The sequence below is a fragment of the Dermacentor variabilis genome, chromosome 9 (genome assembly GCF_050947875.1).
Source record: "Dermacentor variabilis isolate Ectoservices chromosome 9, ASM5094787v1, whole genome shotgun sequence".
Lineage (NCBI taxonomy): Eukaryota > Metazoa > Arthropoda > Arachnida > Ixodida > Ixodidae > Dermacentor > Dermacentor variabilis.
This window is the reverse complement of record NC_134576.1, coordinates 47,970,900-48,042,988: the sequence shown is the minus strand read 5'-3', so window position 1 is coordinate 48,042,988 and position 72,089 is coordinate 47,970,900. Positions and strand designations below refer to the sequence as shown.

Below are 72,089 nucleotides of genomic sequence, written 5' to 3'. Positions count from 1 at the left end.
GCAGGCGGGCGAGCTGTTGTGCTTCAGCGCATTGGAGAGAGGCGGTGACGTCAACATTTTCTTCATCGGTGACGTGCGGCAGCATGGCGTCGAGAGACGTCATCGGGGTCCCTCCGTAAACCAGCTTGAGCGGCGTGGTCTGTGTTTCTTGCACTGCCGTGTTGTAAGCAAAAGTGACACACATAAGCTCGGCATCCCACGTCTTGTGTTCGACGTCGACGTACATCGCTAACATGTCGGCGAGCCTCTTGTTCACTAGTTTCATTAGGCCATTCGTTGCGAGTGGTAGGCAATGGTCCTCCGGTGACTTTTCTAGCACCAGCCAGACAACGTCACCGGGGGACACTGCCTACTACCTGCAGACGAATGTACTTGAGGATGGCTTCAGTAAGCTCAGCAGTAAAAGCTGTTCCTCTGTCAGTGATGAGGACTTCTGGCGCACCGTGTAGCAGCAGGGTGTTCTCGAAGAAAAATTTGGCTCGCACTACGTTTAAGCAGAGCTTTCGTTTCGGCGTAGCGGGTAACGTAGTCTGTGGCCACCACGATCCACTTCTTTCCAGATGTTGACGTCGGAAACGGTCCCAGCAAATCCATCCCCATCTGCTGAAATGGTCTGCATGGAGGCTGGATCAGGTGTAGTAATGCCGCCAGCCTTGTCGGTGGTGAGTTGCGTCGCTGGCAGTCTCGACATGTCTTGACGTGACGGTCGACGTCTGCGGCCAGGTGCGGCCAGTAGTACATCTCTTGTATTCTTGCAAGCGTACGGGAAAGCCCGAGGTGCCCTGCTCTCTTATCATAGTGCAGGACTTCTGATCGGAATGTTGTGGGCGCGACGAGAAGGTAGTTTGCGTGGGCTGGCGAAAAGTTTTTTTTTTCACCAGGACGTCGTTTTGTAAGAAAAACGAAAGCAATCTGTGCATAGGTAACCTCAGGACAACGTCTGTCTTGCGTTGCAGGTCTGCTTGCTACTGCTCAGCAGTCATCTGCACTTATTCTACCTAAAAGGACGTCGTCGTCTTGGTCATCTTGGAGTGGCGCGGGTCCACCGGAGCGCGGGACAGGCAGTAGACATCAGAGTATTTTAGTCCTGACTTGTAGATTACATTGATGTCATATTTTTTTCAGTCTGAGGCTCTACCACGCCAGGCGTGCTGAAGGGTCCTTTAAATTCGCCAGCCAACACAATAGGTGATGGTCGCTGACGACATTAAACAGCCTGTCATACACGTAAGGGTGGAACTTTGCTGTAGCCCAAACGATGATGACGCATTCCTTATCGGTCGTAGAATAATTGCCTTCCGCTTTTGACAGCGGCTGGCTAGCGTAAGCTATCACTCGTTCAAGTCCATCTTCTGGATTATAACGGCACTGAGGCCTATACGCTACTGGCGTTCAGTGTGGATTTCTGTGTCGGCGTCTTCGTCGAAGTACGCAAGTACTGGTGGCGACTGCATGCTTCGTTTGAGTTCTTGAAATGCGTCGGCCTGCGACGTTTCCCACTTGAACTCCACATCACATTTCGTTAGATGTGTCAGCGGCCCCGCGATGCGTAAAAAGTCCTTGACAAAGCGCGTGTAGTAGGTGCACATGCCAAGGATCGAGTCTACGCACTGCCTTGTCCATAAGTTGCTAGAACTTTGCGATGACAGCTGGCTTCTGCATGTTGGGGCGGACTCCAGATTTGCTGATGCCGTGGCCCAGGAAAAGCTCATCCAAGTGAAGCGGCACTTTTACGGCTACAGAGTGAGCCCTGATTACTTGATGGCCTCTAGTACTGTCGCAATCCGCTTAAGGTGATTATCGAAATTTCCGGCGAGGACGACGTCTTCCAAGTAGACAAGGCAGGTCAGCTACCTCAACTCTGGTAACACCGCGTCCATCACGCACTGAAACGTTGCAAGCGCCGAGCACAGTTCAAATGGCATGACCTTGAACTCGCAGAGGCCGTCTGGCGTGATGAAGGCGGTCTTTTCTCAATCCCTCTCGTAAACTTCTGTTTGCCAGTAGCCAGTCTTGAGATTCATTGGCGACAAGTATTTAGCGTTGCAGAGCCGATGCAATGCGTCGTCTATCCTTGGGGGGAGGGGGGTATACGTCCTTTGTGATATTGTTCAGTCTACGATAATGGGTGTAGAAACGCAGGGTTCCATCCTTTTATTGCGATAGCCATTATGTGGACACTCCAAGCGCGTTTCTGCCGTGGGCGTCGCCGTGAGGTTCCGTAGGAGTAAAGGCGTGTAAGGGCAAAGCCACCTAGAAAAAAATGTAAGGCCTCCGCACGCCGGTGTGACGTCACGCTAGTCGGATGGGCCGGACAGTCGACGCCGTCGGCGTCTCCGCGCCTAGGTTCGTTGCGCTTGCAGTGTGTCTCTGCGCGTCGCGGATACTATGGCATGAGAAAATTAGTGCTGTCCTTAAAGTGACAGCAACCTATAAATTCAGATGCTTCGTTTCCAAAGCAAGACACGTATAGCTGACGCAAAAAATAAGGGGGAGCCGCTGGTTCACCGCAGTCAACACCACCATAGAAAGCAGCATTCTTTCATACCTTCCTTAGATTACTTGATTGGCAACATTTTTGTTTTTTGCGTGTATCGCAACACGACCTGCCTTATTGTGCTTGTGATGTTTGGTCGGGACTAAGACAAGCAAACTGCATGCTGCTTAGTTACTCAACTTTAGACGGAACGAAAGAAAGACGAAAACTGCATATTGAAGAAACAGAATATACTTTATTCACAAATGATAAGAACTGCATTCAGAAACAAACATTTTAAATCTTCCATATACAATTATCATTCTCACTCTTGCATTGCGTAAAACAGTCCTCGCTAGACACACGAATATCGAGGTTAATTTTATTGTGAAAATTTTATCATTATAGGGTCACGCACAGCTAATTCTCAAATAGAATAAGCGTCCGTCTTTGTTGTACCATTTCTTGTGGTTATTTTATTTCCACCCACCTTGTTTGCAGGCCTTATTGGTCTTCGTAAAATACTGAGATAATGGTGAAAAGTAAGTAAAAAACGAGAGGCCTACTCTCAGTCCTAAAGGAAAACGTGCAATTAATGGATTGCGGTAGCATGGAGAGTTCGAATCATAAACAGGTAGCACAATACACTCAAATAACACTTGAATTGGCCAAAATGCAGGGTTTAAATTTTGATAATGTAGGCAAATAAGTCCTAGCTACGCCACAGGTTTCTTTTTACAAGGGTTCTGTCAACACAAACATACGTAGATGTTCAACAAAACAGAGCTTCATGAATAAAAAAATAAATGAGAAACATCTCAGGCCTTCAAGGTCTGCAAATTTCGGTCGTTCTTGGCGTTGCGTAATTTGTCGTTTTCTGTGCGGCACAAGTTGTTCAGCAGTGTATTCGCTGAAGCACTTACAACATGCCCCATTACCTCCTGTGCAGGATGACCGAATTCACACACATCGACATCCTCAAAGTCATGAAGGGTAGCGAACACAAGGCCGACAAGAGTATCTTTCTGCCTAGGAAGGCTGAAAAATCGTACATGTTCTGGTGTCCTGAGCTTGTCCAATATAATTTCAGTAAAGAGTACAGCATTAACTACAACTGCTCGTGGAAACTTCAGGCCGCCCCTTGTCATCTTCGTGATTAATGCATTCTCAGGGTCATCTAGATCGACGTCTTGCATCACAAGGCTTTCACTGCAAGATGCGCATGTCAGCTTTTTAGAGCTGCATGGGCACAATAGCCGGCAACATAGGTTAGTGCCGGTAGCCTTGACGTTTTTTTCTCAATGTCGGAGTCGGTCACAGTGACTTGAAACTGGCAGTTTCATAAATTTACACTTGTCTCCAACGTGTTCGCGCTCGGTGGTAGTAGAATGTCCAAATCTGGCAGGTCCAGAACCTTCTGCTAACGCAATTTGTTTTCAGATTCATATATCTGCCTTATAGACACGTTGTAATTGGCACCAAACAATTGCCGGTACTTTCCAAAGCGATCCTCTAAGCTATCAGTTTGAAATTTGCCCAAAAGAACATATTCGAAATGAAGCTCTTTGAGACAGTATATGGCAAGTTCGTGCAAGGCATGGGTAGTGTGGCTGAAAGCTATGTGCGTTTCACGTGTCAAGCGGCCATTGTCATGTTCGAGGCTTCTCCAGCGATCAAGCCATTGAACTATTCTCTCTAAGAATTCTAGTTGAGGACATGACGATGAAACTATTGGACCTTGCAATTGATCTCGCAACCGCTGTCCTTTTCTTGGCGTCTTGATGTTAACAATGTTCCACCAAGTCAAAATGGTGTCGACATATTGAGAGGTTTCCTTTGCATGCTGGAACGTTGCAACACTGAGAGCAGCAACAGTAGATGAGTTCAAAATCTTTAAGGCCAGTTTAACGTTCTGCCGTTCCATGTTTGAGGGGTTCAGTGCCCTCAAAGTGAGCGTTGGTGCTAGCTTCAAGAGCTCATGCTTTTCAGCTTCGTGCAGCTGGCATAATAGCTTGAAAGATGCTGTAAGTATCTTTGGTTCAGCCTCATCAGTCTTCGGTTCAGGAAAGTACATGCATTTGCCAATGTTTCTTTGATTCAGCCAGTTATTTCTTATGCACTTTAGTATGTGAACTGGGTCCACCACAAAAAAACAGGGGTCGTGATGGGTCAGCAGGATGCTGGTAAACAATGCTGACACTTGCCGGCTTAGCGAAGTAGGACATGGCTTTTCTGTTTATGGAGTTATTGTCCGAGATCACTGCGATTATTCTAAAACCAGATGCCTCTAGATCAAGAACAATCTTCCGAAGGAAGTCGTGCAGCGCCTTAACATCGATTTGTGCCACAGGAAGGATGTGTACAACATCCTTGTTTGAAGAAAGCAGGCTCTGTATCATAAATACGTGGGCAGCTTTTGCTGCAGTCGATGAATTTACCGCAGCACCAGTAACCAACCCAGCCTTGTAATAAAAAAATGATTGAAGGTGAATCTCATCAATCCTTAACGTTACAGTCTTTTCATGCTCTTTATATACGCTTTGCATAGGCAAGAAAGCTACATTCTTGCTGCTCCGTTTCAGGGCGTACACCGTACGATGAACACAGTCTTCTGATCGTATCAGGATGAGGCATTTTAAGCTTCATCGAACTTCTCAGGAATATATATGCATGAGGTGAAATTGTGAACAAAAGGCTAGCAAAAACCAATAAATCGAGGGGATATCGGCCAGCATCATTCAAAACAAGATCAACTTGACTCTTCAAGAATTTAAGCACTTCCGAATGCCATTCTTGCAACTCGCATGCGAAATGTTTTCCACTTACTTCCTCTAGCAATGTCGAAACCAATGTCAGTAGATGACGGGCCTTTTCAGAACGCTCAGTGCTGATATCCTTACGTGTCTGTTCGATCATGTGTAACACACTATTCAAATCTCTCAAGTCGCACAGCTTTTCAGGAACTAAAACATCACCACACTTCCTCACACCCGTTTCACCAAAAAATACTTCGACGCGCAGGTCTGTGGACACGATCACCGAAGTACGGACTGCAGGAGCAGATTGAAGTGACAAGTCCAAAAAGAAAACCTTGGAGCCCTTGTGCAAAACTGTCCAGAAGTCCGAGCACTGAAAGCTTGGCAAGGCCTTCAGCAAGTCCGCAAAGCTACCAACCAGATTTTTGGCGTCCTCTTCTGCTTGGGTTTGCTGAGAAAGCATTATTGCTTTTTGCAAATATGTGGCTTCCAAGCGCGCTCTTTTGGCAGCCGGCGCTTCTCGAACGCACACTTGCGGACGCGATAAATAGGCAGGGCAATTGGGAAATAAGCTCGGAACTGCAGTTTTCTTCAGACGGATGTTTTTCATGGCAACTTCGACCAGTTTTCCTGTCTTGACGTCCGTGTAAGATGTCTTCAAGTAATCCGATGGCAAGAAATGCTTTTCACAGAGCTGAAAAAAAAAAACAAGCCGTTACAGGTATGAAGCTCGACGAAAATGTTGAATTTACAAGCGCGTCGACAGGTGCAGAGACCTATCTATTGTGCACGCGTGCACGAATGCATTGCGCACTATGCTGACGAAACCTATTCGTCTGGAAACCCAGAATAACAATAGTCCTTCCGAGGAACTGCTCTCGTCCATGCTTCCCGAGTGGCTCGGTCAGATGGGAACTTGTGCACTCGGACACTTTGTCCTCCGTCATAATTGGACTTGCAGTTTGGTGCGCAACAACAGCCAGGCATCGTTGCGCTTCCGTGTACGACGAACCGCGCACAATCGAAGAAAAGCAATCGCGTTTACGGTGCAGCATGCCCCACCAAAGCCACCAAGCAAATGCTCCACGCGTTGCCGCTCCAGCGTTGCAGCCACGGAGAAAATTTGTTTTCAGAACGCGCGCCGCGTTCTAGAAACGCAGCGCTCCCCCATCCACCGCTACCATCCGACTCTCGTGACGTATTGACAGGGGAGAGGAGGTGATGCGGTGGCCTTACATTTTTTTCTAGGTGGCTTTGGTAAGGGTGACCCAGCGAACGCGATTCAACCTCGCGTGCGCGAGCGAGGAACGCGGTTAGGATGCGTGCCTTCTGTCGCGCGTGAGCCAGGGGTGTCAGGCAAGGGAGGAGGGGCATTCTTAGGCGGCTGTCAGAGTGTCTTGATGTCCTCGCCTGCTGCTCTGTACAGAGCGGAGACAACCGCAGCGTCTACTACAGCTTTGGCCACGCGCATCGCGGACGCCATGGTAGACGCCTTTCGCAGACGCCGTAGGGACATGTTGCCGGCGCTCGTGTGTCATGAAAGCGATCTGCGATGTGGCCCAAGTGCGCTCCCGCGCGGACCTCATCTTCAAAGTGACCTGTGATGTTTGCCTAGTGCACGTAGTGCCAGTAGCTTATGCGCTGTGCTTTCAACGTTTCGTTCGCGTTGAAGCGAGAGATGCATGAAGGTCAATTCGCTTGCTGCTGCCGTGATTCCTCACTCCACAATTTTGACAGCGAGTTTCCGCTCCCATTGAGCAAGATGCGTTCATTTTTACCTGTGTGAGCCTGACGCCGTGCTGGTTAATTTAGTTAAAACACGTTGGCGGGCTTATTGGCTTCAATCCATGATAGAATGTGTAAGCGCGACTGAAGAAGGACGTAGAAAGAAGCAGACACTCAAAGACAGCGCTGTCTCTGTGTCTGTTTCTCCCTACGTCTTCTTCAGTCATGCTTATACATTCTATCATTGTTACTTTAGTTAATAAGCGAATGTTTACAAGGTTATACGGCAAAAGCACTCCCCTGACTTCGTACAGCTATCCACTAATTTGCCATCGCAATCGCTGCTTCGTCTTTCGGGCGAAACTGCGACATTTTATTGCGATAACAAATATATGGATACCCTAGGTGCGTTTCTGCCGTCGGCGTCGCCGTGAGGCTCTGCATAAAGTCCATAGGTGATAAAACCGTCACCGGGCGCCGTAAGCTGTGTCTTTTTCCTCGACGCAACTTGCCACCGCGCGAGATTTAAAAAAGATAAAGGTTGCACGACACGTGATGGCACCGGCTCGAAATAAACGCGGATGTCCGTAAAAGCTGGATCTGAGCTGTTCACTAATTTGCTATTGCATTCGATGCTCCGCGTTTCAGGCGAAATTACGACTTTTTATTGATACTCTCAGCCCTTGACGGGCTGTTAAGGGAGGGGATTTATTATACACAGAGAAGTCCATTAGTGCTCTTGGACTTTGCACTAACAAGAAAAACAAGATAACGAAGCAGCATTGTCGATATAAAACAGTACAATTACAGACCACATTATTGAGTTGTTATATCACAATTTTAGTAAAGGTCTTCAGGGTATAGAATATCAGGCTACATCAGGGTGCACAAGGCAATGAATTGCTTCTAAGAATTCACTAACCGATTTCTTTTTGTCAATAAACGAAGTCATTCTATGGAAGCATCCTTTGCAGTAACGGTTTTATTGTTTTAATCTGGTGAGATACTGCTCACAATTTAACAGGAAGTGAACAGCTGTGCTCGGCGAAAGCTAGAATATTGAGAGTGCCCCCACACATTCACAGCGGCAGTGGCGTTCGCATGCCCTCTCATGCACAATTGCGCCTCTAGTGGCGGGCACTGGCTCTCTATGAAACTGAGGCGGCAGTTTCGTGACCAGAAAATAAAGAAAGAAACAAAGGACTCTGGTATTAGCATCGCTGTCTTTCAAAGAGTAGGGGCACTTCGTCTCTATGACACCATAGATGCCTCCTTCGGGGTCAAAGGCCAACCTATCCGAGCTTGCACCCAGCCGTGGACAGCCAAGGTGCACACCAAGGCCACGATATTGCAGGGTCACATTGTGCCCTGCAGCTCATTGTGTCTGCATACCGCTCTGCCGCAACAGACTCATTTTTCTTCCCATATTGTATAGCTCGTACATGGAATAGATCCTTTGGGTCCAACAGCTTCCAGAGTCCTTGTTCTCTCCACTCTTTTCGTTTCATGACCTTGCCAAAGGTGGATTATGTGAGGCGGTGGTGTCGTGCCCAGTGCCACCTGTTGCTCAGGGCCTGCTGTCTGATATTCGATTCTAGGTCCTGGGCTTCTCCAGGAGCAAGTTGAAGGTGCTAGGTAAGAAAAACAATTTCGCCGCAGGTCGCCTTCTCCACGTCGTCGTTCGGTGTCGCCCCTCCGACCCGCTTCTCGTGTCGTGAACGCCGTCTCGGAAAACTCCCCGATGCAGTTTTAGGAAGGGAAACTGCATCCACTGGGCATAAATTATGTAAGAGCTAAAAGAAAAATATAAAAGAAAGGTGCTCCAGCCCGTACAGTCTACATTTCCTCCAGAGCGACCGTCGAACTTGGCAGTGTTCGTAGAAGATGTACACGTTCAAGCTCTCGTTGATACAGGCGCCGCCATTTTGATTATCCGGGCTGACTTCTTCCGCCGCTGAAAAGTGACCACCGCTTACTCAGGCTCTTCGTTGAGCGACCAACGCTATGATTCGTCCAATCGCGTAGTGTACTGTACGTGTGTCCAGACAGAATTCATCACCACATTGTTTTTGCGGTATTTCGTGAGTGTACCCATGAACTCATCTTGCGGTGGAACTACTTCTGTGTCCGTTTCTTCAGTCTTTCTCGCGTTATAATTTCTGATATCGCTGATTTTCGCTTTGTTGATCAGTTTTGACCGTTCGGCGAATTCTATCTTATCTCATGAGTTGGACGCTTTCATTCTTTGTCGTTTCTTTATTAGGTCCTTTTATTGGGAGAGCTTGCCTACTGGTTGCCTCGGTGCCTTGCCTCCCACTTCAATTTCGTTACGGTTTCATTAATTACTTCTATGTCATCATCATCATCTCTCTGTTCTAAGGCTGCATATTTATTTGCAAGTACCAGCCTAAATTTGTCTGCTTTTACCCTTACTGCCTCTAAGTTGACCTGTTTTTTTCTTGACCAAGTTTACTCTCTCTCTGTTCAAATCGAGGTGAATCCTAGCCCTCACTAACCTATCACTTCTACATCCTGCACTATGCTGGGATCGGGAGAAAGTATGAAAACAATTTCATTTCTTGTTTCACCGTTAGGGCTTTTCCAGGTCCACTTTCTGTTGCTACGTTTCCTGAAAAAGTGTTCATTATTCTCAGCCAAGGTGTCTAAACTCTGCAACTCTGAAGCTGTGTTCTAGAAAGCTGATAGCAAGGGGGGATGTAAATGGAACTAATTGTGACTAGCTTACCGAACAACACAGACATTCCCTAGGACAGCAACTGCCTCGAGGGAATTTCGTAGTTTTAACTGCTGACATGCGACACCCTTGTCGACTATTACAGGTACAGCCCCCGAAGAAGCAAGTGCGTCGTCGCGGTCTTCGCGGAAAGTGGTATATTGCCTGAGAAAATGGGTCTCGGTTAATTTTAGGTGTGTTTCTTGAACACCTTTGGACTGAATTTGCGGTGGAGTTCTTTAACATCGTCGAGATTGTGGAGAAGTTCTCTGGTTCCAAAGTAACATTTCGGTATCGATAATGAGAACGAGGTTAGTGCTGTCTGTCTAGCAAGAGAAGTTAGGTTGGAGGGCCTTTGCCGGTCCCGAATTGCGATGTTTCTGTTTCTTGGAGCGGTCGAGAGATTCTCGCCGCTCCTTGCGCTGGTGGCGCCGTTTGAATAGGAGTCGTGTCCACCGCATCCTGCAAGGCGCTAGACACCCGCTCTTGTGAGCGATTTGTTTATCGAGAAGGCCTCTTTTCAAGGGATGAGGCCCTTGAACACACCAGCCTGGAGGTCGATGGCCCCTTGTGCTGGGGCGGGGGAGCAGGGCTATAGCTGCAGCCGCCAAGGGGGTGGATGGCGTTAATGGCGGCTCACTGCGTGTGGGCCGGACAGTCGCCGGAAGCCGCTGTGTCGCTGCCCCCTGGTGGTGAAGCTGTTATTGGGCAGATATGACAGCCGCCTGCGTGCCCCCTTGAATGAAATATTTTCTTTTACTTTGACAGTCACAATTTTTTATTTTTTCATGACGGGCACGATCGCGAGTATGCGGCGTGCTCGCCATTACAGTAGACGCAGTGTTGAGCGCTTTCGCAAGTTTCAGAGGCATGATCACTGGCACTAGTGCATACCTGTCGGCCTCGGCAGTTCTGGGAACTGCTGCCGAAATGCCGGCATCTGAGGCATCGAAGAGGATTTGGGACATAGGGTCTGACACGTAGCTCTACGTAGCCTGCCTCGATTGTCTTGGGCAGGATGCTTGAGCCAAAACTAAGTAATAAATGCTTTGTTTTGATCTCCTTACCATCACGCTTTAGCGTAATTCGCTTAACATTGATCACATTCTGCTCACTCCAGGCTTCCAACAGTTGAGCTGTCAACTCCAGTAGGTCATCATCAAAGACAACACCACGGCTGATGTTCATAGTTTGGTGCGGGAATATTGTCACTGGGATTTCCCCCAATGTAACTAAGTTATGAAGCCTTTCATGCTGTTTCGCATTGCGGAGTTCCAAAAAAAAACATCTTCACTAGCCATCTTCGATGCCTTGTAGCCTGTGTCAAGGGCTTCGGTGAGACACTTCGACACCAGGAAAGTTGAAGTCATTCTCAAAGTCTTTTTCGGGTTTGTCAGAAGGGATAACGTGGAATTGGGGGAAACTGTAACATGTCGCCAAAAATAAAAATAAAAAAAAAACATCGGTGCACCCTCCTTACTGAGAGCGATCAGGGAGGGGGGAGGAAGAGCTAGCCATTAGTAATATGGAGTTTTCTGCAGTGGTGCCAGCCACCCACCATGTAGCCCAACGGTGGGATGTGAGATGATTTGTGTTGAAACTAGGCCTGCCAACGCCAGCTGTACACGGCCACTATAATGAAATCTGTTATAACGAAATAAGGTTGGCTCTCCCACACAAGGTTAACCCTTGCTGCCTAGAAGATTGAAAGTAAAACGAAGACAGGAGAGATGGAAAGCGAGAAAGGCGATGGTTGGAGGGAGAGACAGACAGGAAAGGGCAACTACCGATTCCCCCAGTGGGTCAGTCAGGGGGTGCCGTCTGCGTGAAGCCGAGGTCAAAGAGGCGTGTTTGCCTCCGCTGAGGGGCCTAAAGGTCCAAGCACTCAGCATCGGCTCAACCCCCAGGATCCCCTTTTTGCCGGATGTGGCTAAGCCGCGCACAGTTAGACGCGGGAAGGTCCAACCCTTGTGTGCTCGGGTAAGTGGTGTTGCAACACACCAAACGCCTGCTGACGCAGATGTCCCTGCGAGAGTGCTCTTATTCAGTTGGACCTGAATGTAAATAGACAGTATGCACTGATGCGCAGTTAGGACCGCTGGAGCATTGCAACAAGCATGCTTGTAAGAAACACTCGTTATATGCTGGACAAAACACTTCTGCTACCATAAACAAATGGCAAATCTTCAAAAGCACCCTATAAATGCAGTGAACGAAGGCAACAACTAATGTGCTAACCATCAGAATTTGTTGTTCGTCTGCTGTGAAGACATCCAGAAATGCTTGCTACACTGCACCAGTGTAAAGCTCCAGTCGTGGGACAGCACAACTGGGGAGGTATTCTGCAGGAGTCCACCTAGTGGACTGTCCATTTTGGCCGCTGCTGATTAGATGCAACTGCACGAGGGAGGAGGAGATGAGCGACCCCAGCCAATCTGCAGCGGCCGAAATGGACAGTCCACTAGGTGGATTCCTGAAGAACACTTCCCCTGGTGCCTGCACGAAGAGTTGTGATTGACTACATGCATGCCTTAAAATCATGCGGCCTGTCAGACACGTGGTCAGACACGTGTCAGTGGAAAGCCTACTGGAACAAGACCTGCCTTTGTCTTCACCAGGGGAGCCTGCACATCAAGAACTTATAAGAAAGCAAACGTAATAACAAAATCCTGGCACGGCGTGAAATTTTGGTGGTCTTCAGCACATGCTCGAGGCTGCCAACGCGCTGTTGCATGTTGCCGGTTTCTGTTTACTTGTTTGGCCAACCTGAGCGCGCATGCGAACCACACCGCATTGTGCGGTCCCAGCAGAAATGTAATTTTGTGACCGGTTGCTCTGACCATCCGCCCTTCATGAACCGCCCGCGTGGGGTGCGGCTTGCGCTGTTCGCATCGAGTGCCGAAGTGCACTTAAAGGAGCAATTTTTATAATAAGTGTTTTATTGCTAAGAAAACTCTGCTATTGACGTGAAAAGAAATGCAGAATGGTCATTAAATAAATGTTACTTTCCGTTTTTGTTTAAAGCTTCACTTCGCAATTTGCCACGTAATGCTCATTCCTGGCGTGGCAGGCGACCATCGGCACAGATATGTGTACATCGTGCTACAACTTGGAAGCCTTGCAATGGAATGCCTCCTCGAAGTAATCAAAGCCCTTCACGGCGTTCGTACACCGCTGGTGGCCGCGAAAGGGCAAAAGTTGGCACAGGCTGTGACAGTATGAGATGAAGAAGATCTGCTTCGCCGAGAACTCTTCCAGCGACACGACGTGCTGGGCTCCGGCGCCACCTTTGTCGAACTCCACGTTCTCGACGTAGGCGTCATGGGCGATGCCCAGGGCCCGCTGCTCGGCGTTCAAGTCGCCCTTGGTGACGTTGGCCCTGTCTCTGTGATGAACCGACCAGGTGCTGGTCCTGCGAAGTTCGAAGGCATCCTGCAGCACCTCGTACACCCACTACTTATGCTGACGTCACGGCCTTCACATTGCATGCGATGCATGCAATGCTGTACATGGCTTTAATTATCACAGAAGCTGCTGCAATTAAGTGCCATAAGGATTGTGAAAGTAGTGAAACAGGTTTGCAAGTATGTAGCATTGAAATGTGTATTGCCACTGCAAGAAGCGCACGTTTTGAAAGCAAGGACCTGAAGGCTATAAAATGCTAGGAGGTCGAAAATCGCGACACACATGCACCACGGGCCAGTGCATCTGAAGCAGACGCGACAAACCTCTCGCGCGACATTACGTGCATCTCAGTAAGCTTGTTGGCGTTCTGCGACGAAGGCGCCTGTTCGAGGTACGCGCGAAATAGCCAAAGAAAGCTAGTCCCTTTAAAGTGGCAGAAAGAGCCAAAGAGGTGAAATCGCATTATGAAAGAAATGCATGATGCAACTGAATGAATATTTGTTACAGTGAGAATATTTGGGCAGCGTTTCTTGTTTCGTTGCGTGATTCCGCAGCGAACAGAGCGGGCAATCCTGCAAGTCTGCAAGTGTATTGTACAGATGGCCGCACCTAAATGGCGACACGATACATGCGTGCTGTGCTGCGTGAACCAAGCTCTAGGAATGTAATAATGTGTTTGCAACAGGAAAGAAATGGGAATATGTCCCGCGGGATGAATGTCTCGTAACGAACCGCCTACGCAGCGAATTATAGGTTCGTTATGCGAGGCACCACACAGGCATACCCCCAAAGTCGGCTATTCGAATCTTTCCAATCCCAAGCCTATAGCATTCCAGCGCATGTGGTGGCAGCCTGGGCACGTGGGTCTCTCACTCGGATCTTAAAGAGCAAGATGTATACCTTCGTGAGCAATATGAGAGGAAACATCAAATTCGCTTTTAAACGATGATTACTCGTTATACACGGGTACAATCTGTAGCCGAGTATGACGAGTAATCGTCGTTAACAAGAGAATTCGGCGCTTCCTCTCACATCGCGCGCGGTAGCATATCTTGCGCTCATTAATTGGAGCGAGAAATCCACGTACATGAAGAAAGCGTCGCGCAGCTGGACGTCCAGCATCCTTACGCATTTAGCAGGCTTTCTTTCAGGGTTGGCAAAAATTGGAAGTTTCGCCCGATGGACGAAGCACTGACTCCGATAGCAAGGTTTAGTGTAGCGCTTAAACTCCTCGGGCGGTGTTCTAATTATACGCGGGTCCGACTAACGCGAACGCGACGCACATGGTGAGACAAAATTTCTGGTATACCCTTGAAAGGTCTAACACGCCGTGTAAGCCGTCTGTCATGATCTCGCACAGGCGCCACTACGCTGCCCGTTTAGACCAGTGAAATTGCATCACTTTCAGATTTGAGCACTGATATCGCTTTGCACTTTTAATGTTTATTAGTCTGAGAAGATTTAAGATAACAGTCATGCGCTGTGAGTGTTATGTTTCATTATACTTGTTTACAGGCTGCCATTCTGAAAATTCTGACGAATAATTTAGTCAGAAACGTAAGAATAGGTCTGAGCAACACGGTAGCTGAATAGTATCTATGCCTTTCGCATACGGCATATAGGCCATTCATAAACATACCGCATACTTATACCTAAATATATGCGGAGCTCTACGGCAATGCCGACAGCCACAATGACGAAGAAAATTCGCTTGGAGTGTCCATATAATTCCAATCGCAACAAAAACTTTTTCTGTAGCATGTAGGGAAGAACAGAAAGCTGGATCGGGAATTTTTCCCGATGGTCTACCATGATTTCTTCGTTGACACTATTGCTATGAATACAATATTTGAGCAAATGAATAAAATTATGTTGCTGTGGGCAACATAATTACTTAATAAGTGGGCAAAACACAAGAAATAGTCTGACTTGCTCCGAGCTACTGCAAAAACGTTATCTCGGTTCTGTCCAGCCACGTCGCATTTGCACAATAAAATTTGGCACAAGTTATGTACCACACATGATATTATATTGGAAGGCTTCTTATGTTATACGGGTACGCGCGGGTTTTTATAGGGGATTCGAATAGCTTCACTTATTCATACATATGGTGCTTGCCCTATATAATACTGGGTGCTTTATTTTAACGTGAACGTAATTAAAAAATAATCGTCGGCGGCATGTAGCACAAGTATACAAATTGAGCTGGTTTACTCAAAGAGGCAGGTATTATAGTAGAAATCAAGATGCAAAGTGACTAGTAACAATATTTAATAATGGGCTATTTAACTAATTAATTCAGCCCACATATCGCCATACACGAATTGAAGCCATGTCACAAGGCACATCCCCTTGAAACGAATTTTGACGCCAGCACCAATTCTTTAGCTAAGCACAGTGAACCGTGCGGTAATAATGCACTGTTCTTCCACTAATGATTTTTTAACAAAACGCGTTTTTATACATTGAAGTTAAAAAATTATGGGAACACCACTGCACTTCGTCGCAAATTTTGGAAATGCATAGCTCAAAACCTTTGTCACATGACTTTCGAAGTCACCGTGATGTAACTTCGTAGCCAGTCACCGTTTCCAATTCATAGATTACAATGTGTACCGTCCACTAATTAGTTTATAAGCTAATTAGCGGAAATCTCATGATTACTCAAATATTCATTGTGGTTTCTCAAGCAAATAATATCTGCCTCTGAGAGTAATCTAACTGAAGGAGTAGAATTGTGCTACACGCCACGGGTGATTTTTAAAAAATTCTCTTAACGATAAGGAAAAACACCCCGCATGTGGGAACATAAGTGTTATTTCACGTGATAACGTTAAGGGCCCAGTGTCGCAGAAAATCCGGCGTCCGGCATCCAGCGTTGACCGTCTTCTCGCGATAAGTTATTCCAAGCCACGCATACCCAACCACGCAGGCCCTCCGTGTAGCGCAAGGTTGCTCAACTAATTGAATTTCTCAAAGTAAAAAGCGTCAGAAAAATAGTGAAGTACACACGCAACCTACAGAGATGATAGCGTCGGACTGCAATTTGAATGTACGAGAAAACATAATTCTGCTACGCGGAAACTCGAAGACAAGCCCCTTTTCCAGCGTTTCTGCCATTCATAGAGCGGCGCGCCCGGGTCCTTGCAACACCTCCAGATGGCGCACGCCTCCACGCATCGCGGCCCATGATGGAGGCCGCGTTTCTGCCAGAAAGCCCGCCTTCGTGCATAGCGTTCGCCGCCAGCGTTTCTCGGTAAACATTACGGTTACATAAGCTGCACTTGCCGTGAAACGTGAGAAGCAGTCGGGGATCTTTGAATGCTGTCGCGTTTCACTCTTAGAAGCGAAGTTTAAGCGTCCTCCAAATTTTTCCGAGACCCACTTATGCTCACATGGGCATCATATGGGACATGCCCGATATGATGCATGGGAACATGTACGGAACCCCCACATGTTCATTAGAATTATTGGTACAGCTTTTAGTACAGCTTTTACAGCTGTAAAAGTATATCTTTTTTTTTCGATAGGGGGCAATACGCTCAAAATCTTTTGTTAATACGTTTTAAGGAAAAAAATATTGGCCGTGGCTTAGCTCGGCTATGCCAGGATATACGTAGCGAAAGTTAAGGCATAGCATGGTTAGCATTGGTTAATCTTGATTGCAAGTCCATGTTAGTCTGGTTGCCTAGATATGTTACGGCGTTTAGCCAGTCGTTCGGCGCGCTGTTCGTCTGTTTCCTGGACGATTCGTTTCCTCTTCATCTCGTTCTGATGTCGATTCCAGGCCTCCTCCTGCTTATCAGAATTGTCGCCGTCCATATTGCCGCCTCAACTGTGGTTGCGGCGCACGCGAGCTCTCCTTTTCAATCCTCCGACATGTTATCAGGCATGCGACGCAGCTCGCGAAGGAGCGGAGGCGAGCGCAACGACGATGAACGCGGTGTGATGTCATACCAAACGGGGGCGGCAAAGGCGCTGCGCAGCGGCGGTACACCTGTGGCTCGGTGCTACTAGTGGCGCGTGCGCAGTAGTGACTAGGGAGAGAGAAAAATATCCGCGGTGAGGCGCACGTTGTGACATCATGTGCCTCCTCGGAGCACCGCCACGGCGAAATCACAAGTTCGCGGCCAGTAAAGCTTCCCCTTTGAAACGTGTATCTCTATAGATTGCCGTCTCGTTACCCTGTGCGATTACACCTTTGGGCAGCCGCTTACTCGGCGTTGAAGAACACCTCGTCGACGTCCATGGCCGCGGTCAGCTGACGGGCGAAGGCGGCCCCAACGCCGCCATAGTTGACGGCCTTGGTGGCCCGGGCGTAGAACAGCGGCTCCCGCAGTGCTCCGGGCCACACGGACACGGCGTTCTCGAAGGGATCGTAGCCGAAGAAACCATCGCAGCTCCGTCCCCCCCGAGCGCCAATGCCCGTCAGGTCGCGGTAGGTGGGAGAGCCCAGCAGGGATCGCAGGGCTCGGCGGGTGGCCAGCAGGTGCTCCAGGTACGAGGAGGCCGCGTTCGGCTCCGGAAAGCTGGAGTACATGAGCTCCAGCTCGTCGCGCGATTTGCGCAGCAGCTCGTCGCTGGGCCAGACGTCGAGTCTGACCCTTTGGAGTTTGTTGATGGCAGCGTCTGTGCTGCCGTGCCTGCATCGTACGCGCGGTGTTGGGGCGCGTATGTCGGACACGACGAAGAAAGTGACCCCACACGAAAGGTCGTACGCGGGAAAACCACGGAAGGGACGCTGCCATACTAATCCCACTTATAAGATACGTTAAAGGAAGAAAAAAGAAACATTCTGCCCAAATAATTTTCTACCAGAGCTTTCAGAACCTATTTCTGAGAAAACTTCGAATCCAGTGGGGACAATTATAATGTACTTTGTTTCACATACCCAGAAATAGGGGATATTTTGTTCAGTTTCGTCTTTCCGCCACCACGTGGCGTATCGACCTTAAAGAATTCGAAATTCCCGCTATGACGTATGCCATGACGCACAACTAAACGAAATCGAATAAGGAGATGCACACCCTGATACTGTTACTTCACCTCGGTACTTGGAAACGAGTGCGCTTACGTATCAATCTTATATAAATGACAGCCAGCTACTTGCTTGACAGGCAATGATTCGACTTTGTTTTGTTAGACACCTGGCCAGACAGCTCGTCAGCATTTCGAAAGCTGACATTTCTGGCCGAGATAATTGCTCCGCCGAAGCTTCCGGTGAATGTTATTACCCTTACTTGAGTTCATTTTTCTTTCTGTATGGCTGTGGTCGCGGGCTTACGTATACGCTTGTTTCCCTATAGAACTGGCGTGATGCATTAAGAGGAACCTTTAGATTGGGCCGAATTACGATGTCGCATATTTAAATACGCGTAGAACGCAAGAATTCAGTCGAAACCTCAGCAGTCATGGAGGCATTACGGAATCAGGGTGCAGATGAGCCATATGTAAAAATAGTGGAAGATATCTATAGCGGATCCACAGCCACCGTAGTCCTCCACAAAGAAAGCAACAAAATCCCAATAAAGAAAGGCGTCAGACAGGGAGATACGATCTCTCCAATGCTATTCACAGCATGCTGACAGGAGGTATTCAGAGACCTGGAGTGGGAAGAATTGGGGATAAAAGTTGATGGAGAATACCTTAGCAACTTGTGATTCGCTGATGATATTGCCTTGCTTAGTAACTCAGGAGACCAATTGCAACGCATGCTCACTGATTTGGAGAGGCAAAGCAGAAAGGTGGGTCTGAAAATTAATCTGCAGAAAACTAAAGTAATGTTTAACAGTCTCGGAAGAGAACAGCAGTTTACGATAGGTAGCGAGGCACTGGAAGTGGTAAGGGAATACATCTACTTAGGGCAGGTAGTGACCACGGATCCGGATCATGAGACTGAAATAACCAGAAGAATAAGAATGGGCTGGGGTGCGTTTGGCAGGCATTCTCAAATCATGAACAGCAGGTTGCCACTATCCCTCAAAAGGAAAGTGTATAACAGCTGTGTGTTACCAGTACTCACATATGGGGCAGAAACCTGGAGGCTTACGAAAAGGGTTCTGCTGAAATTGAGGACGACGCAATGAGCTATGGAAAGAAGAATGATGGGTGTAACGTTAAGGGATAAGAAAATAGCAGATTGGGTGAGACAACAAACGCAGGTAAATGACATCTTAGTTGAAATCAAGAAAAGAAATGGGCATGGGCCGGACATGTAATGAGGAGGGAAGATAACCGATGGTCATTAAGGGTTACGGACTGGATTACAAGGGAAGGGAAGCGTAGCAGGGGGCGGCAGAAAGTTAGGTGGGCGGATGACATTAAGACGTTTGCAGGGACAACATGGCCACAATTAGTACATGACCGGGGTAGTTGGAGAAGTATGGGAGAGGCCTTTGCCCTGCAGTGGGCGTAACTAGGCTGATGATGATGATGATGATGATGAGAACGCAGAAATGCTATTACAAAAAAAAAATAACAGCAACCACTGTGGAACAAGGTGAGTGAAACGTGTTGCATTTAATCAAAAAGCCATATTCTAGGGAATGTAATAAGCACATTGCTTATTAAGACATGAATCTTTTTACAGGAATTGCCGGAAATCGGCAAATTGGAAAAAATAGAGACACGATGTTTAAAAACTTGTAACTCAGTATCAAAGACTTATATCGCATGTCAAGAAACATGATCCGCTAGCTCATCTAAAGCAGATAAATTACATGTACGAATACACAACATTCGCGATTTGTTACAATGCTTGCAAGGGTTCTCGCAAAGGTCCTATTTCGAAATTAGGGTTAAACTTAAGTGCGGCGTTTAATATAGCATCTTTGTATACTTTGCATGTAAGATTAGTGTAGCTTACCGAATCGTCCTATAATTTTTCATTGCTAAGGCAGCGTTGTAAACTTACGCATTTGAAAGTTTGCAGTTTAATAAAGTTTTGTAAAGAAATTGGCAACCCAAATGAAACATTCGTTTGCTGCAATCATTAACTGTTAACTTTCTTTTTCAAATTCAACAAAGTTCATTAAGTTCGGTGCAGTGGTAGCCGAGAAAAACGATTGCTGATTTCCCATTTATTTAAATAGGAGCGACCGCGCTAAATATTTCCTTTAAGTTCGAGTTAGAACAATGCAATTGTTTGGAGGATATGTTTGTAAAGCTGCTTAGTAACAAGGAGGAGCAAATAAGAGGAGGTACGTATGCTAATCGGAGTGGCGTCTGGATTAAGGGTGCACGAATATTCGAAAATTTTGAATAACGAATCAAATGGGGCACTATTTGATTCGAAGACCGAGTCGAACAGTCACTATTCGTAATTGCGAGTATTTTTCGAGTACTTTGCGAATATTTCAAAACGTCAACTGTGTCCAAATTAATTAACATAAAATATGAACAAAAGTACGGTATATTTTCACCCCCGCAGGCATAGTATATACAAATAATATGAAAGCTTAGCGGAGTAGTAGTGGAGCAGACTACGTCAGTTAGGTAGACATACTTCAGACGTTGAACAGCGATCATTTGCACTCTCTGAAAAGTCCTGTGCATGTGAAGAAACTACTTGCATCCTCCTACTGCTCCATTTGTGATTTTAACGAGTGGCGTTTCACAGCGTACTATGCAATGACAGAAACTTGCTAAGAATACAGGGATGTGAACATCGTTTCATCTTAATCGGGATATCATATATATATTATACTATAATATATATTATATGATATATTTATATTAATCGGAAAACTGCTCGAAAAGTATTCGATACTCGATGTGCTTCTGGCACTATTCGATTCGTATTAGATTCGGTTGCAGAAATCACTATTCGCACACCCCCAGTCTCGAGGGATAATATCACTAGCTGCTTGCCCATTGAATAATAAAACGAATATAGCAAATATATTAAAATGTGCTACGGCTGTGTGCCCCAGAAAACTTCAAAGTACTACGGTACAAGGTGCATTAAAGACGGCCTCTTTTTCTCTAATTATTCTTAGTATATGGCCAAATTATTATATATGTATAACCTGACAACGTCATCTTAAAAAACGCGCAACACTTGCGCAGCTTACATAGGCACAGAAAAATTTTGAGGGCAACTGTTTCTCTCGAGCCGTTACGGTAGGAATTTTTATTGCCCGATTTTTAAAGGTCTCCTCACCAGGCCCCATAGAAAATTTTGGTTATACGCCGGAAGTTCTTACGTGTCCTCTAGGGAATATTCTGCTGCAAAAATTTAAAAATTCGTAGCCGAGATAGAAATATTTCTGCGCCGCGAACCCATAATTTCAGCAGGCGGGCTCCACTGCCAAGCAAGACGCTCTCTCCACTCGCCCCGTCTAGCCTTCGCAAGCGAAATTCCTCTCCTGCGTTCTCCCATACTCGTTCTCGAGGATTGCGTGACGTATACCTCACAGGTCCCGTCTTCATTTTTTTTCTCCTCGCTTTCTTTTCGGCGCTACGCATTTCCGCTGACGGCGTCGCGCGCGAGCTCGTTGTCTTGTTCGCCCAGCGCACAATTTTGCACGCTGTGCACAAGGAAGCATGACTAACGCTATCATCATCAGCAGTAGCATGGCTACGCCCACTACAGGGCAAAGGCCTCTCCCATGCTTCTCCAACTATCCCGGTCATGCAGCGGTATAAATCAGTGCTACACGAATACTCAGGCAGAACAAGCGGATCGCAGAGCATGATCACGTGCTGTAGCACGGTAGAAAATGGCAGAGTTTCGGTACCTACGCACGTGACCGCACGACCGTGGGAACAAGGAGTTGAAGCGCAAGTACATCTCTCTTGATTTGGTGCGAAGTAAACAAAAAAAAAACAAGCAGACATTCCGTTTGGGTGTTTTATTATTTCTCTAAACTTCAGTTCGCCAATTCAAGCAACAGATCGCACAGATAACAGATGTATTGAATAATTCTCGAAGTCACGTGTCACCACGAGCGACGTCACACTGCGGACACAACTACGTAGGCGCAGGCACACGAGTACGTCATCCTCCGGCTTGGAGAGCGGCGGCCGCGAGAAGGAAAAACGGCGTTTGGTTTGAAATTATGATCAATATACGCTCTGAGCTCGTCAGCTCAAAATGGCCAGACGTGGTGAGGGGCGCTTTAAGCGACCAGTTTAGCACTTTGCCCGCGTATGATTTTGCGAACTGCGTACGCTTGACCATTTGGAGAAAACTGCAATCCACCAACACAAATAAACTTGCACGCACAATCTGACATCTTTGTTTACAGGAACCTCCCTGAGAAATTTGACATCAATTGAAGTATTTTTTGATGTGGTCTTACTCTTAGCTGTCGGCCATTTTTGGAATCATCATTCGGTCACGCCGCCAAATACAACGCCGGATTTTCGCGTAATGTGGCACATAATGCTTTCGCATCAAAAAGTAGGGTTCTTCCTCTTTCACGATAAAAAAAAAAAAACATCAGTGGCTAACGCCGCAGTAAGACCTCGCATGGACATGTCGCGTGCTTGTATCATGTGCTATATAGAAGAAACAAATCTGTAACCCAGCATCAACCACTGCTTCAAACGCTCGTGCACTTCGCAGCCTGTCACTCGACCACTCGAGAACTTTGATTTATAATGTACGGTGTGCTATTATCATCAACAAAAGCTATTTCATTCGTGGGCGAAAACCTTATCCAACGAACTAGGAGGTAAAGGATAAGAAAGGGGGTTAACCGAGCGGCCCGATTTTTATTAGTCATATCATGAGAAGCCAACAAACACTGACACCAAGGACAACATAGGGGAAATTACTTGTGCTTAATAAATGGAATGACGAAACGATAAATTAATGGAAATTAAAGTGGATGAAAAAAATTACCGACGATTACGTTACTTCCTAATGCGAAATTTGAGCGCAGCAAATAAGCTGTTTCACCTTTTCGATAGATTGAGGCAAAGAAATCGAGCAACACATGTATGCGCTATCACAGAATTTTTTTTTTATATTTCCCGTACTCCTGGATCATCTCGACGGCGGCGACGGTAAGCTTCTGCTTCGGCGGCACGCACCTCTGGATTCTGACGGCGACGGCGCTGGGCCTCTGCTCTGGCAGCTCGTTTAGCAGCAGCAGCAGCAGCAGCAGACGGAGGACTTCCATCGGTCGTCTCGCTCATGGCTCAGAAAGAACTGGCAGATAATTTCGCAGTGGCGAACGGCAGCGGCAATTTCGGCTCGGGCGGTGCACATATACAGATCCGCCGCCACCGATCTGGCTCTCTGATTGCCACCGCACAGGGGTTGCATTGGAGGAGGAGCGAAGAAAGGAATTAAGTTCGAGCCGGCGCTTTGACAACCGGAGACTCGCAGGAAGAGGGGGGAGGGGGGCGGCGTGTACACCCAGCGGCAAACGATGGCGGCAGAAGCGCGCGCAGCAAGCGGACAACACGATAAAGGGAGGAGGGAAGAGATAGCAGCGACTGACTGATGCCGCTGACGTCGATAGTGAGTCAACCCCAGCTGCGGAGTTGGTTTCAGGGACAACGCCGCCGATGCCGACACAAACAATATGATACCCTCGCTTCCGCAGCGCTAAGAACCAGGTCTAGCCGTGGGAAGGTGGTCACGTATTCGTCGACGTGCCGGGGCCTACGTGAAATAACCGGCGCGTCGGCAACTGAAGAGCACCCTATCCGCCACACAAGAACAGGGGGGGGGACCCTTTCCTCCTCTTTCTGCATGGCGACGACGGTGTTCTATGCAGTCACGTTATCTTGACTCTCTAGCGGCGTCAGCGGCATCCAGCGGTATCAGTCGGTCGCTGCTAGCGCTGGGGGGATGAAAGGGGGGCGGAGCTGGTTACGAGGCCGACGACAACGCCGACGACGACGCGAAAACCAGGAACGGACGCCAAAGAGCTGCGCTCTAAAACAACTTGCCGCAGGTGGGAACCGAACCCACAACCTTCGCATTTCACGGCAAGTTGTTTTTTCATCCACTTTAATTTCCATTAATTTATCGTTTCGTCATTCCATTTATTATGCACAAGTAATTTCCGCTATGTTGTCCTTGGTGTCAGTGATTGTTGGCTTCTCATGATATGACTAATAAAAATCGGGCCCATCGGTTAACCCCCGTTCTTCTCGTTTATTACATAACGAGGGTCTCGAATCCGGCAACATTGATGTCTTCAGGTAGCATATGTGGGTTTATTGACCAGCTGCCTTTACCCAAAAAGATCACGTTCTCGTGACGCCTGCGGCAACAAGGACGTTCCACGTAAGCCGCCAAGGTATGTGAGTGGTGGCGCTGGCTATAACCCTCCCAGGGTTCTACTAGTACACATAAATACCCAAGAAAGGGGATGGAGAAACAGCGCCGTGGTAGCTCAATTGGTAGAGCATCGCACGCGAAATGCGAAGGTTGTGGGTTCTGTTCCCACGTGCGGCAAATTGTTTTTTCATCCACTTTAATTTCCATTAATTTATCGTTTTGTCATACCATTTATAAAGCACAAGTAATTTCCCCTATGTTGTCTTGGTGTCAGTGTTTGTTGGCTTCTCATGATAAAACTAGGAGGTAGTCACGCAGTGTATCTACAGATAAGAATTCGAATGCTTGTCAAAGTAAAACACAACTTCCTCTGCAGGAGAACGGCATGCACGCTATTAGCTCGTCGTATGTTCCGTAACTACATTTTTCTGCTAAACCGCAGCTTATAATTGCAGTAAAAATTTTGCTGTACGGTTACATTTGTGAAATGTTTTCAAAATACACTACTGATCACCGAGACTGACTGCACGCACAAACGCGCGCACATGTCGCGCTAGGTGCTCCATCCGCCTCATCGCCAGCAGTAGTTAGTGCCATGTCTACTTAAATCACTTCAGTACTCAGATTTGTTTCCCAGATAGACCGCGGTAGCTCGAGATAAACCACCAGAAATTGCCGCCGAGTGTATACCTGGCATACATTTACGAGTGCTCGCCCAACCTAGCACGCCGATTGCCCATAGATGGCACCACTGCGGAGGCAAGATGGCGGCGCCTACAACAAAAATACGTGTTTTCATTTAGCGATGTATTGACTGGCGCGGACGTTGCAACGTCCGGAGCGAAGTGTGGCGCGACTGCCTCGCTAATCTGGAGATCGCGAACGGGAACGCGTGGGTGATGTGTTGGCGCGATTCACAGCAGCCGACGCCCAAAGACATCCCAGACAACGCGAGCTACTCTGGCGGGATCTCGTAGCCATCGTCGCCGCACAGCCTGTTTTGCACAAAACTAAGCTTTTATTCTGACGCTTTCGTTCCACCAACGATGAGAGCGGCCCTTCCACGCGGGAAAATTGTACCACGAGTGTCAGAGGCGACAACACCCAAGGGATCGTCACATCGAGCCTTATTCGTAGCCGCTGGCCATCGCCCTTTGCAGGAGCAGTGATCCATGTCACACGCGCTGCTACCGTGGGCTGACCTCAGCAGCTGACGCCGCGGACGAGCGTAGCCCTTCCCACCTCCCGCTACCCTGCCCTCCCCCCCCCCCTTTCTCGGAAGCGCTGATGAGATTGCTAACGCGGCTGCGGGTGCCGTGGCCGCCGGCTAGTCAGCGCATGCGCATGCCGCCTCCACTCCGCTCCTCCTTCGCTTTCCACCTCATGCTTTCCTCCTTGCTCTTTCTTCGCTCTCGCCCCTGCGAGAAAGAAGAGAGCTCTCGCTGGGGCGAGAGGTCTCTTTTTTTCATTCCCTGGTGCGCTCCGCGTTCGCTCTTTCATCCTCCTCTCTGCTTGTTCGCTCGGTTACGCCGACGCCGCCGAGGTACGCTCAACGCAGGAACGGGCGCTTAAGAGCTGCGCTCTAAAAAAAAGTGCTATACATACCTTTGTTCGCTTGCCATGTTTTTTCGGCGGATGAGCACTGCGACGGCCGCACGCAGCGCCTCGTTGATGATGACGAGCAGGAGGGCTCGCTGGGCAGCCATTCCGACATGCTCGCCATGGTTCACCGCCAGGGAGAGACGGTACGTGTACTCAGCCTGCAACTCGCAGCGAGTCCTGGAAACACGGAGCAGTCGTACCGGCGTTAGGCCCACGTAATGGAATACTGAATACATTTCTGGGATTATGCTTTCTAATGGTATCTCCTTTGAAGCGGGGATGCGATAAATAGTTCCTGGCGTGCTTGAACTACTGATGTCGAACTACATATATTGCAGTCACGTTTTGCCCTTCTCGATATACTTTATCTTCAATAAAACATCTCTGCGGTAAAATTACTGTAACGCTATACAGTAAAATCTGCTTAGACGAAAACCGAAGGGACAGAAGTATGTGTTCCGTTTATCAGAAGCTTCATTTAGGCGAATCACACAAAAATAAAGAATAGTATTATATTGAGAAGCACCGCTTGCTTTAATTTTACTGTGGTGAACAATGTTAATGTGCTCTTTTCTGAGTATCATCGCTCCTGCGTAAGTCATTAATATCCCTTTTAGATGCAACTTCTGCTACCGTCTATTTCAAAATGAGGCAACTGATCAGAAAATTGGCGCTTTATGGACGCTTGAACCACAGGAACAGTACTTCTTCCATTCGTTCTAGTTGTGAGGTACACATACGCATCCGGTCCTTCAAAGAGCTGCCGTTTTCCGTGATATGGAGGGAATGCTAAACGTCGCTGCACTACATGCTCTTCATCAAGTCCATTCTTGAAGCTAGTGTTAGCGCTTTGTGCTCCCGCTTTTTGACTGGCACCATCAAGAGACAAGGAACGTGATAACTAAGCAGTGTGAACACAGGGCATAGCAGTCGTTGATTCTACAGCATCACAAATGCCTGATGAATCGCATTTTCTTAAGCATCACTATTTTACATGGTTGCCGGACTATTTGTGTTTAGTATTTGGTATAACGACCGATGAAGTACGTGATAATTTCGGCTCCGGTTCCGTGACCGAAGTTCACAAAAGCTACGTTACCGTTGAGTGAAGCTTGTTGACATGACGTCTATAGGTCAGTAAACAAATTTCGCACCCTCGTTCCGCTTACCAGGCATTTCCGTTTAAACGAATTTTGTTTATGCGGAGTCCAGCGTATATGCATGTAGTGAATCCGACTCCATCTGTTCTCTTACTTTTTTTCCCACAAGTGCTCTAAACGTCTCTCGCTCATCTCGACAGCTGATTATCTAACGCTCCCGTCAGCTTTGAACCTTTCTGGAAGCGGTGGACGTTCCCAATGTTCCTGGCTGTGTCAACATCTGGGAGCAGCGGGGAACTGTAGTGCTGGTGGCAACACCTTATGAATCGGTTATCAATCGTAAGATACTATGCTTTTAAAGCTTCAATAGAAGCTCCGCCCACAAAATTGCACCGCATCTGCCTTCTGTGCCTCCAGTCGAAACGTTGTTCCCAAGAAACGTTTGAAAGACGTTTAGTTTCCGTGGTGACGTCACGAAATATAGCGCACATTAACGAAGCGTATACAGAAATTCTCTTAGTTTGACAGCGGTGTGTTTGCCGCTGCACTCGCCGGTTGTCACCGACTTTAGAAATATTGCATAGACGCAGGGCTCTTGGGGACTACGATACAGCGGCCAGTGTATTGATCAATGTGGGTAAATCGAATAGAGTTGGTCACTGCGATAAGTGTTGCGCGCTTTCGTAATCGCAGGTTAACAAGATGCGGCCTCCAGTGAGTCTTTTGCGAATGTCTCTGGTTGTTGTGGCAAAAGTTTAAAGCTTGACTGTGCAATACTAACGCACGCTGCCAGGACAGGCGTCCTGGCACTTAGCGACAAATCAGCTAACTGTAGCGGGTTTTTAGTCACGTTAACGATAACTTTACCTCGTTGATGTATTAGTGATATTCTTAGTCATATTTTAGTTATGTAAAAAGCAAGTAAATTTTTCTGGTAAAATTCCTCAATCCGCTTAGGGTACATTCAGTACTATGCCTCATTTTATGCCATGGATGACATAAATACCTCCATTTGTCGCTACTTCTTATGACGTGCTGAAAAATTATATTCCAGGGTTGAATGTTTCAGAGCTACGATCTGATAACGAGGTTAATTCTGACCACCTGGGATTACTTGATGCGTACGGAAATCTAACCACACAATCATTTATGCTATTAGCGTTCTTACGGAACTTGCGCAGTTTGCAGCATGTATGTACATCTCTATGTATGTCTGCATGCGCCTAACCTCTTTCACGCCATCTTGGACCACTAGGTAACCCTTGGTCAAATGGGTAGCGAACCAGGATGCTGTGCTGGGGAACAGGGTTCAAAACCAACAAGACCCTTCACTTCTTACCGATGCTGCTCGCGGTCATCGAGTTTTTTCTGTCCATGTGTGTCGTCGCGCGTTATGCCGTGCGTGTTTACTTAGCCAGCCTACGTTTACTGCAGTTCATAGCGCCATTAAAAATTGTGGGGATGTGCGACTCTCATGCGTCCCCTTATATGTTGTTTTCCCCGCATATCTTGCGTCTCCTGTAGTGCGGCTTCTCCGCATAGTTTAGTGCCGGCGGCAGTCGGTCGGGTTGCAGCGCATTACGAGAGATGGCTTGAGTGTGGTGCTGCTAGCGCCACCTAACGGCGGTGTTGGTCGGGTGCGACAGGGAGTAGGCTCTTCCTCTTTGGCTCCTATTCGGCAAGCGGCGCGGACGTTCCGGGCGTGCGCCAATCCATGCTTCTGCGAGACCGTCTCGCGAGGCCTATACTAGAATGGACGAACACGGTCGTTCGAACGCGCCACCGTTCGCGCGACCATACGCACGAACGGCCAGGCGTTGGTGTCCAGCATGGGGCGAACATATTCGCTCGCTATCCGGTCGCGGTGAGTCGAAATTCCGCGATTTGTCGCGCGCTCATCGGCATGTTTTGTGGATAGCAACTCGGCTAGCAAGCATTAGTGTATAAAAGGCATAATAAATACGCTTGCATTACTGCGTTGTCGTTCCTTTGTCCTAAGAACACGGGTGAGAATCCGACATCTGGCTGCCCAACGTGGACTTCTTGGGGCATCTGACGATAGCTTTAACAGTTTTGCTTCGTTCGAGACCTTTGTCTGAACCGGAGCGTAGGGCTAGCGTGGATTTTGATCGCAAGCGTTGGCGGCGGGCTTTCTTAAACGAGGTAACGGTTGCTGCAGTGCGTTAGAACTTTTCAACGTGCTCAGCATTTTCGCAAGTGCTTTTTTAATGAAATTCGTCGGTACGAGAGCTACATGGTCTGCATCCTAGGAGAGCGAGGCTTAGCGCCCGCGGAGCATTGGAAAGCCTGAGGCGTGTGAGTACGGAATCCTCGTGGGTGGTCCGAATTTCTTATGTAAATAGCTTCTCCTTTTTCTTTGATTCTGACCAAGTCACGGCTCTGCGAGCCAGGGGGCCACGGGCCACGGCTGCCGCTACGGGCTGATTGGTATTGCGGCCTGGCACTGGGCGCTCCGACACCATTTGGGTCGGTGGGCGCCATCAACTCGGATGCTGTGTACACCGAGCGGAGTAGGACCACCTCACAGAGCTGACGTCTCCTCGCGCCTGCCTGTGTTGCGCCCATCTTGGGTGTTGTTTTTTGGATGCCGATTGTTAGGGTAGCGACGCTTCAGGCCTAAGGCTTTACGAAGCGGCCTGTCGCACGTGGAGCGACACAACCTGGTAGACCATGGCGTTGAGGCGTCGCACTTTGATTCAGTCATTCTGTTTAGCCTCTCACGAATTCAAATTACTCGTTCGACTCAAGAAAGCGAGCTTTGGTCACGTGAATTTACCATCTGAGTAGCCGCCTGATCTTTTGCTACCCGAATCGATCATCCTACCACGTGGGCGATGCGCATGCAGAATTCCTCTCCCTTGCACTACTTTAGTGTTTGCCGAGGGCTTTTAGTATACGCAGAGTGGGTGGAGTCACCCCTGGTTCGCTGTCACCTGCACATCGTCTGCGCTGCTGTCCCGGACTACGATCGAGCCACCCCGGGCAATGTAGATGCTGTGGCCAGTTCGGCGCAGCGACTTCAGCGGCCGCCTGTGTCCGGCTTGCAACCCTCGGCGGTAGGGAAAAGAGCCAGCAGTCACCAACAGCTACTGCGGCCCTCGCCAGTAAAGGGCGCGTCGGCTCGAGCGACGCTTGCTCGTGCCGACTACGGCGTCGACGTTTCCGGAGTCCTGGCCTGGAGTCGTGCCGTTCGGTCTGCAGAGCTGCTGCTGTGACCAGCGGACGCCAGCGGTGTACACCAAGAGCAATGTCGGCTAGCATGTTGTGCTTGAACAGCGCGTGGACATTTCCTCGGCGCGGCCACTGCTTCCTCTTCCTCTACTACCTCTTGTTCGCGAAGCACGCGTTGGTGTTAGACCTGTGTGACGTGTTCCGCCGGAATATGTAGTGAATTAAGGTTGGAAAATGTGGGGATGCGACTCCCACGCGTCCCCTGATATGTTGTTTTCCCCGCATGCCTCAAGTCTCCTGTAATCCGGCTTCTCCGCGTAGCTTAGTGCTGGCGGTGGTCAGTTGGGTTGCAGCCACGGTTGCAGCGCGTTACGAGAAATGGGTTGGTCGGGCGCGACAAGGAGTACAACCCTCGCGAGAGCCGTGCTCCCGCAAGGGTTGCAGAAGATAGTGCCAGCCTTTCCTCCTTTTCCCGGCAAGAACCGCTTCTTTTTTGGCTACGGATCGGCAAGCCTCGCGGACGTTCTGCGCGTGCACCGATCCATGCTTCTGCGAGACCGTCTCGCGACGCCTACACCGGAATGGACGAACACCATCGTTTGAACGCGCCACCGTTCGCGTGACCGTACACGCGAACCACGAGGCGTTGGTGTCCAATAAGGGGCGGACATATTCGCTCGTTATCCGGTCGCGGTGAGTCGGACTTCCGCGATTTGTCGCGCGCCCATTGGCATGTTTTGTAGATAGCAATTCGGCATTAGTGTATAAAAGGCACAGCAAATACCTTTGCACTACTGTGTTGTCGTTCCTTTGTCCCAAGAGCACGGGTGGGAAACCCACAAGCTAAGAGCTTTACTTCGTGCAATATCCTAACATGTTGCTATCGTATTCATTGTTTCGCCCTTATTCTGAAATTGTGATTCTTTAAAGAAATAAGTCAATATTCGGCACAGACACTTAAGACTGCTTACGTGTGGGAATGCGAAAGCGTTGTAGTTCCTTGGGTGAAATGTTTCTCTTTCGCGCATTCCTTTCCCACGCAAGCTCTCGCCTGCGTTCTAACTGCGCCTCGGTAAGGCCAAATCAAACGCCCCAAGCGTTTCAACGCGCTTTAAGAAACCTCCTTTAATATACCACACGTTCAACTGAGGCTTGATTCTTTTTTGCCTAGTCGCCTGCTATTTCTGGGTCGTATTCATTTCCCTCTCGTTTAGAGTTTCCTCCTTCTTAGGTGCTTATTTAAACTTATTTTACTTAAGAATGCGGATAATCCATTCTTGCGCACACCTACAGGGTTACATATGCAATGTGTGCCACAGGAGGCTTTGTATACACTGTGCTTACACTGTTGCATGCACACGCATGAAAACATTACTACAGGTATTTCTACCGTCTCAAAATTTGCGTGTCTGAGATGAATCTGAGGTGTCTCTTGCGAATACAGGGCATCAAGAAGCAGGCGTCCCGCTACTGCTCCTAAGCAGGATGACGCCTTCGGAAGTCAAATACATACTAGAAGACAGTTCTTTAGTGCTGCCTGGATTTTTTTGTTTGCTTCTGAGAGACAATTTCTAGAATATTTCTAGAACCAGCGCTACGTATATAGCTTTGGGCTGGTCGTCGGAGCCAAATCTACCTCGATTTCTGCTCAGGTGTCACCGATTATGCCACGAAACATACCACCCTTGAATAAAGGGAAAATCGGACATCCACCTGTTCGTAGCAACTGCTACAAATGCCCCTTGACATTGTCACCATTGGAAATTGTGTCACATATCCATGTAATCAACGTAAGAAAAAATGCCTCAAGCAGCTACCCATCAGACTGCTCTGGAATAAATGCAGTAAGCAAACGCAGCCGAGAAGACAGATTTTCTCGGGCGGCTCTACAAGTCAACGTCGCTCGTCGTAAGGACTTTTTGTGCCCTCTACGATGCAGCGATCCTCATTTCGTCTTGAGCGAGCGACATCATCTGCGTCATCTGAACACTATGGCATTAAGGAGGCCCTTATGCATTTACTTCGATAGGAGCCACCGAGGAGCTGGGTGATATTCACCGGTTCGAAAGCAGCCGTGCAAAGTCTGTGGAACAGGCACACGCGATGTTAACACCCAGCCTGTGGTACTGCCTATTGTTCATCACAAGGCTAACATTACTGGACATTGCATCACCTTCCAATGGATACCTGGCCACGCCGGTATTTCGGCAAACGAAAAAGCGAATGAAGCTGACCTCAACTTTAGAAGAATATTTAGAAACATATACAGAAAGCGACGCTTCAAACATGGCAAAAGAATATGCCTAAAAAGAGATCGCCTCTGGAATCTGCCACTTCACATAGATACCTTTCCGCCATCGACTGACCCTGAATATGGATAAAAAATTCAACTACTCTCTCGCTATTTAGAGACATTGTACCATCGGCTTCGACTGAACTTAGCATTCACAAATAATTAACTGCACCGCATAGGGCGACCGCTGATTCCTACTGTGATATTTATGGCAGCTTAGAGACATTGGAGCCTATGTTACTTGAAGGCCCGCGTACCGTGACGAGAGACATCCCTTTGAGCACCAAATGAACTTGATTTGTCACAATTCGCTAACGTTACCTTGCATCTTATATCAAATGACCGGCCCTTCGAAACAAGCGTGGGTCTGAAATTTATTCTTCCAGTGCCTATCAGAAACTGGTCTCCTCGGAAAGCTTTGAAGATTCACTATACCTTATATAACAGCCTAAATTCACACACCGTCTTACCTGTAAATATCATTATCAAGTGCACTCGCATTTCATATTACTACGTTAGCTTTGGGAGTTCGAAAGTCAATGTATATGTCTAAAGTGTGGGAAGTCGGTCACCTGACAGCGATAGAGAGGGTATTAGAGAGCTTCGGAGAGGATATATATATATATATATATATATATATATATATATATATATATATATATATATATATATATATATATATATATATGACGGACTGACGGTTGTCCTCTCTGGACCTACGTCAGTTGAACTTTGTTGTGTTCCTATAACAGGCAGGACGTGTATCCAGATAGCTACAGAACAACGTCTTGCTATGTGGTGGACTTGGTTTAAATCATGAATCTAGGGCCCCAAAGTTGTGCGAGTTACTACTAAAGCATTAATCTCGCATCTACCGCTAAATCGCTATTGAATGTTTATTTTTTATTATTGATTTTTCTCCACTCCAATCTTTTAATCCACTTCGCACTCCCTATACACAGTAGCATGTCACCGGTTGTACACACGCCAACAAAAATCTGTTTTCTAATGAGGAGCCTCTCCCTCTCAAAGTTTGCAGTTCTTGTGTTCCGTATGCACGTTTATTTTTATATGTGAACCTGCACATGTATTTGATGAAAACGATTTGCCGTGTTAATTTGTGAGAAGGGTTTTTAAAATAAAAATTTCTCACTCCTCTTTTTCTGCTTCTTATTTCAAAATGATTGCGTGAATATGCGTTTCCGATGTAATGTGCTGAATGGGTATTTATTTGTTACACTCATTACTTTGGACATTTTTAAGAGAAACAAAAATAATTATTCGTTGGCTGCAGAACAAACTCCACCCTGGAGTAAGCCATGAGGATAACGTTGCGCTTCGTTGCTTACTTGAAACGAGAAGGCAGAAGGAAGGGGGATGGGGTCATGGTGGGCCACCGCCTAGGGTGCCGCTGACCTATAGTGACTCCGCTGGAAACAAGCGAGCAGGTTTTTCCAAAACTCTGGGCTATAAGGAGAATAGGCCGTCAAGCATTACCATAAAATAGTTTTTAAATGTAACCTTGCGGGTCAATTAATATCTGGGTCTACCATCGAAACTAGACATGATTGTCGTGTGTGGCGATGGCACAGTGAAAAAAAAGCACTTCTTTTTAGTTCGTATTGTCTTCGCAGATGGCGCTGTATGAAGTATGTTGCAATAAAACGTATTCTGATTGAATCCAATGAATGAACACGGGTGCTTTATCTATAAATAGTGCCAAAGAATACCAAATGCCAAATGCCTTCTCTAAACGCTTTCTTCGGAGTGGTCGTGTTTAGCAGGCAAAGTCTCGCAGACTAAGCGAGTCATGAATTCTCTAGTACGTAATGTCCACTATAGCTGGGATGAAAAATATCGCATTTTTGTTACAATTTTGTGTTTTACCGAGTACAGTCGACGACGTAATCTATTAAAAAATAAGTACTTTCATATGGCGACTATTCGAGTCATTATTAGAAAGTTTCGAATATTCGCACTCCTCTAGTTGGGAGGCAAGAAAGAGTATTTCACGTTGTGCGCTTCAGGTACCTACGCACCTGACAGCTGTGGTAGGACAGGGAGCAGAATCGTTCAATGTGGTGCCTGCGTTGTCTTTCGCGGAAGGTGTTGCTGAGTAGATGACGTTCGCGAAGGCGTTGACGACGGAGCGTGACATGTGGTCTAGCAGTTCCTCCCGAAAGAACTTTGCGAAAAAGTGGTCCGTGGTCGTCAGCAGCCTACGGTCGGCGAGCAGCAGCTGCAAGAGACGAGGAGTCATCCTCATAAATGTTAATGGGACACTAAAGACGAGCAAGATGAAATATTAGGCTTATGTAATAACACGATTCGTCATTCGTACCAAGAACAGAGGTTTCATAAGGGAGATGTCGACGAACACAGCACATTGGAGTGGTGCCACATATTGATGACTAGGGTACCTCTCATGAGGAGTCAGCGCTGGCTGATTCAGAGAGAGCGCGACAGAGGAAGATCACGTGGTGATTACGTCAACACTTTCGTTTTTGGCGCGGGCATTTTCAGAGCAGCAGCGGTATCTTCGGTAACAAAGTCACATGTTGGCATACAGGAAACTATGATAGACTGCCAGACGAGTAATCCGTGGATCTAGCTGGACGAAACAACAGCGCCTGTACGTCGGTAGTACGTTGCCGATTTCAGCGTAATCTCCCGTATTTAGGGTGTTGTAGCTCATTAAAATTTCTGGAACTGTCATTTGGCCAATTTAAGGTATAATTCAGTCGATCATTATAGATAAAAATCAATAAGGCCTGAGAAGACGCAACTATACAACGTCACAGGGAGCTAGTGCGGGAACGTCACCACCTGTCTTGTTTGAGCGTGTCATCACGAAAAGAGGCTTTTTTTGTAATGTAGAGAAATAAATAATGCAGTCAAATCACTTTAAATAGCGCCACTTAACTATTACAGGATACTGAGCTATTAATGCAGATACTAACTTTATCCAAGCTAGCTGCTAGTGCAAAGATTCGGCAGCGACAAATTCGTCAATGCGCGATTCGTTTTTCTGTTTTCCTTATCAGACAAACGCCACCCAAACAAAATAATTTTCAACTCGTTGTGGTTCGACAAAGCCTCACAAGGTGTCGCTAAAAGCGTTGCTAATGGCGGCCATGGCTCTGGCAACCCCACATTCCGTAAATGTTTGTAAGTTAACGGAAAAGCTAAGCCTCTCTGATTACGGAGCACTGGGATACGGGAGACATGGACGGCTGTACCAACGCTGGTGGCTCCTTCTTTTTTTTTTGTGACGATGACCTCAAGCGGCGCATTGTTAAGAACGAAGGTCGGGTTAACGTAACGATTTTAATCTAACGCTATTTGTTTTCTTGCTTCGTGAGTAGCCCGAACGGCACTCCGCCCATGTTATCTCCGGGATGTGCCGACGTGAACGGTAGATGGCAAGAAGGGAAAAGATATCTTGCAGCAGACTTCACGGACGCAGCTTCTCATCGTGATGGTCAGACAATACGGCCCCTAGAATAAAGTCAGTGAATGATATTCACTGCAATGGGTAACCTGTTTCCGTGGACAAAGGCAACCTTAGGAGAGGACGCAGCCCTAGAGGCTCCGCTGTAGAGAGTTGGAGTCGCTCGAGACACCACTAGACGCAACTATTCACTATGATGGTTCACCAACATGACACCTAGGATGACGTCAGTGCAAACCGTCCATAGAAAGCGACGAAATAAATTTTCACATTAAACTGATAATTTTTTACGGCATACCTTAGCGTTTCTCTGGGTTCATATATGCTCAAGTGGGCCTCTTTGCAGACGAATATCATTTTGAATTTTCTCTCCGTTTGTCTAAAGACTTTTCGTTCCATAGGTGCCCGTAATCTGCAAAACACAGCATTCCGTGGCGGTAACATGCCAGTCTCTATTAGTCTTTCACGGTGCATCCCAGTACGCGAACAAATGGTTTACGTTGGCTTATTCTCCATTCTCCAAGATCAGCATTCTACGGTTTTGCTGAAGTCGTATACAACTGGGACTTTCGTCTGACTGTTAAGTACGGTTGTGGAGCATTCCAGCATTGCTTGCAACCCTGCACCGCGTGGTGCTTGATTCACGTCTGTGAAATGTTAAACTCGTAGACTGCGAGTATTTATCCATGCCCCCTCTCCACGTCGTCACTACAATGAACTCTTTAGCGGACGTCTTGCAGCGTAATTTTGCTCCCTATTCGTAGTCTGTTCTGCAGAGGTTGTTTGGGCGCTAGGGTAAAAAAAAGTTCTTCGACGACTACGATATTCCCTAATGCGAACTTTGAGGGCACCACTGTACGTGTTTTCATTTTGCGGTATATAAAACTCACGCAGCGCTTTGCTTCCATATATGGTATAGGTGGGCGCGCTCGCCGTATGTCTTATCGATGGCGTCACCGGTGAATAGACGACGGCGTGCTACTCTGGCGCCATCTCGTAGCGGCCGTCGCCACAAAGCCGGCCTTGCCCGGCACTACGTTTTTCTTCCACGTTTTCGCTATACCATCCTCCTCAGATTTTCTACTCACGCTCTCTTCGCTATCGCCGTCTTTCATCCGCCGGGGCTCTCCGCCTTGTTCTTTCATCCATCGCTGTGCTAGTTCACTCGGTTACGCCGAGGGACGCCGACGCTAAACGTAGCAACGGGTGCCTAAGAGCTCCGCTCCCAGATGACCCCCTCCACCCCTGAGTACTGGCGCCCGAGCCCACAGCACTCGTAGATGACTGTTGCTTCTGCGCTTGCCTCAATCTGATGCGTTTGCACTCCCTGCCAAGACGGACACGTTCAGTTGTGGTCAAAGACGACGGCTGCCAAACTCGAAAGGGGAGCCAGTAACACGATTCGTAAGAAGTAACAATTAGAGATTACCTATAACAAACCGGGCGCAATGAAGTTGCCCATTCGAGTAACGTATATGCAAGCTAACATTCATTTTATCATCATTTACGTTTCAAAGCTATTTCCCATAATATACCATGTATTTACTCTATTCACAACGCCCGGCTAGCGAAGGTACTCCTTAAAAATATCTTGGCGTGAAAACGTCAAAGAACATTTCTTAGCAAATGCATGTTGAGTGCACTATCAATCAAGATAACTGCATATTAGGCTACTTCAAACGAAATTTCCCACACGCTTCGTCCGATCTAAAGCTATTGTTGTACAAAACAAAGTTCGACCCCGACTGGAACAAGCTTCATCACTATGGGACGCGCACTCGCATTAACTGTTTTTCAGCATTCAAGCCATTCAAACTCTGCAAACGTAATTTTGTTTAACTCTTCTCACCGTGCGAGTGGCACAGAAATTAAATGCACTCTAAATCTACGCGGCCCTGTACGTCGTGCAGACTCACGCCTATATGCCTTTTTTTTATAACGTAGACCACTTGGATCCTGTCTTTAATACATCCCTATTTCTTCAGTCATTGCGCATTTCCTCACGCAGTGAACACCGCCATGATGTAGGCGTGCAACACAGCCGTACTAATTTGCCTTCATGCTGCTATTTTGTCCCCATAAGCGTTGAACGGAAATGCCTTCCCCGCTCCGTCGCTTCAGAAACGAACATCGGCGCCTTCAAGATGGCCATCTGGAATTATCCCAACTAATCTGAGTGCGCAGCTTGTATGTATGTATGTATGTATGTATGTATGTATGTATGTATGTATGTATGTATGTATGTATGTATGTATGTATGTATGTATGTATGTATGTATGTATGTATGTATGTATGTATGTATGTATGTATGTGTGTGTGTGTGTGTGTGTGTGTGTGTGTGTATGTATGTATGTATGTATGTATGTATGTATGTATGTATGTATGTATGTATGTATGTATGTGTGTGTGTGTGTGTGTGTGTATGTGTTTCGTTTATTGCAATTTAGCCAGCACAGGGCCACTAGTACTTGCCAACCTGCGTGCTCTCGCTGATCGTCATGGTCGTGCGCATGTGCCGCTGGAGGAACAGAATCCACAGGTTCATCTCCAGATGCGGCGTCAGGGCCTCGATGCCTACAAGATCCAGAGCCGAAGGCTCTAGTCCGGCCGAGTAGCCGCTGGCCAGCTTGGACAGCGTGCTGAACACGTAGCTGTCGAAGTGGTACGCGCTCGTGTCGCCAACTTCCTCGTCGTCGATGACCTCCTCGCCGATGCGCGTAGTAGTGGAAGACGTCAAGGAGTTGCTGGAACGGTACGTTGTGCCCGCCGGCATCCACCAGCGGGCGCTGTCCATGTTGAAGTCCACGCGGAGTGCCGATGCCTGGGCCGTTGGCGACAGAAAATGCTTTGATGAGTTTTAACGTCACAAGACAACACGTTGCCTTGTGTCTCGTTGCAGTGACCAAGGTCAGTTGGTAGTGACAATGAACAACCGCAGTGGCACAACGCAATTCAACTGTTTATTGGGCGAACCTGTGCCCAGCAATGTAGCACAATGATAGCGGCCAGCACACTCGTCGATCATCGAAATATGACCTGTGGGTCAAGCGCGTTGACTATTTTTACATGACTCGCCGAAGACTGCAGCGTAATTGTTGGTGCATACGTGACTCTCAAAATGTATACTTACAACCCCACGGACAACGTATACGTACAATGCGCATGGAAAGCGATTACACACGATTCGGCTACAACATAGAAAAAATAGAATCGGCGATAATGGTAGAGAATGGTTGGATACATGCAGGCGCTTGTAGCGCTTAGCGATAACGTTTAAGATTTGTTAGCCGGTGAGACGTGGACAGGGGCGAAAGATAAACAAGCAGAGATGTCAATATGCGGAGTACGAGAGACACTTTAGAGGTGGAGTGCTTCCCATTAATTTTTACCACGTGGGCTTCTTTAAACGGGCACTAAAGAAAAAAAATGTCATTTCAGCTGAGTTAGCAGTTTAACCTTGCAAAATAATTGGAGGACGCTTAAGCTTCGATAGTCTTCAAGAGTGGAAGGCAATATCGTTATCGCACCCCGTTCGCGCCGCCCACTCATTCGCTCGGCATGCTCTTGAGTCATACAAAGACGAAACGTGCGCCTCAGCAAGAGTAACGAACCAAAGAACTCGGTGTCTCGGAGGGAGAAACGATCTACGCGAGCCAAACGTCGTGATCGGCACGGACAGCCAGGCCGCGACGCGCCATGAAGGCGGACGCGATCATGGGGCTGACGCCTCGATGGGATCGTCCTCTATCTAGCTTGGGAGCACCAAGCAGACGCATGACTCCTCGCCAGCAGCACGGCACACATCGCAAGGGACGCTTTCCCACCAGACGCGCTACGGCGCAGCCATCACGTCAAAAGCGTCCCGCATCGGACGCTGCACCTAGGAATCGCACTATGAGAGGAAAGAGGAGCCACATCGCCTAAACACGGTGATTCGAGTGACGCACCCTGGAAGTTGGAAGGGGAGAGAGCGAGAAAATTTATTAAACGCAAGGGCATTGGGGCATCCTCGCATCGGTCCCCGCACGGCCCAAGTGCGCTCAAACGAGTCGAAGGGGAGACGCGGGAGACTGGCGCGCCACCTGTCGGGGCAGCTCCGTACATTGCGAGGAGGGGGTCTTCTGTGTTTGCCGCAAGATGTCTCTGCGTGTGCGGCAAGCGCAGAAGAAATGTAGTGGAAACGTACTTCGCTACGCGTTTAACTTCGGCTTCTGTAATTTGCATGCTCATAATTACCGATATACACCGCAGTAGTACTTTCTACGGCATGTTTCTAAGGCAACACCGCATTCATTAGATACGCTTTTGTCCCACTTTGAACCATCGAACTCATGGCTGAGTGGTAGCGTCTCCATCTCACACTCTGGAGAACCTGGTTCGATTCCCACCCAGCCCATCTTTCAAGTTGTTTATATTTATGAATTGCTTCCGCCGTTTTTCGCTCACGGCCAACGACGCCGACGACACCGGCTTTTCTGCGACACGAGCTCCTTAACGCTGTCGCGTTAAAACTCTTACCGCGAGAAGACGTTTGGCAAGCCAGAAAAGCCGCAGAAACATAAGACGAGTGGCGACGCCGACTGGCAATTTCCGCACCAGCTCCTCGTGGCGTCATGGATTATAAAACCGTCTAATCAGGGCTAGTTAGATTTTAATCGGTAAAATATATAGCAATGCGTTGTATTCTAAATCAGCCAAAGAATGAACATGGGAAGTTTAAAGAAAATTTACTGAACAGCAAGGGCCGAAATGCGAAAACATACGTAGCATTGAGTGACCTTTACACCGACGTATCTCCCCTGAGGTTGCGGCGACAAATTCAAAAATTAGTTTCACCGTCATTTCCTTAACAAATATTTAACCTACTAACGCGAAATCAACGAAAGTACATACGTTAAAAGAATACGTTATCCATATAAACTCATTCCGCGTTTGTCTTTAGTGTAGCTTCGCGGCGCACAGAAAGCGCTGTGAACGAGCGTTTTCGCATTCCGCTCTGTCAGAATGCTGCCACCACGCAAATGAACTAAACCCGCAACTTCGCGCTCGACAACAGAAGGCAGACCAGCCACCATGACAGGTACTGTGACTGGCAGTCACCAGCAGCCACTGAGCCAGCGAGACAGATACGGAACGAAGGTCAGCCGGCTACCCTTGCAGCCAAATACGTGTGCGCACATACGAGATGTCCGATATTTTAGAGCGCAGCTCTTTGGCGCCCGTTCCTGCGTTTCGCGTTGTCGTCGTGCCTAGCCGTTGACCTCGCCGTAACCAAGATCATCATCCGCGCGCTCCTGCTGACATCTCTCGCGCGCCGCGCGAGTCTTGCTCTTCCCTCGTCCTTCAAGACCGGATCACGTGTTCTCGCCTATCCTCTCGTCCTCTTTTGCGCAGCGCCGTTGCGGTAACTCGCGGCTACCGTCCACTCCGCCCTCGCTGTCCCTTCTCCCGCTGTCGCGACACTGCCGCGTTGCCGGCGGCGGGCGCTCCTTGCCGCCTCGCGCGTGATCCACGGCTCTCCGGTCCTCCGCCTTTGCGTCGCGTGGCTCTACGGCTCTCAGCCGTGTATCTCGCTTCCCCGTTTGCGGGGCGAGTTCCTCAGTGGCGTTTGTAGCCTCTGGCAGTGCTTGCGCCTGGCTGTCCTGCTCCCGCCTCCAGTTTTGCCTTATACCTCCTCTTATCTGGCGCAGTGCCGTTGCGTTGACTCGAAAGACAGTTATAGCATTTTGACCCCTTCTACTTCCCACACCAACCCTGTGCGGCCACATTGAGGCCTGTCTGTGAGTAAATGAGTGTGTGACCTCTACTCAATGCCCCTGTTCTCCACCCGTTTCCTCATCCCACCTCAGAAGAAACATTAAACAATAATTGCTAATCTACTCCCCTCTCTCCGAGGCGGTGACCCACTATAATATGGCGCGTCGCCGGAGCGCCGGCTCGATAGCGGCAGATTGCGGTGTGTGCTGCCCAATGCGAAACGCAGAAGCTCCCTTCGGAACTGCGTGCTCTCTATGCGGTTGCCTTTTGTTGAAATAAGGCATCAGTTGCGCTCAAAGATCGCATTACCAAGAAGCGTAATCGTCGGCCATTTTTTTCCTCCTAATTTCGAGCATGCCTCTGAACGAAAGTTTCTTAAGATTTGCAGGTTCTTAGCAAGGGCATCCCTCTTTGGGCATGTTAAGCTTTACCTAATATATCGAGAACTGATGTAAGCTGATGTATATATATATATATATATATATATATATATATATATATATATATATATATATATATATATATATATATATATATATATGAATTATGGTACATTTGGTAAGGAACGTATAAGAATAATTGATGCAATTAAAGAGCAAACGGGTATATCCGATACCCTAATCGACATTAAGAGGTAATAATGGAGCTGGGCAGGTCATGTAATGCATAGAGAGATAACCGGTGGATCATTAGAGTTACAGAATGGATGGCAAGCGAAGGGAAGCGCAGTCGAGGATGGCAGAAAGCTAGCTGGGGTGATGAAATTAGGAAATTTGCAGGTGCAAGTTCGAATCAGCTAGCACGAGGTAGGGGTAATGGACATCGCAGGGAGAGACATAAAAATAGGCTGATGATGATGATGGTGGAGATGCTGAATGAAGTTAATAATCTGACACTTCTGGCAAATATTTTTCTCAAAGTGAACGTTTTGCTGAACGAAAGGAATAACATTCAGATTGCGATTCGCTTCAAAGTAAAGCTTTCAACGTGGGCATTGTCATATCAAGCGAATTTCAAAAGGAAATAGCTCATAACAGTGTACTTAAGGTAATGAAATTGTTTTCGTTCAGTAGATCCATAAACCAAATTTTAACAATTGGGCAAGATTTCCCACCGGAAAGTGGGTTACTTTCGAAGAAAGCTATCTGGCGCATAGATGTATGTCAATTTGTTTCTACAAATGATTTCGTATCACATGAGAAAATAACTTCAGGTGTACTACAGGGGAGCATTCTTCGTGCTTTATTGTTCACTTTATATATTAATGACATAGTCTACATCTCCCTAGAAGTTAAGTTTATTTTCTATGCAGATGACACTAGTAAATTTGTCCCCTCAGCATCAGATCTTATTCTTTCTAGTAAAGCTAATGACGTCTTACTAGAAAACTGAACAAGTAACAATAAGTCAAAAATAAATGCAACTAAAACAAAAGGTGTAGTTTTTCATTGTAAAGGTCAACAAGTGACTTTCCAGAATAACCTTGTATTTAGAGGCTCCGCTATAGAAATAGTGAAGTCAGTGAAAGTACTTGGGGGTACATTTCTCCAGTTCTTTACAATGGGATGACCACTTCAATAATATTCAAATAAAATTAAGTCGGATAACTGGAATATTAAGCCGTATCCGGTACCTTATCCTCAACTCGGTGAGGTTATTGATATACAAATCGCTGTTTAGTTCTTATCTTAACTACTGCTATTTGGTTTGGGGAACAACTACATAAACAAACTTAACGAAATTACTGAGAATACAGAAGAAAATACTGAGGCTGAGAGACAACGATATAGTTCTAGCACCTAGCGACTCACTATTTAAAACATTTAGGATAATAAAAGTAAATGACCTATATCAATACAGACTACTACGAGAGTACTGTCTAGCTGCAAACGCTCAAACTTTTTGTTCGTGGAGATGGCGAATCTTTGCTTAAAGGAAAAGGCCTATGAAACAAGAAATACACAAATGTGGAACGTTCCTTACTTTCGTACTAATTGTGGCTTTCAGATGCTTCGATGTACTCTTCTGCGAATTCTAAATAATTACACTAGCAAAGGTATAGATGTGCCTCGTTCAACTGTCGCAGAATTAGCGGATCTTTTTGTTGTATAAACTATGTATCAATTTAAATACAGAAGATAGCAGCAGTTTTCTTCGTTGTATAAGCCATGTATAAACTGCGTTTTCAGTTTTCCTGTATGTCTTGATCATTACGTAAAAGAATGTGTCCCTTTAAAAAAAAGAAAAAGGTTCTGTGATATTGTGATGTCCTTCAGCTGCTGCCATTGTTCACAAAGGGGGCGGAGGATCCCTCAAGCAGTCATTTGAACGGCTTTTCCCCCGCCTCCTGTTACACTGTACTGTGACGAAGCAAATAAATAAATAAATAAATAAATAAATAAATAAATAAATAAATAAATAAATAAATAAATAAATAAATAAATAATCTTCCCTTTGTTAGCAAGAACAGCCTTTCCAAAAATCGCTTTTAAGTGTTCAGCTGGAAACCATCAAGCAGAAAATTCACCTTGAACATCATTCTCAAATCACTTACCAGTAATTCCTTTGCAAAATACTTTCTGGCAATCACTCTAGCTTTTCTCTTTGGATTGCTATTGAATAAAACATTACATCGCCTAATACATGATAACAGAAATGTGGAAAGTGATAACCCCGAAAACAAATTATTCCAAAGATAAACTATCCTACATAATGCCTGCACTACTTAATAAATATGTGAAATCTGGTATAGATTCTCTGCAGTGTGAACTAATGGAAATGAAAGTGGATGAAAAAAACAACTTGCCGCAGGTGGGGAACGATTCTTGAGAACTTGTTTTACTGGTCCCAACAAAATAGCCTTGAAGTGAATTCAACTAAAACCAAAATCATTGTGTCCCGCGCAAGAAACAGGTCATTTAGATTCAATCGCGCCGTTTATTATGTAGGGCAGAAAATCGCATTCGAAGACCCATGCAAAATAGTGGGTGTCACTTTCAGGGCTTCTTTGCCTTGAGATACACAGGTAACCGTAACGTGCAGAAAGCTATCTGATGCATCTAGACTGATGGCATATGTTGCCGCACAATTTTTCCAACGTCTGTCAAAATTCGAAAATGTCACGCACTGTTCCAAGCACATATAAACTACTGCCGCCAGGTATTCTTAACAGCTACTAACACAAACGGTATGAAAATTCAAGTGTTACAAAAAAAGGTAATTCGATACATTCCAAACGTTCCGTACTTTTCACATATTGGCGTTGCGTTTCAGACTCGATTATGGCCTCTCATAACATGTACACTTTTCGTATTTTGCGCTCGTTTTATTTTGCGGCTAGCTTCTTTCACAATTTCATTACATAGCATCATTAAAACCCGCACTAAGTAACGTAGCACGCGAGACACGGACTTTCTACACGAACTACAAGTTACAAACCGTTAAACATAAATTCCCTAGTATAATAAAAAGGCACACGCGTACCAAGAATTTCACTTTGAAAGAGCTAAAAGAATATTTTCGAAGCAAATAGCCTTACATTACTGCTAACTTTCACGATGCTATGCAAATTGTACAAGTGACTCTATCTCTGCAACCTCAACTAAACTTCGTACCGATATTATTGTTGGAAATGGGTATGTTATAAATTTTTAGTGTAGCTCTATCTGTACGCTATTCAAGTGTAATTAGTTTTTGTGTATAGCATGCGTGTGCAAGTGTATATGTGAGCATATGTGCAAAAATATGTGCATGTGACCTGTATGGGGTATTAATGTCTACGTTTTATCGTTAAGCTGTTTCACATCCTGAATGTGACCACTGCTAAAGGTTTCCAGCTTGCCGAGGCCCAATCAAGTTGTCCAAAAATAGCTTTTTTGCCCAGGTATCCCTACCGGAAATGTGTATTATTTTCTGGAAAATAGAACTGAAACAAAATGAAATGAAGTTGGCATCAAGGAGGCTCATTGGAGAACAGCACAGACCGAGGCGCGCATACCTAGCAGTTCAAAATGGCGTCAAAGGGTTTTTTCCAACAGTGGTACCTACGCGATTCTGCGTCTACAGTGACCCACGTCGGCACATAAGATGTTCGCTGAATAGCGGCATGTACGTACACATTGCCACATACTCAGTCACCCAAATGGGTCCAATGGTTGATTTCAAACCCTGTTACCTCAGCAAAGCAGCCTCACGTGCTACCCATCTGACCATTAACTAACCAGTGACCCAGGTAAGCGGGAGAATGGTTAACTAGACAGATAGCCCCCGTAAAGTGCGCGAAGTACTAGAAGACTGCCAACACATTAAAAGTGGGCAGCGACACTTACGGTGACTGAAGTGGTCAGTATGCCCACGTTGAACCATAGAGGCATCTGCCAGTTAATCGCCAAGTCGAGTAGGACGTCCAGAGGGTGGACGTCCGGTCGCTGAGGGTCGCCGGGCCACGAGAGCTTCCGCTGCTCCAGGAAAATTCGAAGGTCCCGAGCGTTTCGCTGGGAAATGGTCTCGTCACACGCAGTCTCCAGGCAGGATTGCAGCATGGCTCTTGCGTGGTCTAGAATCCGGCCCCTACTATTGCCCAATTTCAGGGCATTCAGGGACTCGATGACGTCAATTGTCCACCTAGGTGAACGGGAATTGAAGAATTGCTGGAAGGCGACTAGACCTTTCTTTCTTTTCTTTCTTTATTCATTTATTCAAGACATTCCTTACAGAAATGCTTTGGGGGACGCGACAAAAGGCACTGAACATGCCTGATTGGGCCTCGCCACCCTTGGCAGCTGCGGTCACACAAGCACATAAATTACTGACAAAAATATAGAATACAATAGCCGTAATTTAAAACACGGTAAAACTTAAACATCAATGAACGTTCTTCCTTTCTTTTGTTACATCAATAACATAAATACAGATGCAATCAGATACATTGTACAGGTATGTCGACACAACAGACGTCCGGGTACAGAAAATATATGGGACTTTCACAATGAAAAGTCAAGAGACAGAGTAAGCGGAAACCAACTGGGATCAGTCCGGCGCAATTTTTAGTCTGTGTTAAGAAAAATATTTCTGAGCATTTTTCTGAATATGTGCACTGAGGTAGCTGCAACGAGTGCTTCAGCTATTTCCGGATATTCGTTTGGAAGGTCTGGTATCCTAAAACTTAGTTTTTGATCGCCATATTTTGTACGAGAACGTGGCCTGGGTATTAAATTATTTCGTAGGCAGTACGGGCCAGGTCTCACTTGATATTTGGTTTGGAAAGGTGTTGTTTGGTGCTGATGCAATATTTCTAGGGCCAGCTTATATTTAAACAATTTATGAATAGGCAGTATTTTATCTGATTTTAAAAAGGGTGTAATGTCTTCAGAAAGTTCTAAATTTCCAATTGCACGCACCGCTCGCTTTTGCAAGGAAAAAAAAAGCGTCTAGGTTGGTCTTAGTCGTTGTTGACCATACTAAGAGACAGTAACATAACCGGGAATGAAATAGCGCGTAGTATATCTGCCTTTTCACCGCAGACGGGATATAATATCTTACTTAATATTCCAACACCTCGCCCTAGCTCAGTTCGGAGCTTGTCAACGTGAGGCGTCCATGAGAGGTTTTCTTGAAATGCCACCCCCAAAAATCTAACTGATAGATTGTTCGATGGTAACTGCTACAATTGAGTATGGCCCGTGAAACGCAGCCACCGAAGAAACAGGCTAGCACGCCTAGTAGTGACGAACTCACGTCTTTATTGCCAAAACGCGACAACTGCGGCCCCTTATATATTGCCCGCTAGGCATGGCGCAGCAGCAACACAAAAAGCAGGGCTGCCAGGGGGCGCTGCATTTAAGAAACATTTAACATTGTGTCACTGCTCCCCTCTTAAGATATATGCTACGGGGAGTACTTGACAACTGGTTTTCGAGTTCTTTTGCTACGGCGCAACTGTGGAGTGCAAGGTGCAGCCATGACAGGGTCGTCCACGGCACAGTTACTTCCAGATACGCTTCCCGGCGACTGTTCCTCATGCAGCACGTCGGGTGCAGCTGGGAGATGTATGGCTGGTTCTCTCTCATGAAGCACATCCGGGACAGCTGGAGAATGGGTGGGCGGTTGCCCCAGTTGAGGAGAAACTTCTGCTCCAGCAGGACGAAATGGCACTGTCTGCGCAAGGCACAAGTGATCATTATGTCGGCACCATGTCGAGCCGTCTTGACAAAGAACCTGGGCCGACGGTGGATTGACGTCTGAAACACTGGCAGGTGCCCATGGTGCATCTGTGCGGCAGTTTCTCGCATACACTTTATCTCCTGGTTGGAGTAATGGAGCCTGCCGTGACCCTCTGTCAGCCTTCAACTTCTGTTTCAGTTGTTTAAATAGCACCGATGCTTGTAGGCTAGGCCGCAGGACATCCAGAGGAGTCTTGAACATTCTCACCATTAGGAGCTCACATGGTGGCCGACCAGTTACTTCGTGTGGGGTTGTCCGATAATGAAATAAAAACTTGGAAATCTGTGTCTTGAAGTCACCAGAGCCAGACTTGTTGAGTTTGTTCTTTACAGTCTGTACCACTCGTTCTATGAATACTTTGTTTAGCGCAAAACGACAGACACAAGATAGACGACCAGGACAAGGCGCTACTCTCAACTAAACTCCCAACAACTAAACACTCTCTCAACAACTAAACAAAGTATTCATGGATTCGCACCAACTAGCCCGCCAACGCATTGTGCTGAACCACTCGTTCTACTGCACCGTTGGAAGCGGGGTGACACGGTGGTACAAGCATGCGGCATATTCCGTTTCGAGTTAAGAACTGAAGGTACTGTGCACTGGTAAACGCAGGACCATTGTCAGAAACTATTACGTCAGGGAGGCCATGCTGAGCGAATGCAATTCTCAGGGCTTCTGCAGATGTGGATGACACAGGGAAAACTTCTATCCACTTTGAGAAAGCATCCACGGTGACTAAGAACGTGTGTCCTAGAAATGGTCCCCAGAGATCAATGTGGAGCCGTGACCAGGGTCGGTGCGGAAACGGCCATGGCATCGGTGGGACCGGCTGCGCAGCCCGTTGTTGAGCCTGGCACGTAGCGCAGCTTTTCACGCTGTTGGTAATTTGATTGTCTATGCCTGGCCACCAGACATGGCTCCTGGCAATCATTTTGCTTTTTTCAATACCAGGGCGACTAGCATGAAGTACTCCAAGAACTTGGGCCTGCAGTGATTTGGGAGTTACTACTCGTGACCCCCATAGTAGGCAGCCTTCATGGAGACTGAGTTCAGAGCTTCTTGTGCTGAAAGGGTTACACTCTGGCCCAGCTGGAAGGCTGTCTCCTTTCAATACAGAATGCACAACGTGACCCAGAACTGGATCGTTCCTGGTGGCTCGTGCCACCACAGCAGGTGAAAGAAGTCGTGGGTAGGCCTCCTCCAACATGAAAACCTCGGCAGGGGCAGGCAGTGTGGTGCTGTCGTTAGGTAGTGGCAGTCTGCTAAGAGCATCAGCAGGGCCAAGCTCTTTTCCAGGCTTGTACACAAGCGCGTACTTGTACGCAGATAGCTTGAGAGGCCACCGGACTAATCTTGGTGATGCTTGCACAGGGACAGGCTTGTTGGCACCCAGCAGTCCGAGAAGTGGCTTGTGGTCAGCGTATGCTTCAAACGGTATGCCCCACAAGTACTGGTGGAACCGCTCTACACCAAACACGAGTGCCAGGGCCTCCCTATCAAGCTGACTGTAATTTCGTTCTGCTTTTGACAAGCTCCGTGAGGCAAAAGCAGTGGGATGTTCTCGGCCATCATTATCTTTGTGGGCCAGAACTGCAGCTATGCCATAAGGTGATGCGTCACAGCTAAGGCACACAGGCGTGTCAGGGCGGAAATGTAAGAGAACTGGAGCTAGAGGCCACCACATGTTTGCAGGCTGTGAATGCATCTTGCTGGTCCTGCCCCCACTCCCATTTCTTTCCATCACAAAGAAGAGAGTGTAGGGGAAAAAGAAGTGCAGAAAGATTAGGCAAAAAACGTCGATAAAAATTGACAAGTCCCAAGAAACTCTGAATTTCTTTGACGTCTTTTGGCACAGGGGCGTGCAGAATGGCAGCCACCTTGTCGACGTTCGGGGAAAGGCCTTCCTTGCTGATGATGTGCCCAAGATACTCCACTTGTGGCACGAAGAAATGACACTTTTCGAGTTTCACTTTGAGGCCAGATTCTTGAAGCTTGCGAAGCATAGCACGAAGGTTGTTGAAATGCTCAGCAACATTAGAACCTGTGACAAGAATGTCGTCGAAATAAACGGCCACATGTGGGAGTCCTCTCAGCACGTTCTCCATCTCACGTTGAAATATAGCAGGAGCTGACGAGACTCCAAAAGGCAAGCGGGTGTACCGAAACAACGAAATGTGTGTCGAAATTGTGACGTACTCTCTGGAGGCCTCATCAAGAACTACTTGCTGATACGCGTCACGCAAATCCAATTTGCTGAATTTCTCACCCCCTGCAAGGACAGTCCACAGGTCCTCAATTCTTGGAATTGGATATTTGTCCACTGTCGCTACTGGGTTGATGGTGACACTAAAGTCTCCGCAGATTCTAATGCGCACATCCTTTGTTTTCACTGGAACAAGGATGCCATCTCTTCTTAATCGTTGTATTTCTTGTGTGGCTCCATCTGTTAAGGCATATGGCAGAATGCGTGGCTTGAAGAACCGAGGTGGGGCATCTGAAGGAACATGTAATGACGTTTCAGCACCTTTGTACGTACCAAGACCTTCTTGGAACACCTATGCGAAGTCTTGGGCTAGGTGTTTGATGTCAGAAAGTGCATGTATATTTACTTCAACATTGGAGAGGCCGATGCCCAGCTCGCGCATCCAGTTGCGTCCTAGCAGAGTAGGTGGATTGTCCCCGGTCAGAAAAATGGGTAGATTCGCCTCCTTGCCATGAAACTTCACAAGGATGTCAGCCTTGCCTTCGACTTTTTTCAGTTGCCCGGAATAGCCCCGCAGAAACATTTGCGACGGCTGCACGTTAACCGAAGGCAGAAGCTGTAGGAGCCGCGACTTGGCAATGACGGAGACGCTTGCCCCCGTGTCCACTTCCATGCAGAGCGGCTTGCCGCAAACGTCAACGGTGACGGTGAAAGGCGGATGCGGTTCGGCGTAGTTAATATGCCACATGTCGCAGACTTCTGAAGGCGAAACTGCAGGGGCATCTTCATCTTTTACAGTGTGCACGCGAAGGCGGTTGCTTGACGCCTGCGAACTTCGTGCAGTGGGCGAACGCTGCTCGTGAGGACTGCTGCTTCGGCTTGGCTGTCCTTTCGTTTCGTATTGCAGACTTTCGCCAGATGACCCCGTTTGTGGCAGTAATTGCAGATGGTCCTCACATGCTTGCATTCGGATACAAGGTGTCCACGCCGCAGCGATAGCAGGCGACGGCCTCGTAGCCTGACGAGACGCGGTGGGTCGAAAAGGTGCCGTTAGAGCTAGCTTGTGCAATCTCCCCGGCGTCCCTTTCCGCTGCTTCCATTGCTAGGGCTGTCTGCACGGCAGCCTGGAAAGTGAGGTCCGCTTTTTCCTGCAATCTTGTTTGAATGTCTGCGTTTTTCACACCACATACGATACGGTCGCGTATCATGTCTTCTAGTTCAGCACCGAAGTTGCAATGCTCAGAGAGGCTTTTCAGCGCTGCAATGAACTCGCTGATAGATTCGCCTTCCGCGCGAACTCGGGAGTTGAAACGGAAACGCTGCACGACTGCAGACGGCTTCGGGCAATAGTAGTTTCCAAGAACCAAAAGAATCTGTTGGAGCGTTTTGTCACTCGGCTTGTCGGGTTTCACCAAACTGCGAAGCAACGCATACGTCTTCTGTCCGCAACAACTGATAAAATACGGACGTTTGTTTGTCTTCGGCGATATCGTTCGCCGCGAAAAATGCTTCGAGTCGGTCCACGTAGCAGGGCCAGTCATTTCCTCCACCCTCGAATGGCTCGAGACTGCCGAAATTTGGCATGTTGAACGGGTGGTCGAACGGTGTGGGAGCGTAGACTCACTTGAAACGCAGTAGGCGCGGCGTACCTGGCGTTCGTGGACGCGTCGCAGCAGAAGCGTTCGAAGTAGCGTTAGCGTCCGGGTAGTGTTGCGTTTCGCCTGCGACACGTGGTTTTGCCGGCGCGACTGCGGCGGGGCGGCAGACATTTTGGCCCGATCGTCGTCGCCGCAACGCTCGTCGGCAGGTGTTTCCAGGCGCGACTGCGGCGATGCGACCGCAAAGGATCACCCTCTCATTCCAGTCATTGTGCCCGAACCAGGCGAAGCGAAAGCAGGGATCATCCTCTCATTACAGTCATTGTGCCCGACCGGCAGCGCTACGACAGGGTGCTACGAGATCGTGCTCGACATGGTGCTACGGCAGCGCTACGACAGGGTGCTACGAGATCGTGCTCGACATGGTGCTACGGCAGCGCTTCGACAGTGTGCGTCACCATTAGCCCATTGTACATTCACGTGCTCGTCTTTTGAGGGGTTCCTTCTTGCCCTCAACTGCGAGAGTATAAAAACAGCTGCCCCCGGACGCCAAAAGGAGGGCTCCGATTTCTTCTGTTGAGTGAAGTGCTGTCCCGTCTCTCTACTTCGGTCAAACCTGACCGCCAACTCTTTGCGATGTTAAAATAAACAAGTTGTTTCGTTGTTACCAGTCGACTCATGCTTTGCCGGGACCTTCGGATGCTTCCAGTTGTACCCCAGGCCGCCAGGCCAACGCTACCCTTGGGGCTTGCGACCCAGGTACAACCACGGGCGTCAGCGCCGAGTTCCCAACAGATCGTACCAGCGGTGCGATCCAAAACATCTGGTGGCAGCGGTGGGATCGCGACAACGGAGGCCAGCAGCGAAGAGATGCAGTTGACTGTATGCTGAGCAGCTCAACGACGATCCGGGAGCAGTGCAACGAGCCCTGTGTGACGACTGGTTGCCTGCAGCGGAACGACTGCGCGGAATTCCTGCCTGCGAGGTTTGGTGAGTGCGGGACTTTCTTCTTCTGAGCTTTGCCAGGCTTTTGTTAGTGTCAGAAACAGAGCTGGTAATTGTGGTTGTCGTTGCTGCCGGGTTAGTTTGCGACAAGACAATAGTAAGCAGTAGAGAAAGCAGCATTCAGAGCAGCCATGGATTTGAAGTCGTTGCGCAAACCGAAATTGTTGGAGCTTGCAAGAGAGTTGGGTCTGGATGTCTCAGACAAACTAAGAAAACCTGAACTGCTAAAGGCTATTCTTGAGTTAGAGGCTGAGGATGACGAGCTGTCGGAATGCCTTGAGACTATTGAGGAGAGGTCAAAAAGACAGGAGCGCGAACTTAAAGAACAGAAAGAAAAAGAAGAGCGTGAACGTAAAGAACAGAAAGAGCGAGAGCAACAAGAGAAAAAAGAAGAGCGCGAACACGCTTTGGAAATGAAGCGTCTCGAGGTAGAGATGGAACGCGCTCGTAATGGAAGTCAGGCACACGGTGCAGGAGAACGAGTATTGTTCAAAATGACTGACCTGATGCGGCCGTTTAAGCTTGGAAAGGACATTGGTTTGTTCCTGGTTAACTTTGAGCGAACGTGCGAGAAGCAGGGGTTCTCTCGGGAAACGTGGCCACAGCGCTTGCTCACTTTGTTACCCGGCGAGGCGGCCGACGTAGTCGCTCGCTTGGATAGAGAGGAAGCAGAGGATTTCGACAAAGTAAAATCGAGTCTGCTAAAAAAGTACCGGCTGTCTGCGGAGGCGTTCCGTCGGAAGTTTCGGGAAAATGAGAAAGGCAGAAGTGAGTCATATACAGAGTTTGCGTATAGGCTTATGTCGAACATGCAGGAGTGGCTCAAAGAAGAGAAAGCGTTTGGTGACCACGATAAAGTTCTGCAGTGTTTCGGGCTAGAACAGTTTTATAGTCGGTTACCGGAGAACGTGCGATACTGGGTCTTGGATAGGCCAGACGTTTGTACGGTGGCTAAAGCCGCTGAGCTAGCCGAGGAGTTTGTGACGCGTCGGGCTCGCGGAGCTAAGGACGGTCAAAAGGGTGAATTTGGCTTGAAGTTTGAGAGGCCGAAGTTCACACCCATGAGAGCAAAGGGGAACACGCGTAGTGCGGATGCGAGTGGAAGCAGTGCGACCGAACCTAAGGAGACGGCGGCAGCCGAAGCCGAACGCAGAAAGCGGTTCGAGATGAGGCAAGCGCGCGTTTGTTATACGTGCCAGAAGCCGGGTCACTTTTCGGCGCAGTGTCCGGAAACAACACCAAAAGTTGTGTTTTTTTCAATAGGCAGCACTGACGAGAACATGAAGCTTCTCGAGCCTTACATGCGAGACCTCCTCGTGAACGGGAAAGAGTGCCGAGTGCTTCGCGATTCCGCAGCTACGATGGATGTAGTTCACCCGTCTTACGTAGAACCCCATATGTTCACGGGCGAGTGCGCGTGGATCAAGCAAGCCGTGGAAGCTCATAGCGTGTGTCTGCCGGTAGCAAAAGTGCTTATTGAAGGACCTTTCGGAGCGCTTGAGACGGAGGCGGCAGTGTCATCTATGCTGCCACCCCAGTACCCGTACCTATTTTCAAACAGGTCCGATCACCTCCTGCGCGAGAAGGGGCTTTTGTTTGGTGAAGCTAGTGTTCAGGCCTTAACCAGATCGAAGGTTCGGGAGCTCGCTGCAAAGGCGGTAGTTGCGGGGCCGACGTTATCAAACAACGAAAAAGGGTCAGAGGCGCAGCAAGCTGATATTCCGAGCACGCCCGAACTGAATAAACTTGAGTCTGTAACCTTAAAGGCGCCAGATACTGGAGAGGAAACGCCCGACGCGGGAAAGTTAGAAGAGCTATCTACTGATTTGCTCATCGCGCCTACGTCAGACGGACTTGATAGGTTGCTAAAAGTCAGCCGGACGGCTTTGATAGCCGAGCAAAAAAAGGATGGCAGCCTGGAAAACGTGCGCTGCAATGTCAAAGAAGGTATCGCCAGGAAAACTGCGCGTTTTGTGGAAAGAGGTGGAGTCCTGTACCGGAAGTATCTAGACCGCAGAGGAGTGGAGTTCGATCAGCTGATCGTGCCTCAATGCTATCGTCAGGATCTGTTGCGCTTGTCACACGGGGGTTCGTGGTCCGGACACCTTGGAGTTAAGAAAACTAAGGACCGTCTCTTGCAAGAGTACTATTGGCCAGGGTGTTTTCGGGACGCAGACCATTTCGTGAGGACATGTGACACTTGTCAGCGGGTGGGCAAACCAGGGGACAAATCGAGGGCGCCGTTGAAATTGGTACCTATCATTACGGAGCCTTTTAGACGGCTCGTTATTGATACTGTGGGACCTCTGCCGGTAACAGCCACGGGGTACAGACACATTTTGACTGTGATCTGCCCAGCGACAAAGTTCCCTGAAGCAGTGCCGCTTAAAGAACTCAGCTCAGTTGAGATAGTTAATGCACTACTGTCCATATTTGCGCGAGTTGGTTTCCCTGCGGAAATCCAATCAGATCAGGGCACAGTGTTTACTAGCGCTTTGACGACAACTTTTCTCGAAAGGTGTGGGGTAAAGCTGTTACACAGCTCAGTGTACCACCCACAGTCGAATTCCGTTGAGAAGCTCCACTCCGTCATGAAGCGCGTGTTGAGAGCGTTGTGTTTTGAACATCGAACTGACTGGGAGCTGTGTCTGCCTGGGGTGATGTTTGCTTTAAGGACCGCGCCGCATGCGGCTACGGGGTTTTCGCCAGCTGAACTGGTGTACGGTCGCTCGCTTCGATCTCCGCTTCGCATGCTTCGAGAATCGTGGGAAGGTAGGGGCGACGACCCAGTCGTGGTGGAGTACGTGCTTAAGCTCCTCGAACGCTTAAGAAGGGCACAGGAGTTGTCAGGTGAAGCAATGACAAAGGCCCAGCAGAGGGCCAAGGTTTATTATGATCGGACAGCCAGGGCCCGTCGTTTTGAGGTTGGCGATGAGGTCATGATATTGCGCACATCGCTAAACAACAAACTAGACGTGCAGTGGGAGGGCCAGCACGAATTGTTCAGAAACTGTCGGACGTTAACTACGTGGTAAGTCTGCCAGGAAAGCGGAAAGCACAGCAAGTTTACCACTGTAATCTGCTCAAACCTTATAGACAAAGGGAAGCAGTGGTGTGCATGATGGTAAACGTTCCTGAAGAGCTTCCGGTCGAGCTTCCGGGACTAGGCTCAGTGACGAACAGGGAAGACACCGGTCAAGTCATTAGTGACCTTATCAGTAAAGCACCGCTGTCGCCCGAGCAGAAAACCGAACTACACCAGCTATTACAAGAGTTTCAAGGTCTGTTCTCTGAGAGGCCTGGTAGGACTTCTGTACTTACTCATGATATAGAACTTACCTCCACAGAGCCAGTACGATCCAAGGCGTATCGGGTGTCACCCCGCCAGAGCGATATTATGGAGGCTGAGGTAAAGAAAATGCTACAGCTCGGTGTTATTGAGGCAGGTGAGAGTGATTATACCTCCCCTTTGACTTTAGTTGAGGTACCGGGCAAGGAACCTCGTCCTTGCGTCGACTACCGCAGGCTTAATTCCATCACTAAGGATCAAATTTATCCGATCCCTAACATCGAGGAGCGCCTTGAGAAAGTTAGTAGCGCTCAGTTTATTTCCACCCTAGATCTTGTCAGGGGTTATTGGCAGGTTCCACTTACAGAAGAGGCTAGTAGGTATGCGGCGTTCATTTCACCAATGGGAACATTCCGTCCTAAAGTGTTGAGTTTTGGTTTGAAGAACGCGCCATACTGTTTTTCAAGTCTCATGGATAAAGTGTTGCGGGGACAGCAAGAATTCGCTTTACCGTATCTAGACGACGTAGCGATATTCTCCGCATCCTGGTCTGAGCATATGGCACACTTGCGGGCAGTGCTAACCCGCCTGCGCGAAGCGGGCTTGACAGTCAAGGCTCCTAAGTGCCAGTTAGCACAGGCCGAGGTTGTCTACCTCGGTCACGTGATTGGTCAGGGTCGTCGCCGCCCCTCTGAAATAAAAGTGGCCGCTGTGCGAGACTTTCCGCAACCGCGCACCAAGACCGATATTCGGTCGTTCTTGGGTGTCGCCGGCTACTATCAGAGGTACATCCCTAGGTACTCTGATATCGCGGCTCCCCTGACGGATGCTCTAAGAAAAACAGAGCCTCAAACAGTCGTCTGGGACGAGACAAAGGAAAGAGCTTTTAGCGCCCTAAAGAGTGCCCTAACAAACCAGCCTGTGCTACGATCGCCAGACTATACAAAAGGGTTCGTTGTTCAGTGCGATGCTAGTGAGCGAGGCATGGGCGTTGTACTGTGCCAACGGGAAAATGGAGAAGTAGAACACCCCGTCCTGTATGCTAGTCGTAAGCTGTCCAGTCGTGAGCAGGCGTATAGCGCCACCGAGAAAGAGTGTGCGTGTCTCGTGTGGGCCGTTCAGAAATTGTCATGCTATCTAGCCGGCTCGAGGTTTATCATTGAGACGGATCACTGCCCTCTCCAATGGCTGCAGACCATCTCTCCCAAAAATGGCCGCCTCCTGCGCTGGAGCCTCGCTTTACAACAATATTCCTTTGAGGTACGTTACAAAAAGGGGAGTCTCAACGGTAACGCCGATGGCTTAAGTCGAAGCCCCTAACGTAGGAATCAGCCTCAAAATTGTTTGTTACTGATGTTTTTCTTCCTGAGGCAGGATTTTTTTTAACATATTGCTTTTGTTTAGTGTTTCAAAGTGATGATATGCTTTCTAGTGCAATTTTTCAATTTGTGGACGCGTTCTGAGTGATGCTAGACTACTGTAAGGAACTAGGCAGTGGTATAAAAAGGGGAAAGAGCCTGGCAGGGCTTAGTGAGGGTTGTGCCGTGCTTGCTGACTGAGCGGTTGAGTTTCAGCGTAGTTCTAACGCTTGCCGGGAACGAGAACAAAAATGTGAACTCTCCCGAAGTCACTTTGCAGTGTCCCGTGCGAACCTGAACGAGAGAACGAGGCCTTCTCTGTGCGCTGCGCTCAAGAAACGTCGAGGGACGCCCGACTTCGGTTATGAGCATCATCGAGCGACATCCCTCCGGACAGCGGATGCAGTCCCCTGTCCATCGGGATCTCCTTCCCCCGGCGGGGCGGTCTGTTGCGTTTCGCCTGCGACACGTGGTTTTGCCGGCGCGACTGCGGCGGGGCGGCAGACATTTTGGCCCGATCGTCGTCGCCGCAACGCTCGTCGGCAGGTGTTTCCAGGCGCGACTGCGGCGATGCGACCGCAAAGGATCACCCTCTCATTCCAGTCATTGTGCCCGAACCAGGCGAAGCGAAAGCAGGGATCATCCTCTCATTACAGTCATTGTGCCCGACCGGCAGCGCTACGACAGGGTGCTACGAGATCGTGCTCGACATGGTGCTACGGCAGCGCTACGACAGGGTGCTACGAGATCGTGCTCGACATGGTGCTACGGCAGCGCTTCGACAGTGTGCGTCACCATTAGCCCATTGTACATTCACGTGCTCGTCTTTTGAGGGGTTCCTTCTTGCCCTCAACTGCGAGAGTATAAAAACAGCTGCCCCCGGACGCCAAAAGGAGGGCTCCGATTTCTTCTGTTGAGTGAAGTGCTCTCCCGTCTCTCTACTTCGGTCAAACCTGACCGCCAACTCTTTGCGATGTTAAAATAAACAAGTTGTTTCGTTGTTACCAGTCGACTCATGCTTTGCCGGGACCTTCGGATGCTTCCAGTTGTACCCCAGGCCGCCAGGCCAACGCTACCCTTGGGGCTTGCGACCCAGGTACAACCACGGGCGTCAGCGCCGAGTTCCCAACAGATCGTACCAGCGGTGCGATCCAAAACAGTAGCGTCTCAACCGTTCGAACTCCGAGGAATAGGTCGCAGGATGTAGCGACGCTTTCCGTAGTAGCGCCTGAAGTCCGTAGTGTAAGTTGTTGCTGTAGTATACAAGAAGGGGTTCTTGAAAAGTAGCATGGGCAGCAACTTGGATTCGTCGCGGTAGCAGCAGTAGCGGTCAAACAAGGATGCGTCTCAGCGGCGGCGAAGTCCCTGGCATCCATCACAGAAGTAGAATCCGAAGTAGCAGTATCGTAGCAGCAGTAAGGCTCGGACGTAGTGCGCGCAGCAGCAGAAGTCCTCTTCACCTCGTCGCCAGTTGCTACAATTGAGTATGGCCCGCGAAACGCAGCCACCGAAGAAACAGGCCAGCACGCCTAGTAGTGACGAACTCGCATCTTATTGCCAAAACGCGACTACTGCGGCCCTTATATATTGCCCGCTAGGCATGGCGCCGCAGCAACACAAAAAGCAGGGCTGCCAGGGGGCGCTGCATTTAAGAAACTTTTAACATTGTGTCAGTAACGTTCTGAAATTTGAAATCTAAGTTTACAGTCATGTGGTTTCCTCGCGGCCGGAAGAGTAAATATTTCGTTTTACTGATGTTTAATTGAAGTCTATTAGATTGAAGCCACAAATCCAGACTTGTTAGCCATTCGTTAGCTCGATGAAATACCTCTCTTACATGGGCGCCTGAGAAGAATACATTCGTATCGTCTGCATATAAAATTAACTTTGTATTTTTGTTAATGTTTACAATATCGTTAATGTATAATAAAAATAACGTTGGTCCTAGTAATGATCCTTGCGGTACGCCAAATTTTACAAATTTTAAGCCCGAGTCTACGCCATTTATGCATGTAAATTTAGCTCTCGAATTTAAATAGCTTTTTATCAAAGACCAAGCTTTGCCGCGTATTCCATACGATGGCAATTTCTTTAGGAGCACATCGTGTTGGACACAGTCAAAAGCCTTTCTAAAATCCAGAAATATTCGCCGGGTAACTATTTTCCTTTCAATGTTGTCTAGTATGTGCTCCTTTATTTCAAGAAGTGCACTTTCAGACGACTTGTTTTTCCTAAACCCGAATTGTTCGCTTGCTATTCTATTGTTTGCCGTCAGAAAACCAGAAATGTCTTTTATGTATTATGTTCTCCGATATCTTTGCAAAGATAGGAAGCAATGATAGTGGTCTGTAATTGTTCTTGTCTTTAACGCAACCACCTTTATGTATTACGGCCACACGGGCTAGCTTCATTGCGTCTGGGAGCACTGCGGTTGAAAAGTGAGGTTGAGAATGTGCATAAGGGGGATGCTTACCATCTGCGCGACAGCTTTTAGTGGTCTAGGTTTGATATCGTCAGCTCCAGCGGCGCAATCGTTTTTTAAAGCCAATATGACATCACTTATCTCATATTGATCAGTGGGTGACATAAATATAGTATTTTGACAGTGTTTTGCCAAAATGTTCGCAAGGTACTTTAGCGCGGTCATCTGCGCAAGCACCCACATTAATAAAGTGTTCGTTAAACAAGTTTGCGACTTCGATGTCACTCATGGACTCACTTTCATACAGAACACGTTTTGGCGAACTTGTCTTGCCTATAATGTCCCGGATCACTTTCCATACAAGACGGGAACTTCCCACAGTTTCAGAAATTTTTTTCATGTAGAATTCTTGTCTTGCTTTTTTGATATCAGCACTTAATTTGTTCCTCCCTTTCTTAAATATTTGAAGATCACCTTCACATCTTGTGTCTAAGAACTTCTGGAAAATCTCTGCCTGTGTTTAATTCTGGTATATAATTCATGCGATATCCAAGGTTTTCTTGTTTATTTGTGTTTTTTAGGAGCTTTTACCTCAAGTTGGCGTCCATGAAAAACAGTCTTCCTGAGCGAATTGGGATGAGAATGAGGCGCAGTCACCGCGCATATGGCTCCCCATTGCCGTACCCCTCGCGTGAAAGGCGTGGGAACAGTGTCTAAGAAAGCTTTTTTTTTTCTGCAGTCTCTTCAGTATCGCCCCACACTTTTAGACTGCTCATACTCATGGAAACGCCTTTAGAGTGAGGTACCTTTTAGACTGACCCACATATTTAGACAATATCATCGGGATCTGCCTCGCTATTGTCATGATTTCATGGTCGTGGTCATTATGGTCGTTGATCTACCTGATTAGTTCGCACAGATCCATTGAAACGGCTAACAATAATCAACTGCACCCTCGATATCGGCCCGCATTTTTAGACGGCACATACTCACAGGAACGTCTTTAGAAAGCACTAAATTGGGGGTCAATCCATGTACGGATAAGCTGCACTATCACCGAGATTGGCTGATGCTGTGTGTGTAAAGAAATCGTGAAAGGAGCTAGCAGAAAAGTAGAACGAGCGCAAAATACGAAAGTTGTACATTTTATGAGAAGTCATAATCTTATAGGTCTGAAATGCGACGCCAGTGGGTGATAAGTACGGAACGTTTGAAATGTCTCGAATTCTTTTTTGTAACGCGATAATTTTCATACTGTTTGTCTTAGTATGTGTAGTTGTTAACCCTGCAGCAGTTGATATGTGCCTGGAGCAGTGAGTGATATATATATATATATATTTAAATTTCAACAGATGTCGGAAAACTTGTGCGGCAACGTGCCATCAGTCCAGATGCATGAAATAGAGTTCTACAGATTACGCTCACGTGTGTATCCCAAGACAAAGAGGCATCGAAAGTGACGCCCAGTATATTGTGTTGGTCGACGAATTCGATTTTCTGCCCCACATAATAAACGGCGCGATTGATCTTCAATAGCTTGTTCCTTGCGCGGAACACAGTGATTTTGGTTTTAGTTGGATTCACTTCGTCTATGTTGTATGGACCACTAAAACAACTTCTCAAGAAAAATGTCGCATTTTCCTGCCAAAACGACCGCATCTGGACCAGAAAATAAAACAGTGCTAATAACGAAATTAAGTGAAGTGCCTATGTCAGGAATGTCATTTATCAATGTATAAAATACGAGTAAGAACGTGCCTAAAATGCTGCCTTGCGGTACACCAGTCTTAATTGCCAGATAATAAGACCAGTTTTCACCTATTGATACTGTTCGGCAAATAGGTTTTAAATAGTTCAAGAGCGTTACAGCGTATCCCGTATAGTGAAAGCTTTTGTAATAAAATATGCTCTACGCAGTCACGTTTGATGTGCGACTGCCTTGCTGACTCGTAAACTATGCAGCCGTATTCAAGAATGCTGTGCACGACAGAGCGGTAAATGCGCAACAAGTATGTTCGGTCGGGGTCCCAATGCTTACGTGATAGGACCTTCATGCTTCGTGCTTTGTTTGCCTTAGTTCTTTAGCTCTTATTGTGGGCGATGAAACTAGGTTTAATATCAAAAATTATTCAAAAGAACTTTTGTTCATGCTTAACTGGTAGTGGGCTTTGATTTAATTTGATAGCTGGATCCAGGTTTAACCCCCTTTTCCCTGTGAAAACACGATTGCCACAGCTTTTTTGTGTGTGTGTAGAAAAACGGAATCTATCTATATCGGCCCGTTGTGTCAACCTGTTTATTATTATCTGGATTTGCCTTTTGCATGTTTTGCATGTAGGCATACTCGAGGCACGGCATGTAATTTGAAGGTCCTCAACGTATGAACAGTACATGATGGCGGACGGTATAACTGAATTTATGGAGTTCATTTTCAGCACGAAAAATGTAGTGCTTAGTGCGCAACCCTGTGGGACGCAATTTTCTTGGACGAAGACTCGGGACAATGCTGCGCCCAGACTGTCTTGAAATGTTCGGTTTGATAGAATATCGGCCAGACGGTTGAGCATTCCGCCGCGTATTCCTAGTATTGCTAAATCTTGTAAAATACCATAGCTCCATGTGATGTCGTATGCTTTTTCTAGGTCGAAAAAGACTGCTAGGCAGTATTGTTTGTAAAGAAATGACTCACGTATGGTATGTTCAAGACGGACAAGATGGTCAGTTGTTGAGCAGCCTTTCTTGAACCCACTCTGGTGAGTATCTTGTAAGTTATCGGTTTCGAAAACGTATGTGAATATTATATTTATTATGCATTCATATGATTTTGCCAGGAGAGTTTATTAGCGCTGTAGGTCTATGGCTGCTGGGAGTATTTGGTGACTTCCCGCTTTCAGGAAAAGAACAGTAACTGCTTTTTGCCACTATGCAGGCATTTTACCCGTTTCCCTGATTGCGTTGGAGAAACGAAACAAGGCCTCCACCGCTTTCTGGGAAAGGTGCGCCAGCATAATGAAATGCATTTTGACAGGACTACGAGCTGTCGTCTTACCTGGACAGATTACTCTGTTTATATTGTGGTGGCCTCACGGTCGCACAGCAGCAGCCCGACACCCTTTCCCCTTTTTTGACTCGGCAAAGTCTTATCGCGTTGGGTGCGGGAAATGGAAGTGGTGCGAGAGTGCACAACCGAGCCGTAGAGGTTGGACGATCACAAAATAAAGCCAGTTTTTGCTTGTTCTTCAGGGACGCACTACTCGCTTCTTCTGCTGATTTCCAGCAGTGCTCGAGTGCCGCACAACAGTGGCGACCCGGACGAGTAGCAAGCAGTATGGACATACCTCAAGGAACCGAAATTCCGACACTCTCCGGCGTCGACGTCAAACTGCCTCCGTTTTGGATTGCGGATCCTGCATTGTGGTTCATTCAGGTAGAATCACAATTCGCGGCACGGCGCATCACAGCAGATTCCACGAAATACCATTATGTGGTGAGCAGTCTTCCCCCATCAACCGCTAGCGAAATTCGAGACCTGTTGCTTTCCCCACCAGCAGACGACGTTTGCGAGGCATTGAAGGCAACGCTCATTCGCAGGATCACGCCCTCCGGAAGCCAACGGCTACAATAGCTTCTCCATGAAGCTAACCTCGGCGACAGAACGCCAAGCCAGCTGCTGCTTCATATGCAGCAATTATTGGGCAGCAAAATGGATGGTTTTGACAGCGTGCTGCTCCGAGAAATATTTCTACAGGAAGTCCCCTCGAACGTCAGAACGGTAATGACTACTTCAAATGAGAACGATCTATTCAAGCTGGCCGAGTTAGCCGACCAGTTCATGGCAGTAGCTGCCACATCTGTCGCGGCCATCACACGCGAACCGTCTCCACATGAACAGCTTCAACAGATGAAGAACAAAATCTCGCGTGTCGTGGATTCCGTGGCCGCCCTCCATACCGCGTCACGGTCAACCAGACAGAGTGCTCCGCAGTCGCCTATGAAACGCCAAAAACTATGATGGTACCATCGCAAGTTCAGCAATGCTGCAAGCAAATGCGTACCACCCTGCGAGCTCTCGGGAAACGCCCCGGACAGCCGCTGAGGGCGACCAGCACTTCTGCTATGCAAGAACGTCGCTCATGAGTCCTTTTCCTAACCGACCGCAACAGCGGTTTCTGCTTCCTCTTCGACACAGGCGCTGAAGTGAGCGTACTCCCAGCATCGCCCGCGGACCGCAAACGCCCGAACGCATCGCCTCTGCACGCAGTAAAGAACACGACCATCGCCACGTATGGAAACCGCTGCCTAACCGTCAGTCTGGGCCTGCAGAGAACGCTACGATGAATTTTCATAGTAGCCGACGTGGAATTCGCCATTCTCGAGGCGGATTTGCTGCGCCACTTCGGACTGTTGGTTGACGTGCGTAACCGGAGGTTACAGGACCCTGCCTCACAAAGCGAGGTAAAAGGCAAGCCTTCAAGACATACGCCGCTCAGCCCTACGCTGATCAAGCCAGCAGACCCTCTTCGTTTCACTTCCATACTGAGCGAATTTTCTGACCTGACTACACAAGCGCCAAGTGGGATCCACAGTAAAACACGACGTGTTTCACCACATCACCACTACTGGACCACCGGTTCACGCTCGACCACGTCGATTGTCGCCTGAGAAACTGGTGGCGGCACGACAGGAATTCGACCATATGTTGGAGTTGGGTATCATCCAACCTTCTTCCAGTCGTTAGGCATCTCCCTTTCGCATGGTTCCTGAGCGATCATCGGGTGACTGGCGTCCTTGCGGGGACTATGGAGCGCTGAGCAGTGTCACAACGCCCGACAGGTACCCCGTGCCACATATTCCATACTGGAAGGTCTGCATGGGGCCAAACTTTTTTCAAAAATTGATCTCGTGCGGGCATACCACCACATGCGTGTGTCTACGGAAGACGTCCCCAAGACTGCTATCACTACACCCTTTGGTCTATTCGAATTCCTGCGCATGCCATTCGGCCTTCGCAACGTGGGTCAAACATTCCAAAGGTTTATGATGGTGTTCTACGGGGCCTCAATTTTTGTCACGTCTACCTGGACGACTTGCTTATCCCGAGCACCACCCCAGAAGAACACAAAGAGCACCTGCCAATTGTTTTTCGGCACCTATCTGAGCACGGAGTTATCGTCAACGCTGCCAAGAGGGAACTCCGCGTGTCTGAGTTATTTCTGGGCCACATCATTTCGAGCTCGGGAGTACGGCCACACCTATCTAAAGGGCAGGCCATACAAGATTTTCCACTGCCAACCACGAAGCGCCAACCTAGTGAATTTCTCGGATTGTTAAACTTCTACCGCCGCTTTGTGCCTAAATGCGCCCATATCATACAACCGCTTCATGGACGGCTCAAGGTAACGCAAGGATCTTCGAATGACCTGTCTTGGTGCGAAGAAGCGAAAATGGCTTTCAATCAAAACAAGCAGGCCTTGGCAAATGCGGCTCTCCTGGCATACCCACGGTCAGGAATTCCCCAGTGTTTAATTTCTGCGCGCCCGGAGTTAAAAAAAAAGTGCTCCCGATAAAATATAAGATGGAAACGCCCCGTCACGAAAGGCTCGTCAAAGTTTGCAACAGAATGTCACGGCCATTCGCGGTAGACGTTGATGCGGCGTTTAATGGTCGATGCCTCAGACATAGCCATCGGCGCCGTGTTGCAACAGCTGAGCGACGGCACCATGGCACCCAACTGCATTCTTCTCGAGGAAGCTGACACCTACTGAGCGCCGCTACAGCACCTTCGGGCGCGAACTGCTGGCCCTCTACTTGAGTACACGCAACTTCCGGCATTTATTAGAAGGCGTCGAGTTCTTCATTTTAACCGACCATAAGCCGCTGACCTATGCTCTCCGTTCTACGCGTTCGGTCGGTGGCACGCACACGACCCGTGAACTTCGGCAACTGGCGTACATCTCCGAGTTCACGACAGACATCCGCCACCTAAAAGGGAGCTACAACGTCGTTTCCGACGCCATATCGCGGAGCGCTATAAAGGTCGTCAACGATCCAGAAGGAGTTAACTTCGACGTGCTGGCGGCAGCCCAAAGAAGACCAAGAGCTAAAATGCCTCCCAACAACTAAAACGGCCTTCAAGCTACAGTGGATGCAGATTCCGGGATCAGGCGACCAGATTTGCTGTGACACCTCCACGGGCAACCCACGCCCCTTCATGCCCGCCACTCTACGACGCCGCATTTTCCTTTCTGTTCACAAGGTATCGCATCCTGGAATCAAAGCTACGGAAAAGTTGCTCACAGCAAAGTTAATCTGGCCAGATGTTAACCGAGAAGTGCGTTGCAGGGCAAGAGGATGCATACAGTGTCAGCGTGCCAAAATTCGACATACTGTGACCCCGTTGGCAAAGTTCGCGCCTCCAGACGCGCGTTTCGACCACGTACACCTCGACATTTTCGGACCTCTACCGCCTTGCGCAGAGCATGCCTATTTCATCATCATCATCCTCATTATCATCCTGGTTCCGCCCACTGCAGGGCAAAGGCCTCTCCCCCACTTCTCCAACTACCCCGCTCATGTACTAATTGTGGCCATGTCTTCCCTGCAAATTTGATAATCTCATCCGTCCACCTAACTTTCTGCCGCCCCCTGCTACGCTTCCCTTCCCTTGGAATCCGTTCCGTAACCCTTAATGACCATCGGTTATCTTCCCTCCTCATTACATGTCTTGCCCATGCCCCCCCCCCATTTCTTTTTCTTGATTTCAACTAAGATGTCATTAACTCCAGTTTGTTCCCTAACCCATTCTGCTCTTTTCTTATCCCTTAACGTTACACCCATCATTCTTCTTTCCATAGCCCGTTGCGTCGTCCTCAATTTAAGTAGAACCCTTTTCGTAAGCCTCCAGGTTTCTGCGCCGTACGTGAGTACTGGTAAGACACAGCTGTTATACACTTTTCTCTTTAGGGATAATGGCAACCCGCTGTTCATGATCTGATAATGCCTGCCAAATGCACCCCAGCCCATTCTTCTTCTTATTATTTCAGTCTCATGATCCATATCTGCAGTCACTACCTGTTCTAAGTAGATGTATTCCCTTACCACTTCCAGTGCCTCGCTACCTATTGTAATCTGCTGTTCTCTACCGAGACTGTTAGACATTAGTTTTCTGCAGATTAATTTCTAGACCCACCCTTCTGCTTTGCCTCTCCAGGTCAGTGAGCATGCATTGCAGTTGGTCCCCTGAGTTACTAAGCAAGGCAATATCATCGGCGAATCGCAAATTACTAAGGTATTCTCCATTAACTCTTATCCCCAATTCTTCCCAATCCAGGTATCTGAATTCCTCCTTTAAACACGCTATCAATAGCATTGGAGAGATCGTATCTCCCTGCCTGACACCTTTCTTTATTGGGATTTTGTTGCTTTCTTTATGGAGGACTATGGTGACTGTGGAGCCGCTATATATATCGTTACAGTATTTTTACATACGGCTCTCCTACACCCTGATTCCGTAATGCCTCCATGACGGCTGAGGTTTCGACTGAATCAAACGCTTTCTCGTAATCAATGAAAGCTATATATAAGGGTTGGCTATATTCCGCACATTTCTCTATCACCTGATTGACAGTGTGAATATGATCTATTGTTGAGTAGCCTTTACGGAATCCTGCCTGGTCCTTTGGTTGACGGAAGTCTAAGGTGTTCCTGGTTCTATTTGCAATTACCTTAGTAAATACTTTGTAGGCAACGAATAGTAAGCTGATCGGTCTATAATTTTTCAAGTCTATGGCGTCCCCTTTCTTATGGATTAGGATTACGTTAGCGTTCTTCCAAGATTCCGGTACGCTCGAAGTCATGAGGCATTGCGTATACAGAATACCTGTTATGTAGCTTGATCCGGAATTCTCCATTTTCCATCTATCGCTAACTCATTGATCGGCTTCTTATATACCAGTGGCTTCCGTTCCCTCCTCAAGCCTAGGCCAAGTCGAGTTCTTACCATCCTGTGGTCACTGCAGCACACCTTGCCGAGCACGTCCACATCTTGTATTATGCCAGGGTTAGCGCACAGTATAAAGTCTATTTCATTTCTAGTGTCGTCATTCGGGCTCCTCCACGTCCACTTTCGGCTATTCCGCTTGCGGAAGAAGGTATTCATTATCCGCATCTTATTCTGTTCCGCAAAGTCTACTAATAACTCTCCCCTGCTATTCCTAGAGTCTATGCCATATTCCCGCACTGTCTTGTCTCCAGCCTGCTTCTTGCCTATTTTGGCATTGAAGTCGCTCATCAGTACAGTGTATTTTGTTTTGACCTTACCCATCGCCGATTCCACGTCTTCAAAGAAGCTTCCGACTTCCTGGTCATCCTGACTGGATATGGGGGCGTAGACCTGGATGACCTTCAATTTGTACCTCTTAAGTTTCACAACAAGACCTGCCACCCTCTCGTTAATGCTATAGAATTACTGCATGTTACCAGCTATATCCTTATTAATCTGTAATCCGACTCCTTGTTTTCGTCTCTCCGCTAAGCCCCGGTAGCACAGGACGTGCCCGCTTTTCGGCACTGTATATGCTTATTTCGTCCTCCTGACTTCACTGAGCCCTATTATATCCCATTTAGTGCCCTCCAATAGCACTGCTAGACTCGCTTCCCTAGATAACGTACTAACGTTAAACGTTCCCAGGTTCAGATTCCAATGGCGGCCTTTCCGGAACCAGGGATTAATGGCACCCTCTGCTGCGTCGCAGGTCTGACTGCCGCCGTGATCAGTTGCTTCGCAGCTGCTGGGGATTGAGGGCCGGAGTTTGTTGTGTTCATATGGTAGGTTCTGGCCAAGTACATCACCAGGGTGGCCAATCCTGCTCTGGTGAGGGAGCGCGTTACCGCTTCTGGTCACCGGGATCAGGCCACACTCCAAGCCTGTTTATGTAATTTTATCAACACGCGGATTTTTTTCTGATCCGGTGGAAAATTGTGCGGCGCCGGAATTCGAACCACGGTCTCCTTGCAGGCGAGGCGGTTCTTCCTCTACGCCACCGCTGCACCTGTTTACTGACGTGCATTGACAGATTCACGCGCTGGGCGGAGGCCATACCTATAGCGAATATCACTGCTGACACGGTTTCCCGCGTCTTTTTGCACCACTAGGTTGCTCGTTTCGGTTCACCATCTATAATAACAACGGGCCGTGGAAGGCAGTTCGAATCAACACTTTTCGCCAGAATTGCACGTTTCATTGGTGCTTCTCGCATCAGAACAACCGCCTACCACCCGATTAGCAGCGGCATCGTGGAGCGTTTCCACCGCCAGCTCAAGTCTGCGCAAGCCGCAGCAGAAGAGCGCAGCTGGATGGAGGCACTACCACTCATCCTCTTGGGAATCCGGACAGCTGTCAAGACAGACATCGACTGCAGCGTGGCCGAACTGGTCTACGGAACATTACGCCTTCCAGGAGAATTCTTCACGGGCAGTCCGCAAGACGGTTGTGCAGCCACCGCAGCCTGCGCACTTAGGCTACGAGACATAATGGAAAATCGTACTACGCCACCGTGACGGGCAGCGCCACGCGCGGTGTACATACCATCACAACTCGCTTCGTGGACACACGTGTTTGTGCACCATGACGCAGTTCATTGGCCACTCCAACCACCGTATAACGGGCCATTCCGAGTGCTGCGTCGAGGTGAGAAGCAGTTCACTATCGACGTGCGCGGTCGTCACGAAGTGGTATCACTCGATCGGCTGAAGCCAGCGCACATTGAAGATGCAGGCACCGCTTCACATGCACCGTCATCTCTGACACCACCCTCCAAGGCTGTACTCGTCCAAAGACGCCAAGTCACAAGGACACGCAGTGGACGAGTCTCCAGGGCGCCCCGTCGTATGGACTTGTGAACAATTTAAATCGACCTATGAACCTCTTCTAACTCACTAGGAGAGGAAGTGATGTGCCGGCCTCACGGTTGCACAGCAGCAGCCAGACACCCTTTCCCCCTTTTTGACTCGGTAAAGTCATATCGCATTGTGTGCGGGAAAGGGAAGTGGTGCGAGGGTGCGCAACCGAGCCGTAGAATAGTGGCTGGACAATAAGAAAATAAAGTCAGTTTTTGCTTGTTCTTCAGGGACGCACTACTCGCTTTTTCTGCTAATTTCCATGCGTGCTCGCGCGCCGCACAACAATTTAATGCAACGTTAAATGGTCATAAATGGTCTGTGAACTTGTTGTCGGAAGCTTCTGTTTTTCTGCGGTCAGTTTCAGGTTTAGGAAGGTTATGGAATAGTTTGCTGAGCTATATATGGTGCACATGTACTGGCGTAATATGTCTGCTTGTTCCTGTAGACTTGTTTGCGTGCCTGTAGCTCAGACTATGGTGATTGCATAGGAAGCGTAATTGGCCCTGAACTTGCTAACCCGTTCCCACATTTTCTTGGATGTGGTTGAGGTGTTAATCGATTAAATATAACTTTTCCGTGCGCTTCTTTTTCGGCTTGCCTGCGGATTTACCTTGCTTTAGCTTTCGCTTTTTTTGAACCACAGACGATTCATTTGTGTTGGGCACCTTCGAAAGACACCCCACTAGCTTCTGTGTACTCGGTTGTCCACTAGGGTTTTTGTTTTTCCCTTAAGAATCCAGTAGACTTGGGAATAGCCTCTTCCGCCGCAGCAACTATAAAAGCAGTAATCCTCTCATTCGCTTCGTCTGTACTTAGGTCACCTGAAATCACTTTATCCAGACTGGCTTTTTGGTGAAGAGAGGCCTGTTTGATAGACGAAGTTTCCAACGAGGTGCACTAGAAGGTAGGATAGGTAGCGTGGATTTTAGTTTCATGTATGCGGGCATATGACCGTTACCGTAGGGATTAGCTGTTACATTCCATTGGAGATCAGTGAATAGAGATGGTGAGCACAGCGCCAAATCGATGCAACTCATAGCTACAGTGCTTAGGGAGCGGTAGGTCCGGCACCAGTGTTTAAAATCTGTATGTCATTTGTTAGGATAAAATCTTCAAGTGTTCGTGCCCTGGTGTCGGTTTTGTTACCCCAGAACGTGTTACGGGTGTTAAGATCACCATCTATTAAATAAGGTTTAGGTGGCTGGTGTGAAATTAACTCTACATCTCTTATAGTAAAATTCGAATGTGGTGTAATGTATGGTGAACAAATGGTGATGGTTTTCTGTGCTAAAATGGTGACAACAAAGGATTGTATGTGACTCTTAATGGCAACTTCTCTAGCTGCGATACGCCCTGCAGAACAATGGCTATACCACCGGAAAGCCGGTTCGCTTGAATACCGTCGCGCCGTACGACAGTAAAGCGTTTTAAATTTTTTTAAATGTTTTTCGCCTGTTTGTTTTCTCCAAGCACAAGGCCACAGGAGAGAAGTTCACTAGGGTTGAGGATTGGGCGAGTTCGTATTGTATTCTAGAACTGGTACAGCGCAACATACAAAGGAAGAAACAAGCCGAGCCGGCCATTTTCTTCCTTTGTATGTTGCGCTGTACCACTTCTAGAACACAGGAGAGAAGTTACTTAACGTGTCTTTGATGTCACCTCAGTTGCGTAGGAGTCCTCTGCCATTCCAGTGGATAATAAAAGCCATTTTGAAACTAAATGTAAAAGGTAAATGGCATTAGAAGTGATTAAGAAATAAGAAAGATGTTAGGCGACATAGATACAAAGAAGCCAGATACAAAGGAGCGATAACCTTTAAGTTATCGCTTTCGTATTTAATGTGGTTATAGGGACTTTCTCCCTCGTTCGAGCTCGAGATTGCGCTTTTCCTTCGGCGTCGACGACACAGGGGTTTTTGCGTCGACCTCCATCGCTCTTTCTGAGGGGCTGGAGGACCGAGAGTTGGGTCCTGAGACACGTGTCTCGGGCCTTGGGGCTTGGTTAATTTTTGGGCCCTGCGGGGCTGGTGTCTGCAGGGCCCTAAGACTGGTGTCGGACTGGTGTCGTGGGCTTGTAGCATGCCTGAGGCCTCTGTGACGCTGCCCCCACCTGCGTCACATCGGCATAACTTCTCGAAAGGTATGGCAATCGCTTTCTTCCCTTCAAAGAACGAGATTTTTTCTTCAACAGTTAGTGCAATTACTTCTTTTCCCCTTTTCCAGCAAGGGCAAAACGACGAGTGTAAGCTGAACAGTCTACTTTACAGTCAACGCAATGTGGGGAACAAGTGCAATTGTCAAATTGGTGATCATTGGAGCTGCATTTAGCATAGGTTCTTTGTCCTCGGTATGCATCTGA

General features: G+C 47.9%; 1 protein-coding gene across 1 annotated transcript; it reads right to left on the bottom strand.

Annotated features, from left to right (window-relative positions):
- Nucleotides 1–12,654: 12,654 nt before the first annotated feature.
- Nucleotides 12,655–50,907, bottom strand: LOC142558338 (uncharacterized). The gene is made up of 7 exons (XM_075670483.1): nt 50,566–50,907; nt 47,729–47,883; nt 46,060–46,354; nt 34,562–34,761; nt 25,941–26,114; nt 17,314–17,739; nt 12,655–13,103 (listed from the first exon to the last, which is right to left on the bottom strand). Exons 1-7 carry the CDS (start codon nt 50,905–50,907, stop codon nt 12,794–12,796), a joined length of 1,902 nt encoding a protein of 633 aa, XP_075526598.1. The 3' UTR covers nt 12,655–12,793.
- Between the last annotated feature and the right edge of the window lie 21,182 nt (nt 50,908–72,089).

Coding starts and splice junctions, on each gene's coding strand:
- LOC142558338 (XM_075670483.1), bottom strand. CDS start 50,907: ATGTGGCATATTAACTACGCCGAACCGCATCCGCCTTTCACCGTCACC. Junction 34,762..46,059: donor TACTGACCACTTCAGTCACC/GTAAGTGTCGCT, acceptor CGTCTCTTGCAG/CTGCTGCTCGCCGACCGTAG. Junction 26,115..34,561: donor TGTCCTACCACAGCTGTCAG/GTGCGTAGGTAC, acceptor CCGTGTTTCCAG/GACTCGCTGCGAGTTGCAGG.